This window comes from Watersipora subatra, chromosome 4 (assembly GCF_963576615.1).
Source record: "Watersipora subatra chromosome 4, tzWatSuba1.1, whole genome shotgun sequence".
Classification (NCBI taxonomy): Eukaryota; Metazoa; Bryozoa; class Gymnolaemata; order Cheilostomatida; family Watersiporidae; genus Watersipora; species Watersipora subatra.
In genome coordinates, this window is record NC_088711.1 from 50,752,864 (window position 1) to 50,824,952 (window position 72,089).

The 72,089-nt window shown below is 34.1% G+C and overlaps 1 protein-coding gene across 1 annotated transcript; it reads left to right on the top strand.

Moving 5' to 3' along the window:
- Positions 1-6,148: 6,148 nt before the first annotated feature.
- LOC137394329 (uncharacterized) lies at positions 6,149-54,159 on the top strand. The gene is made up of 7 exons (XM_068081047.1): positions 6,149-6,862; positions 9,236-9,727; positions 10,293-10,410; positions 26,574-26,744; positions 27,624-29,347; positions 31,345-32,116; positions 53,987-54,159. Exons 1-7 carry the CDS (start codon positions 6,149-6,151, stop codon positions 54,157-54,159), a joined length of 4,164 nt encoding a protein of 1,387 aa, XP_067937148.1.
- Positions 54,160-72,089: the final 17,930 nt, after the last annotated feature.

Here is a 72,089-nt window from a genome sequence, read left to right on the forward strand (position 1 = left end):
CATAATATCAATAGCAGAGGAAGTATTGACTACTTATCTATATATTTATCTATAATATGGCTATTCAACTAATTATAATTAATTTTAAATTGATACGGAGAATAAAAAAGTGTCAGCTAAAAATCCACACAAATTTTGAATGAAAATATTGTAATATAATATATGTAGGGTATAGTTTGCCTTATGTTTGGTTGAGTCAGTGAAACAGACAGAATTTTAAGTGGGAGTTCACTGAAGTCTGGGCGCTCAAATAAAACTAATGTTTTTACTTCACTTTAGGTGCGGTGTAAGTTTCATTAGCTTGTGAACCATTCCATTAGCTCTTTACGGATAATAGATCTATTGTGTCTTCATTAGTACCAACATAGTTTCTATTCTCTACATCTCAGATTGTGCTTGTGCATAGCTTATTGTTCTGATTTGTATGCCTCGGCTTAGGTCTTGCATTCTTGCTCATCTATTTGGCTTTCATAAGATGAAAGCCAAATATATGGGCCAAATTTTCAAATTAAACGCCAGGCTTTCATCTGAATGCCTGGTGTTTAATTTGCTGGTTCACAAGCCTAAAAGCCGTTGTCTCCTACTAACACTTGACGCAAACTTAAATTCTATACAAATAATTGTTTCAATAACATAATGTATATATTATCTACGTAAGGAGTGCAAGACAGTGCCTCTGACTATACTGTGAAGGTTTGTGCCTCACAGACTAATTTCAGGTCCGATAGACCTTTCTCTCTGATGAGAATGTTATGAAGTAGACTATTGCTTAAACGATGTAAGTACTAGACACCTGTGGGTAGATGACACCCACCTGATGTTTGTAATGTAATATAAAGTGTCAATAGATGAAGTAGCTAACATTACAGTAGAAATTACTCAAGGAGATGGAGACTTCATGCTAAACCAGTGAGTGCATAGAGATTGTGTTTAAGACCGCTTGTATGTAGGATGAAGTAAGAGAGAGGTGCATAGAGGTAGGTTAGATTGTTTTTAAGACAACATCTACTATCTAACAAATACCACCTGTGCACCCTCATTTGTTTCTTCATCTGTATAGCGCTTATGCTCTATAGTCAGATAGTATTTGATTGAGTTGGTAACAGTGCTTGTAATACTATTAAATAGGCAGGCAGGCAGCCAGATGGACTGCTGCAGAATTTATTTTCTTACACTAAACTCCCATTCATTCTTAGCAGTAAGCATCCATCCATGTTGCTTACAATACTTATTTCAATCTAATTATTACACTAATAAGCCAATAAATCATTTAACAGTAAAATAAGCATTGTTACCAACTCAATCAAATACCATCTGAATATAGAGCATAAGCAGTACAGATGAAGAAACAAATGAGGGTGCACAGGTGGTATTTGTTAGATAGTAGATGTTGTCTTAAAAGCAATCTAACCTACCTCTATGCACCTCTCTCTTACTTCATCCTACATACAAGCGGTCTTAAACACAATCTTTATGCACTTACTGGTTTAGCATGAAGTCTCCGTCTCCCTGAATAATTTCTACTGTAATATTCGCTACTTCATCTGTTGACACTTTATATTACATTACAAGCATAATGGAGATGTCATCTATCCACAGGTGTCTAGTACTTACATCGTTTAAGCAATAGCCTACTTCATAACATTCTCATCAGGTCTCTCTCAGAAAGGTCTATCGGACCTGAAATTAGACTGTGAGGCACAAACCTTCGCAGTATAGTCAGAGGCACTGTCTTGCACTCCTTACATAGATAATATATAAATTATGTTATTGAAGCAATTATTTGTAGAGAATTTAAGTTTGCGTCAAGTGTTAGTAGGAGACAACGGCTTTCAGACTTGTAGATGCCTATTGTATTACCAAAAGACAAATTCTAATGAACCACACTTCTCCATTAACCTCGATTTCTGCTCAGAGATTGCCAACTTTAAATGAGTATCTTCTTGTCATTTAGATTGTGTTTTATAATGCCGTTGAATTTCAATCGCTGCCTGCCAATACCATGAAGCCATTCTCTGAGTTGTGAATAAAGGCTCTAATAGGGTAGTCTGGCGTCCTCCATTATGTGAACATGGCCAGTCAATCTTAGATTCTTTTAGATGAGAACTTTATACATGTTAGATAGGTTGGTATGAGCTAAAATATCCTCATTCTGGATGAAATCCCAAAACTTCACATTTAGAATCAGATGCAGATGTCTCATCATAAAGACGTTAAATTTGTGATCAGTTAGCTTGTATAATGGCCAGCTCTCCACTTCGTGTAACAGAGAAGATAGAATGATGGCCTGATATACAGAGCATTAAATTTTGAATATCAGATCCTATTCATATCACACATTTGCCCTAACTTGTCCAAAAGGGTTTGAAAAACATCCTAGTGTTTATCTCATCAGCCATTTTGCTGCTACTCATGACTGTCGGCCTGAGCCATTACTCTTCGCGCCTGAGGGTTGGTGTGGCCCCCTTCCCCTTCGCTCCCAGGCGGCGGCGAAGGAGGCAAACACTAAGCTACAAGGTAAGTTTGTAGGCCCTTACCAAGTCATAACCGCCTGGCCCAACTACAGCTATGTAGTGAAAAAGCAAGGCCAAATCTCGACTTAGCACAAGTCCAGGTTGAAACCCTATCATGCTTGCCCAGGAAGCGCTGGCCGTGCTCTAGCAACGCTTTAGCCTCGAAGAGTGCCAAATATGAAGGGGGCCAAGAGGGCTCGGCCCTCATGCAGGAACTGCTCACAAGTGGGTAAATAATTGATAGATTTCCCTTCCCAAACGAGTTCAGCTGATAAGCTCGACGAGATGGAAAAGGCAACTCCACAGGCCAATACCGAAAATGAAAACTTGCACGGAAACTTGCACAAAAACTTGTGCAAGGGTTCGAACCTCGAACCACCGGCTGCAGATTGCCAAAACGAAGGTAGAGAGGAAATGGTCCCTTCCCTTCTAAAAAGCCTGGCTGAATTATTTACGGACCTAGACTCCGGACACCTAACAATGTCTCCTCGAGCAGTGAAATATCCCATCACTGCAGCAGAAGAACCAAGAAGAACGGTGATTGGGTCTATCAGACAACCAGAGGATAAGAAGACCTAGCCGCAGAACAGACAGTTTCAAAAGGCAGCCCACAGTTACTACCAGAACCAGAATATGCCAGCTGCTTACGACAAACATTTGCTTAATCAAAAAATTAGCCACCTTGAACACCATGTTAAGCAGCTTGGGATGTTGGCCCGGCTGGTTGCTTCACCCATGTTGTTTAATTAGATAATGCCTCTAATGGAGGGGAGTGTGTAGTGGATGCCGGGCCATGACTTTATAATTCGTGTAGATATTTATATATATATATATATATATATCGTGCATGCTGTGTTGATTTTTTTATTATATTGTTATTAATTTGTTCGTATGCTATATCACTATTATGTCTCCGTTTATCACTGTATTATAACCATGCCAACGCATTAGCGATTGTGTTTATTCACCTTGTTTGCCGGTGTTCTTACCGTCTGCCATAAGCTGGAACGGCTGATATTATTACATATAAAGGAGCATGCTCACTTAGTTGAGCAGAGCAAATAGCCTTACGCTCCTCGGCTAGTGAAACTTCCATCGCTAATAAAAAGCTGAACGGAATTACACGCGCTCTCTTCTCTCTATGTATTAGTCTAGATAGTGCCAAGTGAAGGCCGGCAAATTTTTTTACACATAATCCTGCAACATGTTACATTGAAACACAATCAGATACCTTTTCATATTGGAACCCAACTATATACATTGTTGTAATGAAACATAATTCTGCACCACGTTATATTGGAACACAATTCTTGCCATATTGAAACACAGCGCTGCTGCTGTTACTGTCAACTGCTCCAACTCTAAATGGACCTACTTACACAGACATAATCCCTAGCAATACAAATCAATGTTTTCATCACTAGACAACAAAAACTGTGTTTTTGTGTACATCTCTATTCTCTGATTATTGTAGAGAAAGAAGAAAAGACTGAGTACCTAATGGATGTGTTATTTTACATAGAATGGTTAGCTAGAACTTACAAAGAGAAGGCAGAGCAGTCTGGCAATTGGAGACACTATCTACAGGTAAGTTTACATTATTTCAGATCAACTAGAGTGAAATGTAAAATGTATACGAGACTAAGCATACTAAGATGGTGAGTCATACATTTGACGACTACAACATCATTTAACTGTTATTCGCGAGCAGAGGTTATTTATTTATACCGCTAACTTTAATAACATGAAGCTTGAAAAGTTGTGATTTTACAAAATATTCAATCTTACTCCTAAACGTGATATACTAGTTTAAAGGTAATTCAAACAATTACTTTTTAAATGGAGGTTATAACAAAATATAAAACTTCGTATGGATCGCAACTTAAAACATAGCCAACTTGTATTTTGTCCGATTAAGATGGAAAAATGAAGATTTTTCAACTTTTAGCGAAGCCAATCGTAGTACAAATATAACATGTAATAAATGGGGCTAGTGTGGAATTTTATTGTATATTGTGTCGTTGACTCTACAGATTACTAGCATCTAACAATTTACTAGGTGAATAAATATAACGTTATTTATTAGACTTGAAAATATCATTACTGTGTCAAATTCTTATAATATTGTAGAAAGTTTATTGATTCTCTTTGTTGTAGCTGTGGTTTAAAACAGGGAAATTATAAACACTCCGTTATAACTGCCCATTGCTAAAAATATACGTTCTCTAAAACACCCTGGAAGTTCATTAAATTGTTCAACTGAATCTATAGATGAATGCTATGACATGTGATATTATCAAGTCTTTAATTGTCCGTTTTGAAATTTACCATAACTTTTTTTATTATGTTTTCTCGCATGACAGTAAAATGTCATAGCAGCAATTGTGAGGTGATGGCACAGTATTGATAGTGGTTGAAACAATTTTTCTGAAAACATAAGTACGATTGAAATGTACTTGAAATTTCATGTTGCAGCGTTGACATGGATTAAAGTACCATTGTTGAAAACATAAGTCAGATTGAGTCCTACCTAAGGCTATGAAATACAGAATTCTTATTATTTTGCTATTAATTATTTACAATCTCTTTAGGCTCACGGGCTAGCTAACTTCTGCCTTGCTCAAGACTTAACTCCAGAAAGACGTAGACTTGTATATGAAATAGAAAAAAACTGGTACAAAGGAAACCATCCTCTCAGCTATGATCAGCATCAACAGTTAATCAATGAACACAAACTACTTCTGACCAACTACAGAGAAGAAACTAGAGAGAACTTTGCTAATTTAGACACCTTAGTTGAGGCTTTAGACAATGATGAGTTATTCAGTGAAAAAAGTTTAACAAATGCTGAAGAATTCTGTCAAAAACTATTTCAAGCAAGTAAAACTTGTACTGATGGACTTATCAAAGTGTCGAGACAAATTCTCCAAGATAGTGTTACTATGCTAAAACAAGGAGGGAAATACCCACCATGCCAATTTGCCCTGATAGGGCTAGGATCAATTGCCAAAGGAGAAGCAACTCCCTACTCTGATTTAGAATATGCTCTCATCGTGGAAAAAGAGTCAGACTACTTTGAAAAATTAGCTGTTGACACTTACTTCAGGATAGGGAATCTGGGAGAGAGTCCACTCAAAGGATTTGATATTGAGGAACTCCCAGACAATGAGCATCTTGATAATCGTATGAAGCAATTCACAACTGGCTACAGAATAGACGGAATAACTAAAACTTCTGGAAATATTCCGACGGGTAATGGCAGAGAAGGAGGTCACAATATGATCCTTACAGTTGACAGCTTGATGGATCTCTATCGACAAGAAGCTGAGGCTAAATTTGATGGATTTCCAGGAGACAAATCAGACATGTTCTCTTCTACAGTAGTCATTCTCTCTAATGGAAAGACATTTGATAGTAGCCAACTCTATGATCAGTTTATTGCAGCAAGAGAACATTATGAAAATTCTGTGCTGAATGGAAAGAAAGTTGTTCAGCAAAAACGTCTCAATTCATTTTGAACGGATATTGAAAAGTTTTCATTTGCGCCCGACTTCATTAGGTTTCAACCTCCAAATAATCTAAATGTCAGAGTAAATGAGAATATTTTCCGTTACCCAACTCTACTAGCAAATAACATGAAGATGTGTTTAGGATTACACTCTAAACAGTCATGGGAGATATGGACAGAAATGCATCAGATGAAAATATTGTCAACAGAGAATCAAAAGTACCTAAATATTCTTCTAGCAACTGCCATTTACTTACGAACCTCTGCTTATCTCAAGTCAAACTCTCAGACAAATGATGTGCAAATAGACAAGTACCATGAAGGAAGGCAAGATAGAGTTTACACTGTTCTCGCACACTTGTTTGTACTAATGGGCTACTTACTTGTACAAATCAAACAATTTGTTTGCTCTGCAATGCCTCAAGTAACGACTCTCACTGACCTATCTTTGCTACCAAAAAGAATAACAGTTTCTCTTGAAAATCATTGGTTGCTAGCTAAAGTACTTTATTTTACTGGACAGTACGAATCGGCTAAAAAGGCAGTCAGTAAATCTATAGATCAGCCACTTGACAGTGACAGCGACGACATGCTGTGGGAGATCATCAGTCAAACCACACCACAAACAAGCGACTTCCTTGACTGCAAAGATATTCCACAAAAACGAGCTGAACTTTGTGCCTACCTCTCATACTACACAAAAAAGTATAACTCAGCAGTTCGTTTCTTCAATTATTTCATCTTCACACAGAAAGGGCCGCATGGTCTTTGGAAGCTGTTGGCAGCACATTGCAGTAACGAGATAGGAGATTACATTAAAGCTCAAGAGCTACTAAGAGATGTGAGTGTTTATTTGTTGGTATAAATTTCACATCACTTTAAACATTTAGTGTTTGGAGATTTTAAGTTTCAAGATGAATCTTTGAAATGCTTTCTCTCTTGATAAAATGATTTTTCATTTATAACATTTGGCAACTCAGGCTCTGTTTGTTTTTTCGGTTTTATATTTCTTTTTTGAAATTCAATTTTTTTAATGTTTTATTTTATTTATTTTTTTTCTCATGAGAGATATTTGCCTCAGAAAGATTGATTGATTGAAAGATTGGAAAAAAGTAGTTGTGATAGCACAAAGCAGTCAGAACTGTTAAAAAATTTATTTACGTGTAACAACACGCGTCCATGAGTAATTGATAAATTACTAAAGAAATGAGTCGAGTAAAATAAAAAAGATAAAGTAATAGTACAGACCGTTAAAGATTTAATGGTTATGTATCTGTTGTGTAGCTAACACTCTTCAACACAGACTATCGAAAACTTATGTTAGTCTTTGGATGACCTTAAACAACACAGAGAGAAACCTATGTTGACTTTTGCTCCAATTTTTGTACCCTTGAAGAGTGATAAACACTGTGGAAAAAATCATATGCTCCTCTTAGAGCAGTTTTTGTTTGTTTGTCATTATCTGGCTACCTCTCCTTGCTGCCTTCCTCGTTTGTCCATGTACGGGGTGAACGATTAAAAACATATAATCGCAGTTACGTGTTTTTTATTTCAGCTCTTCAGCCACAGCGCATAACGTTAGTGACAAGCAGCACTGTTTAGTTTGTACAGAATGAAACGCCGGACACCACTTGATGTGTCATTAAAAAAATTACAGTAAATTCAAAACTGGAAATATGAAAAATACCAATTGGTTTACTCCCCTACTTGTAATATCAAGATGGATGTCCATTGCGAAGAAATCCAGTCTCGACTTTGTGCATAAGATGTTGCAAATATCTTATCCCAATGGACCCTTGATTAATCATTTAGTAGTAAAGGTAGCCATGAATCTGATTATTCAGATAGCGACTGTGATGTTGTAGCTAATGTTTCTATGGAAAGCTGAGCAAAGAGCGATATTTCATGGAAAATTTGATTTTTAAAAATTCCAATTTTTAAACTATGCAAATATTATTGTCACATCTAGCAGAGCTGGGTAGTCGAGTTAACACGCTTGCTTGAGCAAGTCTCCCTTCACTAATGAATTGAAAAGAATCGATTCTCTTGTATCTTTTACTTAATTTAGAATTTTAATGACTCGGAGCATCCTACTAGTAATAATTGAATTGAATCGAGTCTTCACTGTCACCATAAAGGAATTTACTTGAACTCAATTATCGATAAGCAAAATGACTCAAATGAAAATGGAACAATCCTTCTCTTTATATTTATTGAGTTGATGAAAATCTATCACCAACAGGATGTCTTAGGTGACACAAATGGTTACTCGATGTGTGCCAAAGCGAAGACATTATTGCAGCCTCATGCTGCCACCTGCACACGCTTTTGTAAGACTTCTATATCACTATGTATATTTTATTGATCAATAATATGTACTATACACTAACTTTATGGTTTGTCTGTGCGCTGACAATCAGCTTATTAATATGTTTTATAGCCGCTTGCAAGTGTCATTAATTCTATGTGTACGATGAAAAAGCTAACATGACGACTTGCCTTTGTACCTATACAAAACAGCGATCGCATATCGTAGTGCTATCAGATCTGCCCAAAACTTGGTGGCAATAAATTTAAGAAATTAGGTTATCATTGTGCCAAAAATTAACCGGTTGCATATACTTTCCTTCACTCACAAAACAGCATAAAATCGTGGAAAAATCTTTTAATTTCCCGCGAAAGATAAATGACAGAATTGTTGTAAATAGCGACCTAAACGTATTTCTGCGAGTGAGTCAGTGAACAGCAGGCGAGCCAATCAATCACTTGGAATAACTATTTGCACAGTTATTCTTGAACACCAGAAAATGGTTGATCAGCGCATGTGTTAGAGTGTCAGTCTAATAATCTGAATGATGTGGGTTCAAGACCAGCTTATAACAATCTTTTATCTCAGCCTGTGACCATTACTTTGACAGAGAAACGGAAGCACAAAATCACGACTTTAAAAAAAAAAAGTTGCTGAAGAGTGTGGCACACAGCAAGCTTTTTTGCTATCATCGTAATATATAGATAATAATATAGTATATGTTAAGTGCCTAAGTTGAGTTACTTATTGTGGGTATTGTTCTTGGCACTCCAATCATGGGAGTTATAAATTTATATATTGGTGACAAGCTATGTTATACTGCATTTCCCTAAAACTAAGAACAGGTTAAAGTATACAATTGTTAAATAACGAGTTTCCTATAAAGATATCTGATATCTTTCTCAGGCTGAGAAAGACGTAGAGTCATCAGATAGCGGAAACTTGTTCAAGGAGACTGATGACAACAACAGAGATACATCAGAGGCATACAGTAGCATTGGTTCAGTATACTTTAGTTTGAGTCAATACGACAAGGCATTTGAATACCATACAAAAGCATTGAAGATGAACGAAACCCTGTACGGTGAAACTGTTCATTATGACCTCGCTGTAGACTACAACAAAATAGGTTTAGTATACCACTCACAAGGTGACTATGGAAAGGCACTAGAATATAACACCAAGTCATTAGATATGCGTAAAGCTATATATGGTGCTGAGGCTAATCATTCTGATATTGCTACTAGCAACAGCAACATAGGTTTAGTATACAACTCACTAGGTGACTATGTACAAGCACTAGAACATTGCACCAAATCATTGGATATGCATAAGGGTATAAATGGTGCTGAGGCTAACCACGCTGATATTGCTACTAGCTACAACAACATTGGTTCAGTATACAACTCACTAGGTGACTATGGACAAGCCCTAGAATATTACACCAAGTCATTGGATATGTGTAAAGCTATATATGGTGCTGAGACTAACCATACTGATATTGCTATTAGCTACAACAACATTGGTTCAGTATACAACTCACTAGGTGACTATGGACAAGCCCTAGAATATTACACCAAGTCATTGGATATGTGTAAAGCTATATATGGTGCTGAGGCTAACCATACTGATATTACTACTAGCTACAACAACATTGGTTCAGTATACAACTCACTAGGTGACTATGGACAAGCACTAGAATATCACACCAAGTCATTGGATTTGTGTAAAGCTATATATGGTGCTGAGGCTAACCATACTGTTATTGCTACTAGCTACAATAACATTGGTTCAGTATACAACTCACTAGGTGACTATGGACAAGCACTAGAATATTACACCAATTCATTTGATATGTGTAAACCTACAATGTATATATGGTGCTGAGGCTAATCATACTGATATTGCTACTAGCTACGGCAGCATAGGTTCAGTATACTACTCACTAGGTGACTATGGACAGGCACTAGAATATTACACCAAGTCATTGGATATGCGTAAAGCTATATATGGTGCTGAGGCTAACCATACGGATATTGCTAGGGGCTACAACAACATTGGTTCAGTATCCGACTCACTAGGTGACTATGGACAAGCACTAGAATATCACACCAAGTCATTGAATATGCGTAAAGCTATATATGGTGCTGAGGCTAACCATACTGATATTACTACTAGCTACAACAACATTGCTTCAGTATACAACTCACTTGACTGTTACACCAAATCTTTGGATATACTTCACATAATACACTGATAAAAACCAAATCACCCTGACATACAGCATTTACAAACTATAATCTTTACCTGCATAAATGAAGTTTGTTTCTTCTTAGTAGCTATTTTATGAGTAATCTTTTGTGTCAAAATTGGCAACTTTAATACCACTACCAGTGCTTTCATCTTTCCTTTTTGATTCTACTGTATGTTTTGGGTATAATGTTTATCGTTGAACATTCAGTTTAGCCTTCTGCATTAATTGTGACAGAAACTTACCTTATTATGTCCTCCGTATTTTCCTATGCATAGTTCATGTTTAATCGTACAAGTCTTTAGAGCGTTTTCTTTTGTTTAAATTTATTGCATTCCTTTTTTATTATAATATACATGTATAATAACACTATACATACTGTATATTTATGGTAATATATAGTAATATCGACCGCTCTTGGTGAGTTGTATTGATTGTTCATAGTTGTAAATTAAGGTGAAGTTCTAAACTGGTCAAAAAGATTATAGGTAGTAATAGGTAGGTTTAATGTTACTAAAGAGTGGGGATGCAACTCCAACTTCCACTATAATAACTGAGTTTTTATTATTATAAAGCTTGAGTTTGTGTAGATTTAATATAGACCAGTGGCTACATGAGTTCAATCAGTTGAATCTGCCTTTTTTCTTTGATTATAATCAAGCATCATGTCTAACCAATTGGTATAAAGTCATAGGCTAGTGTCTTTGGTATTTTGAATTTCTTTATTCCACTGAACACTATGATTGCTACAGATAAACTGCCCTCGTTGTATCCAGCAAGCATTATCAACTAGTATGATTCAAGACGCAGAAACAGCAAGCAGCAAGTAAAAACTATAGAGTATGAAGTGCAACTAAGCCACATCATGACACAAATCTGTAACCGATATCATGAGATGCATTCTGCTTTTACAGTTCTTGCTTTGAGTGCTAAACTTTACAATTATCTCAATTGACCAACTACATTATTAATGTCTTTCTCTTCCACATATATTCTCACTATCAATAAAACTCCATCGTAGATACAAGAGTGGTGATTTCACTGTACAATAACTTTTAACAATAATAAGGCATTGAAGCGCATGAAAGTATTTTTGGCATAATGTTTTCAGAAGTTGCTTTCTCACATCAATCAAATGCCTAGCCTTTCACATTAATTTTAACATTGATAGTTTAGTACCATACTATAGACCTCTTTTTAAAGATTTGCTATTATTGAGTCTTTTCCTAGTTGTCTGCTACTATCAACTCTTATAGCTCAGCATCTAATCTTATGAATTAGAGACTCTAACACTCAGTTCATGACTATCTCCAAGTAGAAACAGACATCAAACTGTGAAGGGAATTACTGTTTCTCATTGCTGATATAACATATGCAAAGGTAAAAAACTTAAGCCATTTTAGTCTGACCTGCTGCTAAAGGTTTTAATACCTACATAGCTTATGGTCTTGTACAGCTTTTACATCGCTGTCACTAAACCAAGGCTGTAATGATGAAAAACCCATGAAATGATAATGTTGTTTTCACCATGCTACAGGGTGAGAAGTTGAACATTTCCCTTTACGAAAATTTAATAAGATTATTATAGACCAGTAATCAACCTATTGCAAGGTAAGTGTTTATGTTGTAATAGCTTTCACAGGAGTTAACTTATCTAGCAAATGCAAGTGTAAGCAACTTCAAGTTACCCTAATTAATTTGCACCATGGTTCCTGAAATACCTAATCTTGGCTGAGCTTGTGTCTCTTAACCAACTCCACAAGACCATCATTACACCAATGCAGCAGTTACTTGGTATCCTAAACTAAGACTACAATTGATGAATAATAAATGATATCATAGTGTTGTTTTTAACATGCAACGGCATGAGACGTTAAAAACTTCACTTCAAAAATATTTAATAAGATTGGGATGAGCATTTAATCAACCTGCTACAATGTAAAATGATGGCTCTTGGACAACCAAAACTTCCAAGGTGTAGGTTTTAGTTACAAGAAACCTCCTCTGTAACGAAAGTTTCTTTCATAATTTGGTTCAGTAATGGAAACAAAAGTTCACTATAGAAGTTGATTAGACAATATTTTATTAGATGTAAGAAGAACTAAATGCAGATGAATCTTCACAAATTTTTAAATCAATCATTGATCATTAAATTGAATCACTTGTCAATATGAGAGGATATATTTAGAGTAATGCTGACTTTCAGAGTATCTTCAGCTGTTTTATTTGAGACAGTGCTCATTAGAAACTTTGGTTATCATTGTATCAACCCTTTATTATTTACTACTAGACAGTTTGTCATTGTACAGCCATCTTTTACGTCTCTTTATTTGCAATCTCCTCTATAGTATAATTCATCTGAGCTACTAAACATCACAGACTGTATCTTTAGCAGAAAACCTCAAAGCTCTCATTGCAGGGCTAATCATTGCTCTCTGGGCTTTTCAGTCAATGACTTAAGATGCGACCAATAAAATCACTTGACAATAGGAGATAAATAGTTAAAACAAAGTTGATTTGCCAAGATCAGTTCAGACACCTGTGGTCACTTCTCGCTAAGATCATTTGATTTGGTTGAGATGAGTGCACTTACCTATTACCTAATATTACCTATTCAGAGATGAACAACATACCCTATACAGTGCACCCTCATGATTAATTTCATATGGCAAGGGTCCACTTGTACTTATGTTTTTTACTTTGTATGTTCTACTATGCGCTTCTCCTGTTGTCTTCGCTGCTCATACTTTTCACTCTCTCCTACCCACTCTTCCTGCCGCTTCTTCTTCCACCCCTACCTCTTCCTTTCTCCCCAAAATGATAGTGCTGACTAAAATGGATAACAGTGCTTATCTTGTGAAGTAGCCCTCTCCTTCACTACTCATTTTTTATTACTCCATCATTTTGTTGTACTTTATGAATTATCTATTGGTATCGATACTATAACTCCCTAATTGTCTGTTTCTGCATTTAAATGAAAGGGTTTGTATATTATGTGTAATTTAAGGCTTCCTACCAACCAAATGAAACCAACAATTAAATTAGCTCTTAACATAGATGACTAGATACTAGAGATGTAATTTTTTACTCTGAGTCTAGTTTTTAAAGTGAAATTAGGTTATTCGTAATTAATGATAACATTATGAAAGGATACATCATTAGTTGCATAGGTCAATTCTGCCCTTGCGAGACGATGAAAATGTGACATATGCAAAAAATTGTTTGATTAGGTTGCGATATACAAGCAAAGGCAATTATAGACAAAAACAATATTAAAGTTAAAAGAAATAGTTGCAAGTCACAATGGGTAATAGGAAGGTCAACACAAACTAAAATCAATGTTTGGCCTAGGTGCCCAGATATGGTCATGCCAAAAGTGTTCAAACTATGTATCCATAAATTACAATACACAGATAGAGATTTTATAATAAAATTCAGTTTAATCAACAGACACAGAAATAACACAGTATAACACCATGAAATGCTTACTAGCAAATATCAATACCGTGTCAGGTGTAAGAGTGTGTGTACATGGGGAGATAACTCGGAAAATCCCTTTAATATTCTTATTTTCTCTTATGTGAAAGAAGACTATTAGTAGGTTTGATCTTCTGTATGTATCCTGTTGTGTGTGTATGTGTGTGTGTTCGTGTGTGCGTGTGTGTGTGCGTGTGTATGTGTGCGTGAACTTGTAAATGCATGCAATTGGGGACTCACACCAGAATTTAACAGATAAATTGTGGACGTTCAGAAATTGGGGACGTCCCCAATCTTTTAAACCCTTTTTTTATAGAAAACTAAAAAATAAATAGTTTAATCCAACTCCCGACAAAATCTGAGCATTGTCCCCAATTGCCTGCATTTGTATGAGAACATCTGTGAGTGTGTGAAAAAATATGTAAGTCCCTAAAAAGTTTGCTAAATTCTCACACACATTTGACCTGTTTCCTTTTGTTAGTAGGCAACTATTTTCGGAGTTTTCTTCTCATAGAAACCTTTTACCTAACAGTTGGGGACATATATTTTATTGGGGAGCTAATTTCTATCTTGTAAAAACTCACAATATTTGTGAGTTTCTACAAAAATGAAATTACAAGAGATGAAAACTCACAACATTTGTGAGTGAAAACTCACAATATTAGTGTTTTTATCTATACTGTAGCTTCGGAAGCAAATTGAGAGCTTACACTATTTTTGAACTTGTTTTTAGCTAATGGCTATACCTGCTCTTCTGCATTACAAATTTATTTTATAGTTTAGTATTTGCAAAGTTTTTTTTACAATATGTCTTTGGTCAGCAGTTATACAAGCTCAGCAGACATTCAAAAGTGTGTCTCATTTGCTTCCTTCAATTGCTTCCTTTACTAATCCTTGAGAGCCCTCGTACCTTTTCAAATATTCTCACATATGCATCCTTCTTTATATAATGGCTTTTATTTTTAGTATGGTTGTAGTTTATTCGTGATTAGAAAAAATGCGCTTTATTATTCAAAATATTTGTTTGAATTCATTATGTAAATTTGTTACATAAGTTACAGCTGCATAAATTTTCAGGTTAATTTTACATAGTCTTAAGCATAAGATCTCTGTACATGTACTTTATTGACTTCAAATCTTGATCCATTGAATGTCTTTGCAAGAACTTTATTATATCATCCTTCCTTGATATTTTTTGACCGGATAAAATATAAAAATAAAACATGTAGCTTCCAATGCTTTTTCTAACTCGTCTACATTTTCCTATATCTATGAACAATAATGGTTGAAATTCTGATTTGAAACATATTTTAAAAGTTAACTTGAATGTTTGATAATTTTGGTTCAAAACATTCAAAACAAACATTATTAAACCAATTTCAAGTGTCTCTGCAAATTTCTAATCTGAGATCGGTATATTGTTAGAATTCAATCAAATCTTCTGTTTTTTATTTCTCAGACCAGCTGTCCATCATTGAACTTTTTTACTATGTAGTATTCTTTCATAAGCTCCACTAAAAAACTTTAGTTACTACTAAAAGATCAGAGTCAATTACAAAGATTGACAAGGTAGTATATTTTTAGAGGATGAAATAGCTAGATGGAAAATTCTGCCATACATTTATCGCTCCTCATTAAAAATAGTTATAGTATTCTTCAGAAAATATATATATTTCATCAAGTTTATATTGAGTATGTTGACAATACCAATATTTTTATCTAAAGCTTGATCATAATTTATCTCCTATGTCTCTATGCTTGCTTTTCATGTATGGCTTGGAAACAACGGACTTCAAGTTTAATCAATTCAGTCTTCAGTTTACCAGTTTCAAGTTTAATCAATCGCGGTTATCAATGTGTAAAACTAAGCAGCAATGTCAACATATAATGAATATATTTAATTCTTTTTGGCTTTTGGATTTTTTAAAAAGTGCTTGTCATCGCCTCACTCATTCTTTTTACTTTTGTATATAATAGTTAACTCATGCTTACACAATGTAAATATGCTGATGACTGGCATTGCTAGTGGTATAAAATGCGATATGGCAACAAAATTAATTCAGTAACATAATTAAATTTGATGATGGTTTATGCCAATCGCTTGGCATGAATGCAAAACAACCTTACATTCAGCTGTCTTCTCAGTTCTGCAAAGTAGAAGGACTTGAGAGTTAATAGAAAACTTTGTGAAAGTTTTTACCTTGGTGATAAAAACATTACTGGTTGGAAAATCAAAAATGTAGATAAGACATCAGTTTGCCATTCCTGCTGTTTACAACTTACAAACTGAACTCGCAAAGATCAGCATTGATCTTGGGAAGCAATTGGTTCTATTGATTTTATATCTGAATATAATCACCTAACGCCGAGTTATCTTTTGTACATCCTACATGTGTAGAATTAATAGTTCCTAAAAGTAAATTAAAAAAATGTCATAATATGTATGTTTATTACTCAACAGAAAATTCATAGACAACTATGGAACTTTTGAATTGAGTGTGAAGTAGAAATGAAGTCATGCATAACTTTTACTAGCATAATTATGAAAGTGGGCACATGAGATTGCACATGAAATATATGAAAGCGAATATGTGCAACAATTGCCAGTCATGCATAAAGCCTGCGCTGCTTTCCTGGAATGATCTAGACTGGCTTTTATATGTTTCTTTTTGCAATCCTTTTTGCTCCAGCTCTTTGCGTCAAGCAACCTTCCTTTATGATGTAACTCGTGTACATGACTCGGCTCCCATATCTAAATCCTAATGGGATCAGTTAAGCCAAATGGAGTGTAGCTGAGCTGGATCATTTTGTTTATAACAACTGAGATGGTCCTGCTGTGGTGCCCAGTGGATTCTGTTTGCAGAGCTGACTATTGCTTCGTTTTATAACGCATGCCACTACTTCTTGATTTTTCAGTCAGACCGCTCGGTGTTGGTGCCTGGCTGGCTGCCACTATAATAGATAATTAAAATGGTTGTATATCTCCTACAGAGAAATGTACTACTTTGTCGGAGTAGGTGGAATATCAGCAACTCTGCGATGTTTTCAATTTTGTGCAATTTGTTATGACATTTTCTGCTTCATCCTTTTTTGAAAATTTGTAGCCAAACCATCAGGATATGATAGAGTATGTAACGCCAAGATTGGCAACAAGGATTTTGAACTCGATGTGTTGGAGGAGGCATACACCACAGAGCATTGGATAGTTAGAATATACAAAGTGAAAGACTTGGTCAACCGAGGCGTATAGAGAACCCATCAAACCTTTTGTATAGTTTCTCAGTCTCATGCTAGTAAATTCTTTAGCTTACGCAATGGCTCAGCTACAGTGACACAGATGTCTCTCAGAGATGCATAGCATCTGGTTATATTCATGTCATGAATAACTCTTTATAACCTGCTAGTAGCTTTCTTGAATGCATGATCAACGTGTGATTTGTAGCATCAGTAATGATTTACAATGCTGTTTTAACTTAGTTGTTCAGTTTAATAAAGCCTATGCATTCCTCGGTTGCCTTCATTGTTTAAATTTTGTCTGTCTAGCTAGTCTCACCTTCACCATAAACAGACTGTATAACATAATAGTTTTCTATGTTAGCCCAGGTTCATATAGACTTACTCAGGGTTATTTCTGTGACAATAAATCCTACCTGGCAATAGGATACTACTGAGAACAGGTCAGTTCCATCCCACTAATCACAGTATATCCTTATAGTTTACAGTTCACTGTTAGTTTTGATGTATTTAAGTAGAGATGAGCGATCTCGAAGCTTCCATTTCATAAAACACTCATTTTTATCAGCGGGTTGACGTGAATAAAGAGCTACATACTCTAAGCTATTTATCATATATTATAAACTAAACATGGTGGAGTTGTGAATATTCAACATAATCTACTAATAGTTTAGAGAGAGCCTGTTCTACAATGTATGGAAGCATAAACATGTCAGAGCTTTCAGCATGCAACTAAGGACTAATTGTTGTCTACTCTAATACTTGTACTATGATTAAATACTGGAGTTATAGTTTACTAACTGATTCGAACTGCATACATTGTATCTATTAAACATCAATTTGTGATTATGACTATTATCATTAGTGACTCTATTGCACTATTATAAAAGTAATAGTTTTCATTCACTTGGTTGCCGATGACAGTATCTAAAGCTGAATACATCCTACACAGCTAGCCGGTTAGCTGGCCAACTGGCAGATAGGACAGCTGAGGGTGGAGATAGACTAGCAGATATTTGGCTGTCTGGAAATACGACTGGCCTGCTGCTGGACAATAGAGAAAAGATTGGCTGACCACCAAGCTGGCTCCTAGAAGACGGACTGAAAGGCTTGCAGAAGAAGGCCATCTAAGAGATGAAAGTTTAGCCTAAATCTTCTTCTATGATATAAAATATGCAAGACGATTGATAGCCAGGCAGAACACGGAAAAGCTTCATCATATGCAGTTCACTGTATGCACGCACATTAACTGTATTTTTATAGGTCTATTTATATGAATATATTTATACTTTTTCTACTCTATCAAATAGTTGGTTCACTGTAGAGCAGCAATAGGTTGGCGGCAAATCCTATACAATAGTATGGTTCAATATGAAAAAATGCTGCGTCTCTGATTTATCAGATACAAAAGTTCCCTTTTGTATCTGATAAATGGTTGGTTGTTGACAGGTCATGCTGTGTTGATACTGGCTGCATTTTTATTAGCTGAGGACTTTTTTGTAAATGATTGTGTACACAAAGCCTTTGTATCCGCTACAAAGAGGACATATCTATTTCATATTAAAGGGTACCTATGTAAAGGATTGATTGTGTACACGAGGTCATTGCATTAGCTGCCAGTGACACAGATAGGAGTTTTATCGTGCATTTACGTTGAATGAGAAGTTATATTAACAATCTTAAAAGAGATTCGTGAGTGACGTTTAATCTCATTTCCAAACCTGACTAAAGTTGATAGGCCATTTGGTGATCTAACCCAAACTTTCACCATTCTTCCATACCAGTGATCAAGTTAAAGAGAGGCTTGTAAGTACCAAAGGCTGTAACTGTTGTTGTTCTGTAGTATTTGATAAAGGTCAAGGTGAACTCTGGCAAGTATTGGCTTTATTGATTGGCACTTAGAGGCTATAGATTATCATAAAATCGGTCTTCCCCGTTTTAGTTGTGATTGAGCGTGTTCGTTCAGTTCTTAAAGAACTCTGGTTCGGCAATAATTATTTGTACTGTACCTACAAATTATCAGGAAACTGGTCATTTCCGCTCTTGTACTGAGTAAGAATGTTCTTATCAGTGAAACAGATGGCAGGCTTTAGCTGGTTATTTCACAGGTTCTATTCAGTGTACTGAAATTCATATATATATTTTTTGTTCTCATATTAAAATCTGTAACTGAACTTCTATTCTTTTCTAGCTTCTATTAGCTCACTCTGATACTGTACTTCATATATTGTTGTCTCAAAAATGAGGTGGCTTTCATGGAAGGGTCCTAAAACACTGAGACTACCAAATATGATAACCTACTTTGTCGGATCTAAAAGTATTTACTATAATCTCAGTGATACTCTTGAAACATAAACTCTGGTCAATACCATTCAATCTACACTATCAAATACAGTTTTCACTCTGGTAATGGTGACCCTGTTATACGGTTTTGTCCTATTAATTGTTCACTTCTCCATAAAAAAAACTTTTTTTGCCATGCAAAATCAATTAACACGTTTCTCGAAATTCTTTTTTGCCAAAATCCCTCTCTAACAACAAATGAAAGGGGTATGGTGCTTGATCTCCCTCAGTTTGGCATTATCTGTTTGAGTTATTAAAAAAATGAAATGGAAACAGATATGAGATAAAATTTTAGCGATGAAGAAGTTGAAGCTCAGTAAAATAATTTAAAATACATGTATTCACTAAAACTTTTCTTTAAGTATGTAATTAGTAAGCTAAATTAATTTAAGTTAAATTCAATGTTAATGTTGTACTACGGTAAAGACTGCTTGTATTACACCGTAACATTACATCTAATTGCAAGTTATAACTTTATCGTAATCATTATTTCAGCTACACTAATGTGTTTCTCTCAGTGTCTCAGAATAACAAATTGTTAATTAATTACAAATTGGTGAGTAGCTGAATCTTAAAAAAATTGTGATTTCAACATTTACCCCACCCTGATCAAGAGTTTATAAATACAAATAAATATTATGATAAAGGTCGTATGACCCCCTCCAACTTCTCCTCAGTATAAAAGTAGAGTTTTATCATCTCAGTGCAATGTCTTTAGTCTGTGCTTTCTAAATTTGTGCTTATTAGTAATCCATATTTGGATATTACTGATTTTGAGAGCCATCGACATGAAACACCACCTATTTAAGCTTTATTGAACCAAGGTTACATCTATAAGGGTCAGAAACCGTAAACTGACTAGGGTAAGTTCAGTTAGTAACTTGGTATACCAAAATTATAATTAACTTCACCAAATACAATTTATCTACATTACTCTGTCTTATATATCTTCTGGCCCAAATTTAATTTCATCAAGGGTGGCTAAAACGGTCCAATAGCAGCTCAGCTGTGTAAGCAAATAATATAAGTAATTTTATGTAGGGCATGTAATGTAATGATATCTGTGCGATCTGAAATGGAAGTTCTGTTTGAACATGTGCAGATTATATTTTACCGTATCATTGGCTGAATCGATAAGACTGAGAAAACTTCTAGAGAGGTTCTGGTCAGATGGAGACACCTACATCAATCTCACATTTTGTTCCATTTAAGGTACTTTTTAAGATTCATCCACTTGTGAACTATTCCATTAGTTTTTTACAGATGATAGATTTGTTCTATTTACATCATTACTAACATAAGTAGTTTGTAGTCTTTACATCTCAGACTGTTTGTTCTTCTACTCAAGTTATAGTTCATATTTGAACACTTTATTATTAGCGATTAGGCTTGACGCTATTCAAATAATCTGAAAGCTAAGTCTTTACTTTATCCTACTACCATAGCAACTACCATAACGCTTGTTAAGAGGTTACAGGCCTCGATCATGTTACTGCAAACACTTGATGCAAACCTAAGTTCTATAGAGACAAGCGCTTCACTCTGCATATCTGAGAAGGGCTGCCTTAAGCAGTGCTATATAATAAACTCAAAACATTTACTTTAATTGCTGGCTAATAATGAAATACATTAAATGGAGTTAAAAGAACTTCAGGCACTCACAAACTTTTGACATTTAATTTAATTCAACTAATATTGCCAGTATTGCTTTGAAAATATTTTATTAGAAAATTGATTCTTCTATCTCCTCTCTGATATGGTTTTTGCTCCAATAATTGAATTTTTATCTTGACCAATGAGTCACGACTTCAGTGTAGCAGTGAGCAGTAGTAGGATATTCTAAATTTTTACATTAATAAATGCTCCCAGTGTCTATCACTGCAAGTACATCATATTAATTGCACTACGGTATCCTATAGTTTCCTACATACTGTTGACTTGTATAATATTTAAGTTGCCATAGTTTCGTGATTACCATTCTCATTACAAAATTGAGCCTGTGTATTTGTGACACCATAATTTTCCTATATAGTCACTGAAGAGACTGACATATGGCGAACACTAGTAGCCTGAAAGTCTAGCATGCCAGTGATCATCAGATGTTCTAATAAAATAACTGGGTCATGATCTCAGAAAGTGGGGTTGAGTTGAAAATTATCAAAATTTAGATAGTAGCTCAGCTTAACAAAAGAAAATCTACAAATTTTTCTGCAGAAAAAAATTAGTTTTTACGTTGATTAAAACTGATTTTATAGTCAAAAGTCTACATATACTTTTTTAAAACAGTTGAAACACAAATCTTAAAAAATCGCCCTTAAAGTTTCGAGTCACGTAACTAGTTGTTTACAGTTAGAATCACCACAGCAACCACTTCTAAATTTAGCCGTAATTGCACAAATACAGCGGTTCTAGGACAGAACTTTATACTGAATTTGAATATTAAAATTAAAAAGTGGAAATTATTTAATGTCTATGGATAATATTAGCTACAAGTTGATAAACAAATTTTGTTGATTGCAAAAAATTTGATTTGTCACCAGAATATGGTTACATGTAACATAAAAATATCTTCCATATTATAGTCAATACAATAAAACTTAGATCTAAATCCCAATAGTTCAATTAAAATATTTTCATTAGTAATAATTCTTATTAGTATTGACCGATAACGAGTCAAAATTAAAGGGTGGAATATATGTTGCTGGTTATGGCTACTTCACGGTTAATATTTCTTCCGCGTTTAAATGGACACTTGTCCATACTAGGTTCATCCAAAGTGTTGGAGAAAGTTTATGGTATTTTTACTGGGGGACTAACTAAGTCTCGGCAATGCTCCTTACAAAATTTTCTTGTAATGTTGTACAGGCAATGGCTGCTGATTGACTATCAATCCAAATGGCATCAACTGGTCAGGCATGGAGTTGTCAATTGGTTTTATATCAAATGGCTGAGTAGCGCAGAGCGTTAAATTGTTGAACTGTCTAACATTTACATGTTCTGGTGATTTACTATCAAATACAAACTAATATGCTGTTTTGATTCCTGAAATATTTCTGTAGTAGTTTTGCAGATATGAACTCCAATCGTATGTAGGCACTAGGACTTTTCCATTTTGTGAGCCAACAGGGACTCCCAAATTAAGAAAAGAAGTACTCTGAATACAGTCTTTTATTTTAGCTAACGACGAAACCAACTAATTCCGGTATCTTTTTTGATTATTCCAAAAAATAAATCAGGCCCAAACTCTGTGTGTCCTGTTATCATAAAATTTAACTCAACTCTTTGATGAAAGCTATGCAGGTACATCAGCACGTAATCATTTTTATTTTGTTCTGTGAAATTATCTGCATGTAAGGTCAGGTAATTTTTAGATTCATCAGACTAGTTTGTCTCCAAGTAGTGATGCAGATAGGATATCACACTGTTGCATCTTTTGCCTACCACTACGTTTCCATGATGTGCATAATTCACAAATTTGAGCCAATCCGCAAGTTTTCCGCGTCATATAAACATCATAAATCCACAAGCAAAGCAAAGTTTTGCGATCCACTAAAAATTATCGAATCCTTGATGCTTGTGAATCATGGAAATGGCGCTTGCGAATCATGCACATTAAAATATCGTGGCATTATAAATATTTTTACACTTCCGTCATTTTTATTTCGATTTCAGCAGTCTCAAGTAGAGGTGGAACGAGACAGGTTTTTTGAGTTCGAGACGAGACTCGAGACACTGTCTTGTGAAAATTCGAGACTCGAGACACGAGACAGTGAAATAATGAGCATTTGGTGATGATTTCACTACACAAGTACTAGCTACTCGGTATATATAAATTAATAAATCTATTTTTAAATTAAATTTTCCCCTGGTGTAAACGATTTAAATACAACATTTTAATTATTATAGTGATATGCATGTAGTTTTTGTAAACAAAAGTGACACAAACAGCTCTAAAATACCGAAGTTATATATTCTAAGAATTTTGAGCTTGATTGATCATAATTATTATAAACATATTGCTTTGTACATGTCTATTTTTACCATCTATTAAATAGTTCTTACTTTTTAATGTAATGAAACCGATAGCCGTCGCTCTACAAAGAAATACCGCAACTAAAAGAACACACGATAACACTTTCATTCTTATCGTTTCATTAATGTTAAGTTTTGTTTATGTATTAACTGTAGTATGTGAATTATATTTAAATTGTACTCATGAAATTATATTAATTACTGTATACATGAACATGTATATTCTTATATTGAGTTAACAAAACGTTATTGTTAACCGAACACGGACTATGGTCGACACGGCCTTTCGTTCGTTTCTCCGTGTCCGGGCAAGTTTTACCCGCGATTGGTAGTATATACGTAAAAGAGGCCCGAATTTTATGAAGGTCAGTTGGTGTTTAGACGTGATACGATAAAATACAGACATTTTACCCGCAAAAGTTATCCAATTTATTAAATTGGATTATCCGAAGAGTAATTAGATACGACCCGGTATCTGTTTTAAGAACACAGAACCGAACTAAAATATAACAGGGCCGTTGTCGCGGACTACATGATTAGACTCAGTGGCCAACATAATCAATAGCAACAGGTAGTAACGGATCGGGTATAACTTTAAAGGCAGCTGAACGCAATCCGTTACAATATATGGAGTTGTTGCTACCACAAGAAGCCATGTTTTAACGACCGTGCGCAGGCGCTTTAGTTCTATTTCCTGTCTCGAGTTTGGCAATAGTTAACTCGAGACGAGACCGATACGAGACGAGACAGGTCGATAGTCGAGACGTCTCGTGTCTCGTTCCACCTTTAGTCTCAAGGCACACACTTTCCAAACGATCGCTGCTAAGCTAAGCGTGGCAAGACTGCTTACCTATTTAAAGAGTCATTAATTAGGCTAATACTTGACCTTTGGGGTCAAGCGCTGGCGTTAAATGCGCTTTGGCAGGTGTTCATTGAAAGGCTCTATTGCAAAGTAACTCGATTTGCAAATCATGCGAAACATGCGAAGTATGGAAGTCATGGGAACATAGTGTATGCTAATCGCCTCATACACTGGTAGTTTGTTTGACAGAGTAGCGATTGTTCTGTGGCTCCAAATATTGCACACTTTCTTAGTGTTTTAAAGTAAACAGGTCCTGGTTGTAATGGATTTGATAGATAATGCACTTGTTGCATCATATCAAATGAACTGTGCATGCATTTTTTTATTTAGCTTTAGCATCATATCTCTGTAATATAACCTAGCCTGAGAGGCAACTGCTAGATGAGCTTCCTGTTGTTTCAGGACTGCTTTTTTTTCTCATCAGATTTAGATGTATTTCTTCAGCAAAATATATCAAAGCTTTAACACAAAATAACTGATATGAAAATAATTGATGTTTAAATCGAAGCACAAACTGAAAATTAAATTATTGTATAGAAAAACACTAAAGAGTCTTGCATAAAGATAGTTCAATATTTAGCTACATCAAACATCAGAGTGTAGTAGCAAAAAGTAATATACTTACTGGTAAATAACAGTGTTGTTCCGCTGACGAGTTTAGCACAAATCTGGCATTGGTTTACAGCAGTGTACTCCAGGGAATAGCAACTTCCACATTCGTTTAAAACTAGAGATGCTGACTTTTAAAAATTCAGCATTAAAACTTGCTTCACAATAATGGCTGTAAACATATTTTTAGTCATGCGTGAAGGCAACACTTCCGTAGCTTCTCGGGATATTCCGTTCAATCTACCTAGTAGCACTAAACTGTGCTGTTGCAGGAACTTTTTCAGGAATCTTTCAAAGCATACAGACTGTTAGTATATGATCTTTGTTTTGCTTCCACAATTTAGCTTCCTTGGAATGATTGGCTGGACTGACTTGTAGAGATTAATGATCTTGTCCAGCGTGTTGAAACGCATAGTGTGCATATATGCAAACATAACTCTGCATATTGGCTTATTATAGTGTTTATACTCAGTTCTAGCTTCATATCTAAGTAGATTACCAGCTCTTTTTGTAGAAACTGTGTGCTTATTACTATGAAATCCGCATTCAATCTTTGCTAAGATAGCAATATCCAACTCAGAACTGGATAGTTCAGAGCAAGAATATCTGCAGAGACTGGTTTCATTGTTCTCGAATTGAAGTGTACACTTAGAGCCCCCTGGACCAAATTTACAGGAACATTTACAAAAAAGAGTGATTAGGAAGATCGAACATTTTGTAACCAGCGTGAAGTTCACTTTCGTGAAGGAAATTTCCTAACGCGGTCTGAACTCTTAACGGCTTCTTGATCTTCTAACTGTCTAATTATCTCTTCATAATCATCTTCGGCTTCGATCGAACATAGAAAATCATCTACATCAGTATCTTAATCTTCAGCAGCTGATTCTGCATCAGTTACATTGCCAAAATATTCTTTGAAGGTATCATTTATTTCTTTAATACTAATCAAGTCAATGAAAAAAAATGCTCATTCGACTTATGCGGTGCCATGTTTTATTATTCTCGGTTTGCATAGCAACGGCTTTGCGAGGCAATCTTAGGCTGTTTTAAACTTTTGTTAAACAGAGTTCAGATTTTGAAAGAACATTCTTGATTGGCCTAAATAAATGTAACTTTCAGAACGCAACAAATGCATGTGGGATTGAGATTACTGACTTGCAATCGCTAATACGCAAATTCAATACGTGCGACTTAACCCCACTTACCGAGCTTGCGGCCCAACTGTTATAAAACCTCTACAGAGAGTTGAGATGGCTGATCCGCTTGATTACTGATTACAAGATAATCTTTACCAGCAACTGATCTAATATCGAAAATGGTGGGTCAGCACTGTATAAGACTATATTTCACTGTTCAAATCCATTTACTTACACAGACCAATTTTTAGGAATAAGAGTATTCGTTTTTTTCGACATTTATGATTTCTTTTGTTGTAGAGAAAGAAGAAAAGACTGAGTACCTAATGGATGTGATTTTTTACATAGAATGGTTAGCTAGAACTTACAAAGAGAAGGCAGAACAGTCTGGTTATTGGAGGCACTATCTGCAGATGAGTGTACATTCTTTCAAACCAACTAGATTAAAAGGTGGAGAGGTGCACAAAGAAAGTGAGTGCAGTGGGATATGGTGAATCTCATAGTAGGAGACTGAAACATAACTGAGCTGTTATTCTGGAGCAGAGAGTATTTTTACAGATCTGTTCAGTATAATGAAACTTTAAAATTTATGATTTTACCAAATGTTCAAATTCCACTCCAGTAGAATATGCACTAATTTTATATGTAATTCAAATAATTATTTTTTGGATTAAAATGCAGTTCATGCACTTTAAATATATAACAAAATATATTTTTTAAATGTATTTTGAATATATATACATATACTTTATGCATTTTATGTTAGGATGCGACTAGCTAAATTAATATACCACAAACTATTGGAAAATTGTATTTGTCAATAATGGCTCAAAGATCAATCTAAAATTGTTTTTATATAAACTTCTTAATATATTTGTTGCAGCTATGATTTGTGTCAATTTTTTGTAAGATAATAAGAACTCATACATAACTTTACTACTGCTAAAGTTAGATGTTCTCAGATATGTTCTCCCCTTTGAGATTCTTGAAAGACTTTAACTTAAAGAGTAGATAATTCCTGTGACAATTGAGCTTATAAATTCTTCTATTGTTTTTAATTAGAGCTACAATAGCTTTGAGCTGTTATTATTTGTAATAACAGTAAATAAATAAAATGACAGTAAAATAAATTAATGTCAATAAATATAAAAAAGGTAAATGATGGTAGAATGTTCTACCGTTTATTAGGAATTAAAGTGTCAGTGTTTATAGTGCTTATAGCAACTTGGTTGATATAAGAAATCAGATTGAGTTCTACCTGAGGCTATGAAACACAAAAATATTTTTATTTTGCAATTTTTATTTATAATCTTTAGGCTCACGGGCTAGCTAACTTCTGCCTTGCACAAGACTTAACTCCAGCAAGACGTAGACTTGTATATGAAATAGAAAAAAGCTGGTACAAAGGAAACCATCATCTCAGCTATGATCAGCATCAACAGTTAATAAATGAACACAAACAACTTCTGACAAACTACAGAGAAGGAACTAGAGAGGACTTTGCTGGTTTAGACAGCTTAGTGGAGGCTTTAGACACTGGTGAGCTATCCAGTGAAAGAAGTTTAAAAAATGCAGAAGAATTCTGTCTGAAACTATTTCAAGCAAGTGGATCATGTACTGATGGACTTATCAAAGTGTCCAGAATACTTCTGCAAGATAGTGTTGCAATACTAAAACAAGAAGGAAAATATCCGCCATGCCAATTTGCTCTGATCGGGCTAGGATCAATCACCGAAGGAGAAGCAACTCCCTACTCTGATTTAGAATATGCCCTCATTGTTGAGAAAGAATCAGAATACTTTGAAAAATTAGCTGTTGACACTTACTTCAGGATAGGGAATCTGGGAGAGAGTCCGCTTAAAGGATTTGATATCGGGGAACTCAAAGGTAGTGAGTATCTTGATAGTCAGATGACACTATTCACAACTGGCTACAGAATAGACGGAATAACTAAAAATTCTGGAAATATTCCGACAGGTAATGGCAGAAAAGGAGGTCACACTCTGACCCTTACAGTTTACAGTTTGATGGATCTCTATCGACAAGAAGCCGAGGCTAAATTTGATGGATTTCCAGGAGACAAATCGGACATGTTCTCTTCTAATGTAGTCATTCTCTCTAATGGAGAAACACCTGATAGTAGCCAGGTCTATGATCATTTTATTGCAGCAAGAGAACATTATGAAAATTCTGTGTTGAATGAAACAAACGCTGTCCAACAAAAACGCCTCGATTCATTTCGAATGGATATTGATAAATTTTCATTTGTGCCAGACTTCGTCAAGTTTCAACCTCCAAATAATCTGAATGTCAGGGTAAAAGAGAAGATTTTCCGTTACCCAACTCTACTAGCAAATAACATGAAGATGTGTCTAGGACTACACTCTAAACGCTCATGGGAGATATGGACAGAAATGCATCAACTTGACATCTTGTCAACAAAGAATCAAAAGTACCTAAATATTCTTCTAGCAACTGCCATTTACTTACGAACTTCTGCTTATCTCAATTCAAGCTCTCAGACAAATGATGTGCAAATTGACAAGTACCATAAAGGAAGGCACGACACAGTCTACACGGTTCCCACACACTTGTTTGTACTTATGGGCTACTTACTTGTACAAATCAAAAAATGTATTAACTCTGCAATGCCTCAAGTGATGACTCTCGTTGATCTATCTTTGCTAACAGAAAAAATGACAGTTTCGCTTGAGAATCATTGGTTGCTAGCTGAAGTACTTTACTTTACTGGACAGTACGAATCAGCTAAAAAGGTAGTCAGTAAATCTATAGGCCAACCACTCAACAGTGACAGCGATGTCGGGCTGTGGGAGATCATCAGTCAAACCACGCTACAAACAAGCGACTTACTTGACCGCAAAGATATTCCACAAAAACGAGCTGAACTTTGTGCCTACCTCCTATACTACACGGAAATATATAAATCAGCGTTTCGTTTCTTCAATTATTTCATCTTCACACAAGAAGGCCAGCATGGTCTTTGGAAGCTGTTGGCAGCTCATTGCAGTAAAGAAATAGGAGATTACAAAAAAGCTCAAGAACTAGTCAGAGATGTGAGTGTTTCTTTGTTGATATAAATTTCACATCGATTTATGCATTAAAAATGTTTGGAGATTTTAAAGTTTCAAGATCAATTTTTGAAATGTTTTTAGTCTTGAAAAAATGATTTTCATTTCATAAAATTTCACAACTCAGGCTCCGTTTGTTAGATATTTTTTTTTTTTATTTCAATTTCTATAAAAAATATTTGTTTCAGAAAGATTCAAATATTGAAAAGTTTTCCAGAAGCAGTGGTGATAGCACAAAACAAAAAATATGGCTGAAAATTTATTTATGCATACCAACATGTTTTCATTAATAAATTATAACTTGGAAAAGGAAGGAAGGAACAAAATCAGAAGTATATTCCTGTGATGATTTAACCTGTGAAGACCTGTGAAAATTTCATGACTTCTATTCTTGGTTTAGTTACCATTTTCTACACAGGTAATCAACAACTTCTGTTAGTCTTTGGTTGACCATAAACAACACCAAGATAAACCCATGTTGGCTGACTTATCCTCTATCTTTTTTACATTCTTGAAGCATGATAAACCCTTAAAAAAAATCAAATAGTCTGCTCAGAGCTGTTATCATTTGTTTGTCATTCTCTGGCTGCCTCTCCTTGCTGCCTGATTTGTTTGTTTATGTTTGTGGTAAATGATTTAAAACATACAATCACAGCTATGCATTTTTTTATTTTAGCTCTTTAGCTATAGCAAGTCACATTAGTGACAAGCAACTCCGATAATTTTGTACGGAATAAAGAGTTGAAAGACACCCGATGTGCCATTAGCAAAATTGGTATCTAGTAAGGGTGAGCCTGTATGCATTTTTTACAAAAAATAAACAAAAAGGCATTTCATTGGTTGACTCAGTACTTTTCATGTCAAGATGGATATCGATTGTGAACAAATATAATTTCGACTTAGTGCATAAGATGTTGCAAATATTTTATCTCAATAGACCTTTGACTAATCATTTAGTAGTAAAAGTAGCAATGAATCTGATGATTTAGATGGTGACTGTAATTTTGTTGTAACTAATGTTTCAATAGAGAGCTGAGCGGAAGATGTATTTCTCGGGAAAATTTCAATTCTTTTAATTTCGAAATTCAAAAAATAAAAATGGTATTGCAAGACTATTTACCAGAGATGGGTAGTTTACAGTGTAGTTAACATGCTTGCTTGAGCAAGCCTCACTTCACTAATGAATTGAAAAGAATTTAATCTCTCGTATATGTAGAACTAGCTGCGTTACTCCTGTTCTCGTATTCCTAGAATTGTATTAACTCAGCGCATCCTACCAGGAATAAGTGAATTGAATCAAGTCTTTACTCTCACCATAGATAATTTCACTCGAACTCTATTTTTAATAAGCAAAATCGCTCGAAACAAAATGCAAAAATCCTTCCCTTTATAATTAATACATTGATAAAAAATCTATCACCAACAATATGCCCTGAGTGACCCAAATGGTTATTTGATGTGTGCCAAAGTGAAGACATCCTTGCAGCTCCATGTTGCCACCTGTACATGCTTTTGTAAGACTTCTATCACACTGTGTATTTTTATTGACCAATAATATGTACTATGCACCAACTTTATGGTTTGTCTGCAAACAGACAATAAGCCTATTTATAAGCTTTATAACTGCTTGTAATCATTGTTCATTCTAATTGAATGATAAGAAAACCTTTTTAACAACTCCCTTCAGGCCTGTATTTCCTGGTTACAAGTTGGAGCAGCAAATTTTAGGTGATTGATTAGTTATGAACATGTGGAAGGTTGGGGGCCGGTGTACACCTCCTAATATTATATAGTATTCATCAATTGCTTACACTGAATAACTTAGTGTAAGTTTTATCTTGGTACTCCACTTCATGATAGTTACAAGTTGTTATATTGGTATCATGATATGTTATACTGCAGTTCCTAATGACTAAGAACATGTTGAAATAAACAATGTTTGGTATAAGACTTCTTGCAAAGATATCTAATATCTGTCTCAGGCTGAAAAAGACATGGAGTCATCAGAAAGTGGGAACCTGTTCCAAATAACTGATGACAGCAACCGAGATACATCACAGACATATGAAAGCATTGGATCAATGTACTTTCGACTGAGTGAATATGACAAGGCATTTGAGTATCATACAAAAGCTTTAAAGATGGACCGAAACATGTATGGTGAAAATGTTCATTATGACCTTGCTGTAGACCACAACAACATTGGTTTAGTATACTACTCACAAGGTGAATATGGACAAGCACTGGAATATTACATCAAATCATTGGATATGTGGAAAGCCATATATGGTGCTGAGACTAACCAAACTGATCTTGCTTGGGGCTACAATAATATAGGTTCGGTATACTACTCATTAGGTGACTATGGACAAGCACTGGAATATTATACCAAATCATTGAATATGTGTAAAGCTATATATGGTGAGGAGAAAAACCATACTGCTATTGCCAGTAGCTACAACAATATAGGTTCAGTATACAACTCACTAGGTGACTATGGACCAGCACTAGAATATCACACCAAATCATTTGATATGTGCAAAGCTATATATGGTGATGATACTGACCATACTGATATTGCTAGGGGCTACAATAATGTAGGTTCGGTATACTACTCACTAGGTGACTATGGACAAGCATTAGAATATCACACCAAATCATTAGATATTTGTAAAGCTATATACGGTGATGAGACTAACCATACTGCAATTGCCAGTAGCTACAACAACATAGGTTCAGTATACTACTCACTAGGTGAGTATGGACAAGCACTAGAATACTATACTAAATCATTGGAAATGTGTAAAGCTATATATGGTGCTGAGACTAACCATACTGATATTGCTATGCGCTACAGCAACATTGGCTCAGTATACGAATCACTAGGTGATCATGACCAAGGGCTGAACTGTTACACCACATCATTGGATATGCTTCACACAATATACAGAGATAAACCAAATCACCCTCACATACAGCATTTACAAAATATAATCTTTACTTGCGTAAATGAAATTTCATCCTAGTAGCTATTTTATGAATAATCCTTTATGTCAAAAGTGGTAACGTTATTACCACTCCTAGCACTCATATTATTCCATTTTGAATCTATATTAAGTTTTGGTATAATGTTTATTATTGGACAATCAGTTTATCCTTCTATACTAATTGTGACAGAAACTTCCTTTATTTATCCTCCGTATTTTTTACTTGTTATCCATGTTTACTTGTAGAACTCTTTAGCGTATGTTCTCCATTTAAATTTTACTTTATTTTCATTTTATGGTAATATATAATGATAATATACATAATATATATTTATGATAATATATAGTAATATCGGCAGCTCTTGGTGAGTAATATTGATTGTTCACAGTTGTTAATTAAAGTGAAATCTAAAGCTGGTCAAAAGATTCTGTTAGTAGGCAGGTTTAATATTACTACAGAGTGGGATGCAACTTCATTTCCTGCTTTAAAATTTGAGTGGTTAGCAAAGTTAATTTAGACAAGTGGCTAAATGAATTTAATCAGTTAAATCATAGCTTTAGCTTTTTTAGTTTGCATCAAGAATCATGTATAATAAATCAACAACTGATGTTATGAGACACATTCTGATTTTACAGCTCGTGTTTTGAGCCCTGAACTTTACAAGTCTTTCAAATGAATAATTACAGCTCTTTGACTCACACTTCCATATCGCTATCACTAAAGCAGCGCTGTAATTGATAAAAATCCCATGATGAAGCTTTGTTTTTTAACGATGCTACAGAGTGAGAAGCTGTTAATTTTACTTTACCAATATTTAATAAGGAACAGGTACATGTATTAAATAAGTGTATAATGAACCCGCTACAGGGTAAATAATAAGATTATACATGCTTTCACAGGACTTAGCTCATCTAGATGATGCAGGGGTAAACAACTTCACGTTATCTCAATTCACCAGCAGCATGACCTACCACCAAAAAGGTCTGACCTCAGCTGAGCTTGTGATTCTTAACAAAATCCACATTGTCATAAATAAACCAATAGAACAGCTAGCGAACAAACAGTGACAAAATAATGTTGGTTTAATCACGCTTCTAAGAAGTTGAAATTTTATTGTCACAAATTTAATGTTTGATGGGAACATAATTGGCTAATCATGGGATATAATCATTGATATTGTTTAGAAAACATTATTGAACTGAACTGAGTTGAGTTACTAGTAAGAGAAACTAGTGGGGTTTGCTGAATTCAAGTTTAATAAAGCTCAGAGAACACTACATCATGCAGACACCAGTAGAGCTACATATTTAACAAAAAACAAATGCTAAGTTTTTATCAGAAGATTGAAGCCGGTAAGACATCAATCCCTGATAGGAGACAGTCCACAAAAACTGTGGAATAATAGCATAGCCTAGCATTAAGCTCACAACAAGCTAACAGAACATTTTCCACAGAACTGAATCATAAACTAGAAACCACAGTACACAAAACATAAGTTTTTGTCACTTTCGCTTCAGCCACTGGAAATTATCCAACCAGTGTTACATTTAACGATTTCCCAATGAACAGTAATGGCTCTATGAAAGCATTGGTAGTGGATATCGTTATAAGATCATAATCTCCTAACAGTTTTGATTCTTAACATTTTTAGAGCACTTCCACATCAACTCACTATTGAACAATACAAGTATGATTTTAAAAATATCAGCCAATTCCGAGGGATTAGATTTGTGGAGGAAGTCAACCAGTGTAATAACCAGACCAATGAGCCTGACTAATAAAAACTAGAAAGTTAGACTGGGTGAGACTGGCCAGTTGTACTAGCCAAGATCAGCTAGGCGATCATACCCCAGGATATGCTGCCTGTCGCATATGTTATGCATGATGGAGCCATGTAAAACACTCATTGACAGAGCTTACCAGACGAAGATGACATAAAAGGTTTAGCTGCTCTACGATAGATGACTACACCACCTGCATGGGATCGTATTTACCTGTGTACTCTGTGTGAAGATATTTACATGCCATCTATGTAAATACCTGCTATAAGTATTTATAAATGTACTGCTCAATGCTACAACGACTTCTTATTGCTAAACTTCACAAGAGTCGGTGGCAATAAGAAAGTGTTTAGACTCCAGGAGACCAAATCGCTAAACTGGCTGACATATGGGCTTCCTCTGCAATCTTTTGGGTTCACTCTCAAGAATCAGGAAAAAATGACTCACTGACTCATTTCGGTTTTGTTATGTGATTAATGTTTAGTGCAAACAGTGCCATTTTGGTTTAAGGTGTAAACTTTGTCTTGAAAGAAATTAAAGTCATAAACATTTTATAAAATAAAAAAATATTAGCTGTATGCTTACTTTCTATATGAAAAATTAAGAATATTAAACTATAAAGTCTTCTCATACGCTTTAAAAATATCTCAAGTTCTTACTTGACATTACTATATATAGCCAACAAAAATGGCACGGTTTATGCATTTCAAAAAATCATTAGCCTAACGATCTAAAACTATAATGAGTGGTTCATCATAGCGTTTGTTATTTATATTACTTTCAGTGATGACTGAAAGCACAAAACCAAAATTGGAGAAGACTTCAACAAAAATAATAATTTCAAATTAGTATATTCTACACCATGTTTATAAAGAAAATGACTATTTGAGAATGCTAAATGATTGTAAAATTTTCAACATGTCTTAGTGAACCTGAAGAAAAGACAGAATATATACATTCGGATTCAATGCGTGTATTTTATGTTTGCAGAACTCTGGTGTGCATGCAGGAATGACAGGGCATAGGCACAAATGAACTTGAAAATGTATGAACGTATACAGGAATGACAACTCCCAAACATGGTTGATATAATATATATTACAAGTATCAGCGTTCCTTAGTAATTTATTCATCATAGTAATTTAATCATCATACTTTAATGAATCAATCGTAGGTCGATTGATTCATTTCAAAAAACTAATAGTTTAAAGGGCAAACACTATAATGAGCAGTTCAGTCAGTCATCCTACTTGATGACTGACAGTACAAAACCGAAAGTAAAAAAGACTGCAACAAAAAACAATAATGTCAAATTGGTAAACTATACAGCATTTTTATAAATAAAATGGTAATTTTGGGATGCTAGATGGGTATAGAATGTTTAAAATGCCGTAGTGAACCTGAAGCAAATATGTTAAATAGATGCATTATATTTCAGTGAGTGGTGTGTGCGTGAAAAAAATAGGGTATAGGCACAACAGACCTTTGGAAATGTGTGTACGTATACTGAAATGACAACTCTCAGTTATGGTTGATGCGATAGATATTGAATGTATTAAGGTTTGCTAATACTTAGAAATTATAATTTCCAATTGAGTTGATGTTGACCAACGAACATTACACGAAAATTTTAATTTTTATATTTAGGATATCCAGTAAGATGCTTTCAATGCACCTCTCACAGAATGTTACTGTTTGACAAATTTGTTGTGCTGATGCCCTGTGCATTATGAGCCCTTTTGACAGTACAGCAAAAATTTAACTTTTTTACTATCGTAATAAAACAAGTCCTGAAAATTTACATACTGACTCTGTTTTTACAGTTGAAGTTTCTTAAATTTGCTGTGAGAAGGTATTCAAGACCATGTTGATCATCAGTAAAACATTAATTTTGAAGGATATTACTCCGTGTGTTTATTAGGAGTCTGCGAGTTTTTTTTAAAAGTATTTTTGATAAAAAATTTTGCGAGTTGAAGTGCAAGAAATCAAAGAATGCTTAATTTGGCAAAAAAGAATTCCGTTTTTTAGTAGAATGAAATCTCAAAAAACACACACAAAGCAAGCATAGAAAATTTTGTGGTATCCAGTAGTTACTAAAAGTAAAATTACAAATTGGTATACAGTGAAACCATGAATTGAACATCTCCCTTATTTGAACAGCACCTCATTAACCTTCATTTGACTGCCACTATAGAAAAAGAGTTAAAAATATAGTATCATCTTATAATAGAACGCCACCTCCATTTTACCGCCCCTTTGACGTCTTTAATATTTACCAACCAACCACAGCAAGAGATCAGTAGGAAATTGTCAACAAAATCATACCAACAACGACTTGATTGCATACGTAATAATTAATTATTGCGTTGTTTCTCTTCATACCGAAATCCGTATTCCAACTTTAAAGCATTTCGATTTTTTGTTGTTCGAACTTTGAAAAAAATAACATAGAAATAATTGGTAGCTGTATCAGGCTAAAAGTAGTTTTAATAATCTTGATACTTTGAACTATGTGAAAAATGGTTGAAAAGTAGTTGATTTACTTAATGAATGACTATTTTTAGGCTAAAAGTTGTGCTTAGCCACCCATCTGGCTAAAATTTTATCATTACTTGCACAAAATGAAATACGTAAAAGGTATTCTCTGCCTGTTGAGACATCAATATCGATTAGTTCAGCAGTGCTGAAAAAAAGTTGTCATCAGAAGACAATGTAGAAGGTATTGAACATCTTGAAGAAGATGAAATGGTTCCAAATGGAAGCAACAATCAGAACTCAACTGACTCAGCAAATGATACTAATATCTTTAATTTAAAAGTATTTATTGTTTCTTAATGTATTATAAATATGGTTTGTATATGTCACTTGTTCTTGAATATAAATTCATAGCATTATATAAGTTACCATTATATAATTTACAAATTTAAAGTGTATTATTTGCTAGCATCAATGTTGTTACGTAAATTCAGCTTTTGATGGATCAAAGCTCATAAATCTTCTATTGCAATTACAAAGCCTGTTTTGGCTGCAAACTATCAATTATATCAATAAGTACAATAAGCTTCTGTGCAACATCTAAAATACAACTCTAAAATGAAAATGTGCCTTCAAATTTAAAATAAAATAAAACATTGAAAGCTCCAACAAATTGCAACGCAAGGCACAGACTAAAATATAATTGCGGGTAAATTACAAATGATATATACCAACTGGCAAAAGTGTTTTTTGCATAATGCATAATTATTTAGAGGTCTTTGACAAGTTAATGACTGTTAATGACGCTTCTCCCCAAGGAGAGTTCAAAATGTAGGTGACATTTTGCTTCGCGCTTAGGGTTAAATCTTTCTTTCCTAAATTCTGATGAGCTGATTGAAAAATGCCACGACAGCTTTTATTCAAACTTCAGTTCTATTTGAACGCCACCTTTATTTGACTACCACTAAAGGTGAAGAGTAAAAAAATAAAACCTTGTGACGTTCAAATATAGGTTTTACGGTATATCGATGCACATAATGTGCTGAAAAGCAAAATAAATGTCCCTGTTAGATAGCAATATCATGCCAGAGTAATACTTATCTGTATACCATAGAACCTTCAAATTGAGTACAGTGAGAAGGATTGACTCTATTTCGTGCCCTGATACCTAAAAATTGTACTGAATTTCAGCTTTAAAAAATTTGTGATGCCCAATGAGCAATCCTTAGAATAACTTTATTTGGTAATAAGAACAGTAGATACACAATAGTTTATGTATACATGTAGAAAGTTACAGATCAGTCACATAGTTACATAGGGGATGTTTTACATGCTACTTGATATGACATTCTGCTCTGTTTATGATTCCATTAAATGCTACCATTTGGGGTAAAAAAAACTTTTGTTATGGGCTACATCGTGGGATGCTTGTAAATGCACACCACTGTTTTTTGTATTATATAAATTTTTATCATTTAATGAAGTTGATTCTGTATGTCTATGAATTTGTACCAGATTATGTATTGCTATTTAGTTGCATATAAGTATACAGTAGGTATCTCTTTGCTGGCATGTACACATACATTTTTGTGTGGGCACATAGCACTACCTAATCTGGAGCATTTTCGTATATGTAGATATACGTTGCCAATTACATAGAAAGGATATGCAGGGAAATGGTTGCATGGAAAGCCATGAAATGTATCAACAACTATAACATGATGTAGCATTAGATCAGGGCTTCCTGGCTATGTCTGCACTTCATCATGTTCACAGCCTTTTTGTTTCCCCCAAAATGAGTACATGTGAGTTTGACCTTGTCAGTCGTAGGTCTGACAATGAAAATGTATAGGAAAGGGCTTCAATAAATCAAATGTTTTCCCCAACACGCGACAGCTTTGAGTAAAAAACAGCAGAGCAAAAAATGTAACAAATAAAAAGCAAAAACATTTAAATATAAAACTGGTTATAAAAGTTCTCACAGGATGAGAGAAGTTGTTAGAGTCTCTATTAAGGAAAAAATTTCCGTTCAGACAAACAGACCGATAGTTTTAATCTTCATAAATAAAGATTATCAAAAGTAAAAAAAAAACACTACAAAACTTACTATTTGCTGTTTATATCACAGGTCGCTACATAATACTAAAAGTTAAATCATTATGAACATACAAAATTATTTTTTATTCACTAACATGAGGAGCACAGCTCATCTGCAGCAGGCCATCAGATTACAGAAAAAAATTTGGTCAAGTGGAAAACTAGACTCTTTCCATTGACCAGCACCCTTGAATTTTATTTACATTTCATTACTTCTTATACTATTGCATTTACATCACACTCTTTAGAATTTGGTCTTATTTTTCAAGTCACTGTGATAGGTTTGATAATTTTAATGTTAATGGTTAGTCATGAAATAATATACACCCGAAGCTAAATTACTACCAGTGAACTTTATTTAAAATGTTGAACAAACATGATAACCGTCTGTGTTCAAAACAACAATTTTTATACGACAGAGATAGCATAAAAATATAGAGCAATTATTTTGATAGGTAAATGTTCCATATATTATGTTAGCCATCTACAAGTTTTCCAGCTAAAGAAAACTATCTTGATACTTGTTGCTAGACCATTTAGACCTGGATGAAAGTTGTAATTCAATCTAATTAGTTATTGTGCAAAAAGTCGATGTCTCCCATCACTACTACATCTGTGATTTATTTTAAGCTTCATTCAGAGAAATGTACTTGCAATAAACATTTAATTGACCTAGTATTCCGAGTCTGTTGAAGGTACCATTTTTCTTTAGTAACGAACTTCAAACTTGTGTTAAGATGGTATAATAACTGATAACTTCATGATCAGTATATCATTTGAAGTAGGCCGTCATTGCAAGGTTGGGCCCCTCAAGGTGTAGTTTTACAGTGGCCTGCAATTGGTGTTTACCATTGTTTCATAGAAAAACACATGCATAGTAGAGCTGTAAGCCAGCTGAACAAACCTAGTCTACATGGTTTAAGATACCTTTTGATCATCCGAGTCTATTGCTCCCATATTCTGCCAACAAGTGAGAGCTTTCAGTAGTTTCGTTAGAGCTACTTCAGGTTTGCCCTATGATCTGATAAGTGAGTTGAAAACTGTCCATGGAAAACAATCGGTGAACAATGGAGATCATTGAGCATATGTATACAAATCGCACTTGATGTAAGGCAATTAAATAGCATGCCATAAACTAGATAAAGATTTGCAGATTTTGTATGCAAAATTTGGGAAGGCCACTTACAGTACTTCGCCTCTGCTCTGTATTTACCGACTGTCTCATGCCTACATGTTGACTTGCAGTACTCCACTCATACTCTGTATATATGTAGTAACACTCTGTACACACGCCGCAGTAGGGTAGGAGTTCCACCATCTATAAGAATAGCCTCCTCATCTATAAAAAAATTGTCTGTTACCCATGAACTTTGCTTTGCCTCATTCTATAAAAATTCTGAGGTACGCAAAATGTCATAAAATTATACTGCAATTGTTTGCTCAGTCTAATTTTTATTTCAACTGTATGTATTACAGAGTACAGTCAATGTTTCATGTTTTTGAGTTTTTCTTTTGTTTTTACTGGTTCATGTTTCCGCAGAGAGTAGATAGTTACTGATTGTATTTTAGGATTCATATCAGTCTCAAAATTTTAGGACACCCAACATTATGTGTTTTACGATTCCGAAAGATGGCTGATCCATTGAATCACATATATATGTATATATATATATACAGTATATATATACATATATATATATATATATATATATATATATATATATATATATATATATATATATATATATATATATATAGTTCATTCACTTTAGCTTTTTGTGATGCAAAATCTGATTTTGGGACCGGCATAGACCTATTAACTATACTAGACTGGGTCATCTAATGCATCAGGGCTCAGCATTGTGTCCTACTTAAATAGTCACATTCTTCGTGATGTGACATCACTGTTTTGTTGACTTTCCCTAGTCCAGGCGAGCATTTTAAGTAGAAAGCCATTGAGAAAGCAGCAACTACCTGCACTGGAAAAGGTTCATAGGTAAATTTTGCTCCAATCGTTTTCAAGTGTGATTGTGATAAATATCTAGATATATAGAGCAAGAACTCTAGTGGATTTTTTCGAAATATGCATACAAATAATCTTTTTTCCAAAATGTTTTCTAAAGTTCATCGCTTGCACTGCAATTTGAAAAGTTGTTTGCACAAAGTGAGGTTAAGCGCATAGTAGGCCGAATGCTGCCCATTTCATAAAGTTTTTCATCGCCATGGCATGTGGACATAGGCTAGTAAATGAGTATGGTGATGGCTGCGCTATATTTAAGAGTGTAGCTAAACTCAAGCGGAAAGATTTTTACTTTATGATGGTCTCATAAGAATGTTGCCCATTGCAAAGGGCAACATTGATAATTTTTTGAATAGATCAATATACATTTTTACTGGCACTTTACATATGAAATATTCAACATTATGCTTACAAATTTGCAGGGTAGAAAATGCATAGCGTATAAACTTTGCATCTGAAATTTTAAACCAATATATTGTGTACTTTAGTAGTTATGTCAAATTACTTGGAGCAAGAAAAATTGCTTTTCATTCTTTCAATCACTATGTTTCCATGATGCGCAGTACTTTGATGCAGCCCCCTCCGAAATCGAAAGAATTGTACTTTTACATGGTGCGCAGTGAATGTCAGGAAATAAGCCAGAAAAGATAACTTGTATAAATCGACTCGCTGGATGGATAGGGCCTACATGAAATCGATCGTGGATACTGAACGACAGAAACGGTCTTTTTATGCTTTTGCCGTCAATATACTTTTATTTACCATACACATTCACAATGTTTTACAAACCTTAATACAATTTTTACAAAAATAGTTTCTTAATAAATATTTATTTAAGTAATATATTATTTAAATGCTACTTTAGGACCTGCTACCTAATTCTCGAAAGGTGTTGGTATCGATAACAAAGTCCAGGAAAGTAATCACTTCATCATCCTCGTAGGAGCAGACCATAATTAAATTTAAGTGAAAGAAGATCGAAAGAATAGCAAAAACAAAATAAGCAGGATAACCTTTGTACTAGTTCATGGCGCTCGAAGAATCTGTCTCCACAGCATGATAGCTATGCGCAGCCACTGTGCAATTGCTGCTTATTTGCTGCAAATTTGCACTGGCTTTGAACTGATCAGTGCGCTGTGATTTCAGTGCGAAGACGCCGTTTCCATGCCTCGGAAAGAACGCAGCTCTCTAAGGACTGCGCATCATGGAAACATAGTGAAGGTAAACAATGATGACTCATTTGCCTGACCAGCCGGATATGAACAAAGCATTGACATTGCGTCACAAAGAATGTGGCTATTTACGGAGGGCGCCACAGCTTCGCATTGCCCAGTCTAGTACAGTGCACCCTCGAAATACGATTACTCTGATATACGATCTGATATGATCACCATACAAGTTTGAGAAAAGTTTAGCCCGAGTTAAAATTTTCCCGTCGGTGTGCTCATAAACAAGTCGAAATAAAAAAGACACCAAAATATAGTTTGCCGAAAACATTCTTAGAACGTTTAGAAGAGACACGATGATCGACTTCTCTCATGTTCGCAGGAAAAATTTTGTGTAAAATATACAAGCGAGAGCAAGTATTCATTTGTAGCGTTATTATAGCTTCTACTATAAACTTTCAAGTCAGCATACGTATATAACTACAAGTATCTACATTTAATTTGTTATCTATGGAACCTGAGACCAATACAAACATTACAAATTGAAGGAAAAATGATTTCTATGTCCACAAAGTTGGATGTCGTAAATAAGAAGAAGGGACCCGTATTATTAACATTGTCAAGGAATATGATTGCACCCAATCAGCATTTGCAATTATTACTAAAACAAGAACTCCATTAAAGCAAGCACAAGAAAGAGCTTCCGACTGAAGATTTGAATGAGCTAGGTCATGCACGCGATCGGCATTCAAAAGGAGCAATCATTTAGTAAAGGCGAGGATGTAGAAGATACAGAAAACCCCACATTCGCAGAAATATTTCAAGTGTTTAACTTACTGATGTGGACTGGTACATTAAAACAATGCATGTATAATATATATTATTTATCTCTTGTGTGGCATGTTTTTCATATTTTATTCATTTTATTTGTTTTTTTTATTTTATGTTTTATTTTCTTGTTTAGCCATGTCTTTGCATATGGGCTTGTTATTTTCTACATGAATACAATTCATTGCATTTATGTGTGTAACTCATGTAACTAGCTACTCAAGATAGTTGACGTATCAACATTACTTTCTGAAACTTGCTAAAGCCCTGTCCCTCCTAGGGTATAAATACGTAAAAACCTTGTATGCATGGTTACATTGATTCTTGTGCATATTTCATACAAGACAAACTACTGTACTAAATTCTCTGGATCCTTTTATAAGCGCTAGCTAGCAATTTTCTGCATTGCGCCATCAATTTTTTTTTGTAGAAAAGGTAAAAAAATTGGACAGGAATGGACAACTTTTTTTAGCTGGCTAAAAAATTCCATTTCCTTACGTTTTAAATTTATTTTCAAGTTTACAGCACCATAATTAGCATTGAAACGTTTTTGCCTCTTCTCTGCTTTACTTGCTACATGTACCCACTAAAGCCACTTTACTCCAAATGTATGTACTTCCTGTCCTGTATAGAAAATAAAATTTTATTCTTCTTTTCGGTAGCCATTAAATGGTCAAGTGTGTGAGAGGCCGCTTTCTATAACTGAATCGCTCGGCCTTATTGATTTCGGTTGAAAAAGGTTTCATCCAGATAGGCTAAAGTTTCTAGTGAAAGTGAAAATAGGAACTGCTGAAGGATAGCATTTCGTGATAAACAATTGAAATTCAGTAAAATAGTTCAAAATACATACTAAAACTTAGTTTTAAGTGTAAGTTTAGCAAGCTAAACTTACTTGGAGTGAATTCAAAGCTCATGTTATGGCAGTTATGCGTACCTTTTGAAGGCAAGAACTCCTTACCGTACGTACTGTATTTGGTACACACATTATAATTTTGCATTTTATTGCAGATCATAACCATTAAAATACACTAAATACAATACAGGTACTGTAGGCAACTATAATTACTAAAGTTAAAATACTATTTTGTTGCTAATTGTCAATATGTAAACATTTTTATAAAAAACAATTGACGATTTTTACCAGGGGGTGTTTGCATTGTAGGCCAGGGATCGCTAAACATATTATGGAAATGTTTAGTTTTTCCATATCCATTTTCATAAACATAAATATTTCTATAATTTCATGGAAATGGATATGGAAATTTCATTTTAGAAATATGGAAATGTTATGGAAATGGAAATAATATGGAAATGAATAATGGAAATGGAAAAAATATGGAAATGAATTATGGAAATGTTATGGAAATAGAAAAAATATGGAAATGAATTATGGAAATTTTATGGAAATGGAAATAATATGGAAATGAATTATGGAAATATTATGGAAATGGAAATAATATGGAAATAAATTATGGAAATTTTATGGAAATGGAAATAATATGGAACAAAATTATGGAAAAGTTATTGAAATGGAAATGATATGGAAATGATTTATGGAAATGTTATGGAAATGGAAATAATACGGAAATGAATTATGGAAATTGTGACAAACACGTAATCCCTGTTGTAGGCCCATTGTATTATTACAATGGTCTCTACACTCCTACATACGATTTTTTTCACCATACGATGCCAACCCTGGAACGAATTAACATCGTATCTCGAGGGTGCACTGTATAATTAATAGGTCTATAGCGACAGGTTTCCATCAATATATGCTAAAGTCAATTTGATCATATCATTAAGGTTATTCTTGATCTGGTAAACATGCTTTCTAACAAACATATGAAAACTCTTTCCACAATTGAGAAAATTTCAAAGGCAAATTAATAGCCGCTGTAAATGAGTTCTTGTGTTTAAAAATTTGTTTGTGTCAAAAAGTTTGATCAGATGAAATTTTGACTAATAAATCGCTAAAACATAACCTACAATTTGATTTAATTTTTGTATCTGTAAACTAACTTTGTCCAGAGATATAAACGTTTGAATGATTCCATCTTTTAAAACGCTAAGATTCGAGCGGGTGTTTCATTTGTCACATAACGAGTGATACATGTAAAAAGAGTCAACAAGCAATAAATATAAAATATCTTCTTTAACCAATCAGCAGCACAAAACTTTTATATAGGTCATACTAAATGTTATCGCTAGTAAAACATGTTGTCTGTGATCTCGAAGTTAGGGATTTTGCTCAATTACTAGCCTAGATTGAATTATTACATCAACATCAATATTCACTGAATTAATTGACATCGTTAATTTACTGATTTACTGGATCGACACGATTAATTGACAAACAAGATAATTTAAATCCCACTTCCAGTTCCTGCGAAGGTGACTCAAAGTTGTTTCTGAGCATCAGGTGGTTAAAGTTTTGGGCAGGCAGCGTATGATTATAGATGACCGGCATCAGCAGCCTTATGCTGTCGAGGAAGAATTGAGTTAAATTTGTCTTTAATTTTAAGTCGCCTTTATATACACATGAGTTTACATTTAAATTTTGTTTCTCTGTTAGAGACTACAATGTCACTTCCGTGGGTGATACGAAATAAACAATGTTGATTGTTAAATTGAGGCCTTTTACATTAATCTATAGCATCTAGGCATATACCGGCTTGGATTGATGAGCAAGTGTTAAATATACTAAAGGTATTAGTTTTAGTACTCATGAATACATTTATTATTTAATATAATTATAACTTTTTGCTATCACTAATCATCATTTCATAGCTTTTTCTTTGTTTCACCCAGCTGTAATATTCGCTTCAAGTTTTTTTTGGCCATTTAATCTGGTAAATTATGTTCATGATTAGAATTTATGCTCACTTCTCACTTGTAGAAAACGAGAAAAATCGATTGATTGATGCTAATCTTTAACCCCCAGAAACAAAGCTTTGAATTGTTGTCCTGGCGTACTTATGCTTTCGTTAAACATTTATTCATTTTTAAAGCTTCACTCGCAATCTATCAAACTCCCAATTTAAAAGCTTTCAGTAGATACGCTTTAGAACCACATACTTATGAATGACATTTTTTATTAATTACATTTGTTTTATTGATTACAAGATTTTATGTAGCTACACAAATGAAAACTGCCACACACAAAAAAAGAGAGATGAGTTGGTGCAGCACAAACTATGATATGTTTTGTTAAAGTTTGCTGCAGTAGATTAATTTGTCTTATTAAATGAGCTGAAACTGTGAGTGGATAAATTGGATAAATTTTTTAAATAAAAACTTTATAACAAGATGAAAATTTTTTGGCTTGTAAAACTTATATAATAACATTATTGTTGAGTGTGATGCAAAACATAATTTGCGAAACATATTAAATATATCATAGCCTCGCTGCCATCTGTGCTGAAATCTTGTCTGATAAATGAATTTATGAAGTGTAATCAGAGCTGTATTGACAAGCTTTGTGCACAGCTTGACTCAATTCTAATGGACCAATTACCTATCAGGAGCTCAAAATTTTTTAGTGAAAACAGGCGAGACCACAAACCATCAACTATAGGTGCAGCAATGGCTTTATTAACCTTTTGGCATAATTGGTGGGTTGATTGATTTAATACAAATTGGTGTGTTACGATCACTATTTTGGTAATTCACTAATTTTAACACGGTAATACTATTTTCATTAAGTCGTAAAACTATTTGTATACTCGAATCAACTAGTCCAATGTGACCAGTAATTTTTTTCTGCAATTTGATACTTATATTGACTAGGTAACATTGACTATACATGAATTTTTAGGGGTACCGTCGGTTTTGTCATATGTTTGAATATATTTTTTTCAAAGATCGGCTTGCTTATTTTATCTAGTAATTAGTTTATGTGCAGCAACTGAAAATTCTGCTGATACAAACGCCGCGATGAAGTAAGTTAACTCCACAACCTAATCACCGTAGACCATCAAAATTAATAATCTGTACTCATATGTTCACGCAGCGTTTAGCGAGAGCTAACATGACAAGTTTTTAATTTTCCTGATTTGAGGAATTTGTGACATTTATAATAATGTATCTGTAGCTAATTTAAAATTTTTATTCTAGCCTACATGAGCAAATACAAAATAAAATATATGCCAATCGAGCAGCGTAGAACTAGAATTTTATCGCAATAGCCAATGAGAACACGAGAGATACAGACAGGTTGTATATATCATGTGTTACATCATTTTGTGCAAGTCTTTTTTTTCTTGAGCGTTTTTACCGCAATCAATGTTTGTCGATTTTAATCTTCAAATATATTGACAATGAGATTGCCTACCACAACAAACAACATCTCAACTGATAGAAAAAAAAAATACCTTCTTTAAAAGTCAACTAAAATTTGATAAATTTGGGATATATTTTCCAGTCATTTTTTCAGACGAGTAAAAATAATTGTAGCCTATAACTTTAATTGGAGACTGGTGGTTTCTTAAAATAGGTTTATGGTGTCACCCTGCTCATCTATGATGCGACGATAATGACATCACAGAGACAACTTCATTCTTGTTCCTCTGATTTATTACACAAATGATTCAATATGAGTCAATATGGTTCAATTCAAGTCATGTTAGTTTGGCAAAGCATTAGTAAGATTTAAATCTTTCAACATTTAAGAAATTAGTCATCATTCCCCAACATAGAAGCTCACCCTAACTGCATCAGACAATCAGACTAAAAAACGCTTTTCTATCAAACGGGATAGCTCTGATACTTGGCAATTGTACCAATGTTTTTTCTCTACAAAATATTGACCAGCAAATGATTGTTAATCTCATTAATTTGTTTAAGATTTTCTGGCACAGACTTCTTGGCACAGGAATTTTTAGTGCAAATTTTTTGATATCAAATGCTTTGCTACGTTACACCAAAAACATTTTTATGCTTATAAACAGTTAATAAAATGATTTTCGCAAATCAAAGGTTTTGCATAAATCTTAAAGATGGTTTTAGAAAATGTGCAGAAAAGCTTCTTTAACAAGGTTAAAAGGTTTAATGTGGGTTACCCTTTTCTTGTTTGGGAAAAGTGCCTATATGCAGTAAGATAAACACTATCAAGTTTTTTGGCTATTATCACATAGACTTGTGATGATGAAGGTGGTGCATGATTAAATGTTCCATCTGCGTACCAGAAGTCAAAACAAGATAAAAATTATCTAATCTAAATTCTTTTTAAGTACCAACATTTTGTTGGCAAACTGGCCACTGTTGGCAGCTGAGCCACTTTTGGCCATCAAAAACTCTTTCTCTCTTCCATCAGAGTCTACAAAAAATTTATTTCGATTTGGAATTTATAGATCAAATAAATTGACTGCAATGCAAGAAGCTATTTGCGCTTCATTGCAAGTTCTCCTAGTATTTTTTTTCTTAAATCAAGGACTCCATGAGCTACTTGAGACACTTTGTTAAGCATTGGCTAATAACTGTTGATGTGTTTTCTAAAGTTTCCTTGGCTCGATGTTTTGTTGCCCATTTGACATGAACAGCTTTAATTGATGATCAGCAACCATGCTGGTTCATTTCATCATTTACATCAGCATATTTAGAGTGGATTCTTTCTTTACATGAATTCTTACCGTAACATTGACCAACATTTGATTGAAAGATTTTGGTAACTACATCTGCCATGTCCCACAGGAAAAATCTGCAAATAGTTACACATAGCCAAACAGCAAACAAATCATGGAAGGATGAAAGGTGTGATGTAAAAATACATTAACAAACGAGCAGTCAATAAAAAAAGTTTGTTTTCTTACTAAACCTTATCCTAACAAAAATATTCATATGTTATGTTTTGGTTCTAAAAAGCTTCTTAAACTTTACTTATAAAACTCAGATGCTGAAAGAACTTTGAATGTCATCAGTTAGCAACTGCATTAGGTGCAGTGTTTTGTTTTTCTTGGAACTATATGTTGTTTGTTGCAATATTTATATGATTAGATGATTAAAAACCTGCTATACTGCTTCTGGCTACTTTATTTATTCTGACAGTTGAGTACATTGTCATATAGATAAGTATCTGCGTTCAGACCTAAAATTTTACTATGAGTGTCATATACTTATCTTATCTCCCTTCTCTGTAACACTAGTTATATAAGCATCCTTATACTTCTTTTGTTTGAGAGAAAATTCATTTGAAAAGGTTCCATCTAAACGATAAATTTAGCAAGGTTGAGTGTCACTGTATCACACTCATAAAGAGTATTTTCAACTGTAGCATTTGTTAAACTGTTTTCATGCACCTGCTTGGTACAGTTTTTGATAGGGTCACTGACATGAGTGAGCAGGTGGTTGGAGTGGCTAGACAATGCTTAAAATGGCACATCATGGTTTAAGCATGATATGACCATGTTATCTTCTTCTCCTTCAACACTATCCGTGTAAATATTATGGCCATTTTTGAGATCCTGTACATGGCACATCATACTCTTATAATGTCATGTGCCGGGAGTCCCCGGGTTACAATGATCTTGACTTACACCATTTCAAGGTTGAAAATTTGTCCTTTGAAAATATTGAAAACGAAATTTAATGTAGGTCCGACTCCACGACATCTACAATTGAATGACACAAATAAGTTTGTTATGGATGAATAAACTTTGTTGCGCTTGTGTGAGAGAAAGACAGCATCGGTGCATCACTGACTTTTTGCGATACACCATTTTGGTTGCGCTTCCTGATTCTCAATCTATTGCCTGTTTGTTTTTTTGTTTTTTTTTACCCTTCTTTCTGGTTCTTTTCGTAATGTGTCAGTAAACAGAGTGACTACCACTATGGAAGTAAAACTAGATTTTAATTAATAAGATTTTAATAATTTCATGTGGTTGTGTATCGATGGCATTTACAGTCAAAAGACACAAAGGTTTTAATGGATGAACAATTTTTGTTGCGTTTGTGTGAGATGAAAACAGCATCAGTGCATCCATCATTGGTTTTCAGCGATACGCCATTTTGGTCGTCTCTCTTAATTTTCACTCTATTGTTTGTTTGATTTTTTTAAAACTTTTTACCACTTGTTATGGTTCCTTTCCTAATGTGTCAGTAAACATAATGATCATCACTATGGAAGTGAAACTAAATTTTAATAGGAATACTTAGTTGTTTATTAATTATTTTCCGACTTTCATTGAAGCTTGAGTTACACAGCTTCCTAAGAGCGTATCAGTGTTATAATTTGAGGACCCTCTGTACTGACAACTGTGACAGCTGGTAAAACTTACATATAGCTTATATATTTAGTTGAAGCTGCATGTAACTGAGAACTAAACTATTGTTATTGAAATCATCATTGTAACAAGGTTGTTGTGACTGTGTCATTTTCGTTGTATTATACATGCACATAATTATCTATATAATCAAATTGCTTTTTTTAATACACTATCAAAATTATTGAAAAAAACTTCATAAACACCATAAACAAATGTCATAAATAATTTTATTGCATGTTTAAAGCTGAAGTTGAGAGAAACAAGTTTATGCAAAAATTTACTGCAATTTATTATTCAAATATATTAGTGTTACTTATGTACACCAAATGGCAATAATCCTTTGAGACAAAATTGGATGGATTAAATATTGCCATGTCCAAATGGTTTTCTTAATCTTTATAGTTTTTTAAAGATTTAAAGATACTAATATGTTTGGCAGTCTCGAGCACCATGAGAGATAGTCATGAGTAAACAGTATGCGCACAAGTATTCGGTGAAGCGGTGAGGTGGCCGAGTAGTGTAGTGACTAGCAAGCCCAATAGTAAAGTTGAAGGTCAGAGTTGAATTCCTATACGCGGCAATTTCTTTTCTTACACCCTTAGCTTGGTTTTGGGCAGAAAAAAAAGCACTACTCTTATTATGGTAAAGATTTGGGAAAAATAAAGTTATATCATTAATTATCTGCAAGGAAAATGTAGTAGAAAAAATATTCCTAGAAGATGAATTTATTCACCAGGTGACTGTCCTTAATATCTGTCAGTATTTTCAAAACAAAGTAAAGCTCAGTAGTTGAATGTTGTTGATACAGCCAGTAGTACAGCTGTCTGATCACTATTTCTTACTGTCATAATCATATTACCTCAGTTAACTGATACTGATGAACTAGTTGTAAGCTATTGAACTAGTACATGATATTTACATGTACATGTATGTTAGTACAGATATAATATTTTATCTGTAATCATTTTTCCATTTATATTAAATTACTGGCAAAGTGCCACATTAATATAATCATGGCTCCTAAACCAATTGAAATACTGTATACTGTGATCCATGTTATTTGATGTAGTCATGTTGTAGACCCTATTATGACATGAGATTTTTCATTAAATATAAACTAGATTTTTTGAGGTATCAGCGATATCCTAACACTTCACAACACTTGAACTGTTTGCTAAACTTACTATACATGTAAGTATATGAAAATATATTTTATATGTGACATACTTGTATAGTATGTAAGTACATTGTATATAAAATACTCAATCCTTTCAGAGATTAACTAGAACCAAACAATGAAGTGTGGCTGAGTCATGAACCAAAGTTAGTAATAAATAACTTTGAGCCAATCAGAGTCACAATAGCAAGAAGACCAATTGAAGACCAAATTATATTCAATAATTACAAAGGAGTTTGGAGTTATTCATGGAAGATATTCTATCTTTATCATTGGCATTTATCGGGTCATTATTAGCAGACACGCATATCAATAGACTGTGCGCTCTGCATTTATAGCTTAGCCATGATACTAACAGTGAAATGCTAAATGGATTCAAATTCATGAAGTTTTATTCACTGATGCTATGATATTTAGAGCCGCCAATGTGGAACAATGACTATTTGAGTTTATGACTTTTTATCTCTGAACAATGTTGATTATTCTCAAAGTTATTTCATATCAGCTGTGTTTACAACAGGTAAAATCACTTATTAACTGTTATTATCTGTTGCAGCTGCACTAGACACATGCCTACGTGACACTGGTATCTTGAGTAAACTACTATATAAAGTCAAGTAATTAGTTTGTGGAGTTTTTGTAGCATATGTGTAACAGAGGGTTCTGAGACTGCATGTGCACCTTGACACACAAACTTGCCTGGTAACTGTTTTCATACCTTTTTTTCAAAAGGTGCTGACATACATGTAGATCACGAATCACGGAAATAAAGTCTGAGAGAAAAACTGTAAAACATAACCTATTAATTTTCTGAACCTCTGAAATGAAATACAAATGCTGGAGACATAACAAATCACCTGTAAGTATTATATTATATATTTTTATTTAACACATAACAGCACAAACTATTTTGCTATCATATGGTATCAAATAGTAAGTCTTAAGCAGAAACTAAATCAAACCAGTTCAACACCATCAGTTCTCTTTGCTGTGGAATCCAGTTTTCAGTACAAATAATGCTCATTGTTTAATTACCACAAGCGCATTGCCTTTATAATAAGTGTATTGACTAAAAGTCATCATACTGTCCTTAAAATGTGTGTGTTCTATCTTAAAGATAAGCTGCAACTTATCTGCAATGCCAGGTTGTGTTTCTACTGGTTTTACATCAGGTATATACATACAATTTTTCAGAGATCTGGTCATAGTTTCATGTACCGAATTATACCACTTCGAGTTACGCTCATAAGCTACTCTCCTATCTAATCGTATCACTTTCATTTTACTAAACTGCCTGTCAGCGGGTCAGCAACGACATTCAGAAAGTCTAGTGAGTAAAACACCTGATTCCACGTTACTTGCAACAACTTTCTGAAAATAATTTTTAATAATGAGAGGTTTTAAACCGAGATTTACTAATAGCACATTAACAGCTAAACTTTATGTTGTACCCAGGATGTTTCTATTGGTCACCGTCAAACAAAATTTTTTAGTAAGCGCCACTTGCCATGAGAATTATTCAATATATCACATGCACTTGTTTAAACTCTTTATCACGTTTCAGCATTCGGATTATATAAACATATATTAGACCGCTAGGATACTGTATGTTGATGTTTTATGTTGTAACATACAGAAACCAAATGCAAGATGATTTTGCTGAAAGTAATAACAATGTATGAACCTAATCTATATGAAGCTTGCTAGGAGTTTTTCTGCATGAGATGCATTTGCTTGACGAAACATATTGAGATACACAGACATGAGATACAATTTCCTTTTATAAGGTCCGGTTACACCCACTGGAAAATATAGGTGACACTATGTTTAGATACTTGCTGTGTTCACAGTAATCAACGCTTCTAAGCGCTGCAGTGCGTTTTCAAACACAGTTAGATCAACCGATAAAAATTTTCAGTCACCTTCGTGAAGGATATAACCTCCTCGCTGAACTCTAAAGCTCTGTTATTGATGTATCGTCAAGATAGTTGTATTACAGAGAGCATCATCAACAATTTTTTATAGCATTAACATTTTTCCTGCTATTTGTAATAAAAATCATTTCCGAGAAAAAGGTTGCGCCTCAGAAGAGCGAACAAAATTACTTTTATTTCATAACATAAAGCAAGAAGTAAAAGGTTAGCTTTAAATAGGTTTTAATTTCCAAGATACTGACATAATCTTTCTTGGAAATTTTCAATTTACACCAGTTTTCTTCACATATAAGTAGCATCTTATACTCATTAAAGCAAAAACAACATGAACTATTTAGCTATCATATGCTATCAAAGAGTAAGTTGTGTGCAGATACTAAATTGAGTCAGTTCAACACCATATGGTCTATTTGCTGTAGTCAATCAGACATTTGTGTGTCAAACGGGTGGTCAAGAAAGCTGGCATACAATTAAAGGGTTGCACTGTATTTTTCAACCTTTCTACCATAGTGGCATTTTATGAGAGCTAGCATTCAAAATGGTGGCTTTCAACTAGAGGTTTTTAAAACCCATTTATTAAAAATCCACTTAGTGAGTGTTCAAGTTTGTTGTAACGTATAAAAATCAAATAAAACATGATTTTGCTGAAATTAGTAGCAATGTGTAAAACTAATCTATTTGAAGCTTGCTCGGAGTTTATATGAGATGCAATTGCATGACCAAACATATTGAAATATGCAGATAAAAACATGGAATGCACTTTTCCTTCATAAGTTCTGGTTAAACGCGTTGAGAAAATACAGCTGTCGACTTGTTCACATAATTACTATGTTCACAGTTATCATCACTTGCATGCATTGATGTATCATCAGTTGCATGCACTTCATGATGCGCAGTGCTTCAGAGTTGCGCCCTCTCTAAATCATGGAAACGCGTCTTCGCACTGAAATCACTGCGCACTGATCAGTGCGAAGCCAGTGCAAATTCACAGCAAGGAAACAGCAATTGCGCAGTGGCTAGGCATAGCTCTCATGCCGTGGAAACAGATTCTTCAAGCGCCATAGAGTAGTACAAAAGTTATCCTGCTTAGCTTTGTTTTTGCTATTCTTCCGATATTTTTTTCACTTAAATTTAATTATGGTCTGCTCCTACGAAGATAATGAAGTGATTACTTTCCTGGACTTTGTTATCGATACCAACACTTTTCGAAAAATAGGTGGCAAGCCCTAAAGTAACTTTTCAATAATCTATTACTTATATAAATATTTATTAAAAATATATAATTGGTCAAAATCTTGTTAGTGTTTGTAAAACATTGTGAATGTGTATTGTAAATAAAAGTATAATGATGAAAAAAGCATATAAAGACCTTTTCTGAAGTTCGGTATGCGTGATCGATTCCATGTATCCATCCAGTGATTCGATTCAAACAATTATTTCTCTTTTCCTGCTAATTTACTGAAAACCTCTGCGCAGCATGGAAACGTACAATTCCCTCGACTTTGAAAGAGGCTGCTTTGCATTACTGCGCGCCGTAGAAACATAGTAATTGTCAATTACATAGAATAATGATAATTTTCTGTAATTGGGCGAAAGATATGACGCTTTTTTCTGGTTTTGACAGCTCTGTTATTAAAGTATTAGAAGGATATTTGTAATGCAAGAAGTATCATTAGCAGTTTGTTATAACATTAAGGATTGTGCAGCTTTTTGCATCATACAATTTCTTCTAAAAAAAGTTACACCTGAGCAGAGCAAAAAAAAGATTCTTTTAGTTTGTAGCGTAATGCAAACAATAAAAATTTAGGTTTCAATGGATTTAAATTTTCAAAAAATTGTGCAATGTGTTTCTTGAAAATTTTCACGCAAATTCTTTTCACATCTTGATTAAAATACGAGAATATGTTTGTACATGTATAAACTAACTATTTGTGTAAAACCCTGTAGTCATTACGAATTGAAGGTAAATCTTAGATGCCGCTAGTTTGTTTTAAAATTAATAAACATATATCAAAGTTGTATCTATGAGAATTAGCAGTTGGAGCCAATTACAGATGTCTTTGTTTTAGGTCTACCAACACAAACCAATACATATACATTTGTCTGAAATTATGCCCCAAATATACATACATGTAGCTGAAGGCGTGGTTGGCTAGGTCAGTAGGTAAGAACAACATTGGATGAATGGCAAGTAATCTATTAAGCTATAGTCAGTGGGTCATCAGCCATCACTTAGCTTTTGGTTCTTCTAAAAGCAGTTTTTTTACCAAGTTTTAGGTTTTTATTAAATTGCGATTGTTGGATTTTGATGATTAAGCTATTTACCACCCAACTAACAATGACACAACTGTGACCTTCCGTAACATTAAGCGTAAAATTACGTTTCAAGCAATAATTTTCATAATGTTCCACAGATATCATTTGGTAATCATTATTGTATTACATGTATATTACAAAAACTATTATATTACAACAATCTACAAAATGTTACAAGAATAAACTTTGTTGATGATGTCATAACATTCTTAGAGAACATTGTTGTTGAGAGTCCCCGAAACGTTCCAAAATGTTACTTTAGACTGTTTGAGCAAAGAAGGCCATATAATATTAACATGCAATGTAAAGGAGAGAATACGTTGCACTGTCATTTCTACACTCAAGTAAATGTTACAAAAATGTTCTGACAATGTTTCTCTTCAAATGTTGTCTAATAGCATTTTCACTGTAATATTTTACGCTTGCTAGTTAGCTATCCCATTTAGAACTTTTATCAATGACTTGATAAATAAAAATGCAAAAATCTGTAAGAAATAAGTTAACTTTAGTTTCACAACAATAACTAAAATGCTTTATCTATTTTTCTTGAAATTGTCACCCTTTGATAATGAAAAGTTATTCAAAATTCAGATGTAATTCAGAGCAATTAAAAGTTTCATTTGTTCTTTTATTAGAGATATAAGAACAAGTCACTACTTGTGCCAACAATTTATGAGTTAGTTTGTTAAATTCGTCACCTCACAATAAAAAAACTATTTAAAATTAAATTAAGCACAACAAAGGATTTATATATATTTTTCACTACATTCTAGATTCAAGCCAATTAGTGTAAACAAATATGTTAAATTTGAATGATTTACACATAATTTTTATATAAAGGAAAGTAAAAGACAATAAAAATTTATATTTTCCATTTTATTATAGATATCGCAAAAACGACTAAGTTCTATTTTAGTGGGTTTTTTATATTTTAGTTTCTATTAGAGTAGGTTAGTTACAGGGTAGGATTGTGATAAACACTTCACAAGCAATTTTTATAGCTATATTTTGACTGTGTTGAATATTATTTTTGTTACTTTATTATGCTATCATTTGCACTTTTTTCAACATTGCAGCATAAGGAAAGAAATTGTAGGAAGGTTATGCTCAGGACAATATACTCTAGTAACACTCTAGTTAACTTGTAGTTAACTAGTAACACTGTAGTAACAACTTTAGTAACACTCTAGTTAACTTGTTAAATACAATTTTGTGAAAAGTCATCAGAATGTTTGCGAGTGTTTACACACTTCCATCCTATCCCATTAAAGATTTCCATGTAAAATCTTTGGGATGTTAGCTAATATATTTGAGGCAACATCATTGATGAAATACTGGTAAAATATTACACAGAATTTTCCCAACATTGTATGAATTATGCGCAAGATCATTTGTTCATCGTTTCAACCACGTATTTCTTATACTGTTACCGAAATGTGAAAAATGTGTTTACATACTATCCTACTCCAGAGTTTGAATGACATGTTTTTGAGACTTTTTGAAACATCCCTGAAGTGTTCAGACAATATAAAATTGTTAGTTTGACAGACAACTGTCATCCCATGACCAAACACGAGTGAAGCGATTGTTTGGGAGATTTATGATAAATGCATATGTACACACAACTCACAAGAAATATTCATCAAAGGCCGTCGCAAACCCTTGTACTAAAATCTCATCAACAAATTTAACCATTTTTCAATGAAGTCGTTCAAGTATAATAGCGGTACAAAACACATATAAACCTATTTAAATATGCTACCAAGTCTTTATTAGTTGTAAAAAATTTCCTTAACCTTACCCATCTGATCGGATTATACATAAATAGACAGATTAAATTGGCCTAAAATCGTTATTAAAACTTGACAAGCCTTATTTTTATTAAAATTAAAAATGGTAACGAAACGCCGAGCGATAGATAATATAACCATTAAGTGATGTGAATTTCACAATAAAAACCCTGCACATTTCACCAGTCTATAGCATTGTTCAATTGCTAACAGAAATATAATCGTTTCTTTTTTGCTGATTTTAAAGTAGCTGACATTTTAAACACTTATGAGTACTTTGGTATTTCAACTGATGTTCAAAGCAGTGAAAGTAAAGGAAATGATGATGTAATTTTTTCTAACAATTCTTATGAAATTATTACAATGTTTAATTATAAGAATAATTATTCGATTTTATAAGATTTAATTATATGAATAAGCATTCAAATTTACAAGATCAAAGTATATAGTGACCAATGTTGGGCAATATGTTACTGTTATTATTTTTTCTAAATAGTTTTGTTTAATAAATTTTCTAAACACCTATATAAATATCACAGCTTTTTGATATTGTTAGCTAAGACGATTTGAAATGTAAACAAAATTGTATATTGGTTTTCTATTATTAGTTTATTACTATATACTAATAATATTGGTTATTTTAATAATATCAGTGCATTTTACTTCTAATATTGCATTTCTCCTATTGCGGGGGAGAGATATAAACATATCATATTTTCCTTTCATTATTGCTGTTTGCTGTACATAATAACACCCACACCCAGTACATTACAGCTACCATTGCAGTTATCCTATTGCACTGCAGTGCCATTTGACTGCTAATATTGCATTTCTCTATAGTCAGTACCCTTTCTTTTTTCCAATATCACTTTGGTCGTGGGCTGTATGACATGGGAATTTTTAGTTTATCTGTTAGTATTATCAAAATGCATTAAGTACATCTGGGTAGTTGAATATTGATGTTACAGCGAGTCATACAATTATCTGACTATCACAAGTCTCTCACTATCATAATCATGTAGCCACAATTGAATGATGATGTCCAGTTGCTAAACTATAGTCTGTCCTCAGGTTTTGACAACCATGTTATTCGATGTTTTACCCTGCGATATAGAACACGCTGACTTTTGCCCTCTCCATACAAAATATTTTTCGGCTTACAAAACCCGCCAAATATTTTTCTCAAAATTGAAACTTGGCAGTCGGTGTGCTGATTGCGTCGAAGTAACAAATATGCCCTTATGTTATTCGCCAAACTCTTCTCGGCGACAAATGAAAGAGATACGTTTCTCAATTTTTCTCAGTGTGGTGTTATTTGTTATTATTTGTTAAAACGGAACCAGAAACAGATAAAAGATAACATTTTTTGACTGAAAAACTTGCGGTTTAGTAAAACAATTAAAAATACATACCTAAAACTAAGCTTTAGGTATGGATTCAGCAAGATAAATTTATATAAGCTTAAATTTATGCTATACATCTGCTTCTGATATGAGAACTTTTCACGGTATGTACTGCATATATCACATCGTGATGCTACATTTAATTTAGATCATTACCACTAAATACACTAAAGTTAGTGTAGAAAACTACAGTCGTTAAGGACAACATATTATTTTGTTACTAATTTTTAACAAATACCATATGTATATAAAAAATTGATGATTTTTGCCAAAATATGTTTGTGTTAGATATTTACTATGGGCTTTTGTATGCTTATATACAAAATATTCCTCTTACGATGCCAACACTGAAACAAATTATAAAATTAAAATCGTATGGCAAGGACCCACTGTATTGAACTTCCAGTCAATGAATTTATGCTAGTTATGTTGAGAAAATAATATACTATTTGTAAGAATGTCTTCCTTTTAGACTAGATTACTCGTAATGAAGCGCATTATTATAATGGTGGCTCCTAAACCAGTCAAAATACTCTTCACTGTAAAACATCTTATTTAAAACATCTTACCATGAAACGAGAAACTTCAAGTATTAGCCAAAATGTAAGACTTTACCACGCTTAAAATGTTTCCTGAATTTCCAGTACATGTAAGTATATGCACACATCTATATATATATATATATATATATATATATATATATATATATATATATATATATACTCAAAATATGTAGGATGGGAGGCCCCCTAATAAGAGGCCTTCGTATATATAAAAATTATCTAAAATGTGTATAGCAAATTGATAATAGGAGGCGGAACATTTTTGCCTCCTATCGAGGATATATTTTTAAATTCGTTAGAGGTAGTTTTGAACTTGGAGTTGTCTCCTCAAGGATATGTGTCCAAAATTAATGAATTCGTAGGTAAAATTTGTACACACTTAAGAGTTAAGTCTCCTTACCCCAAATTTTGCAATAAAATGCACAACTGATGGCTGCCAGCTGAGCTTTTATAGGCAGGTTTTTATCAGGCATGAAATCAAAGTGTTATGTGATGTGAATAATAAACAAACCAATTATGAATTGAATTAGCAAGAAGTTATTTTTTGAATATAAACCTTTAAAACTGATGGTTTGATTTCGATGATTGTGGTCTATCTTTTGAACTTATGTGTAAATTGGCTACTTTTCCTCAATATAAAAAACTCATAGCATTTTATTTATTGTACAACAAATATAGTTTGCAAATGTGGATGTTGGCTGACTGGTTATTGTCATGGCAAGAAGGGACTGAATGGTAGGTACTAAAACAGCTGGTTTACCTAACATTTTTATCCAAAAAGTTGTAAATGCATTAAAAACTAATTAAAATAGTTTGTATTTTATTACTTCACAACAGTGCTAAAAATAAATAGCAAACAGCAACAAATTTATGCAAACATAGTATGATCATGCAGAACTACGCTAAAAAAATCATCTCTTGATATTAATGTTAAGAAATCAACAACATATTGATACTTAATTACAAAAACGATATAATACCAAATAAATTTAAAAGATATATTCTACAAAAGTAGAGACATTATTATTCAAACACATACAAAGTATTCACAATGTGTTTTTATTATTTTCTATGATTCATCAGTGTCAGTTTATAAAACAAAATATTCTTATAATGTTTTATTTCGTATTGTAAAATGACACCATTAACCTATACAGTTATATATACATGTACATATACATATGTACATGTATATAGTTTTAGTGCGCATGTAACAATCGTAGGATATGAAATGTTCAACAATAGATAGAATGTTAATTTTGACTTCTCCCCTGGTATTCTAAATCACTGCAAGATAATTTAGATAAAATTAGCAAATTTGATGCTTCTATGGAATAAATCGTATTTACAGGGGAGATAAATCCTAAAATGTCATTTTTGCCAGATCTCTCATAAAAGTGGAAATGACAGCTACGGCACTTCTTCAGCTTTGAATTATCCATACAATAATTAGTCTAAATCACTGCAGAAATTTCCACTGAAAAACGGTGCCAATGGAAACGCAAGATAAACTGTCTTGGCCCACGGCCTATACGGCATCAAAGTGTTAATTGACTTCATAACAAGTGTTTGGAAAACCATGAGCAGGCCATTAGGCAAGCCACTAATTAAAAAGCTTACACTGTTCTGGCTACATTATTACAAACATACTGTAAGAATCGCTTGCAGCTAGTTTTCTGATGAAGGCAGCAAAAATTCAGTTATTTTATCTTAGTTCATTGGCTATCATTACAACAATGCATCAATAGTTACAAAGAACATTTTTTTGCTTCTACTAGCACTTTATATTTGTATATTTGTATTGAATAAAACGTTGCTGTTTGTCAATAAAATGCTACCTCACCAAGCGGAGAGTGGTTAAGCGAATTACTTCATCTAATGAAGAACAGGTTCAGGCTTTCCTTTTTTACCGGTTTTAATAGGCAAACATCAAACAGAGCAGACAGTAGTCAATAATTTCTATAGTACGCAACAATTTTGTCTGTGCCTCTGAAGCTAGGGGCAGAGATTAAAAAAACTATTTTTATTGGTTTGGCTACTGGTGGCATACAGCTTAAGAGTCGACTACCCTAACACATGCAATAATGAGCTGTCTTCTTTAAGGGTAGAATAATTGTGGATGTAATTATTCTCTGCACTTTATCAACACGCATGACCATCCCTCAAAGTACAGCGGACTGCCATGGGTACTAGTAATAACAATACAATGATAATTGTAAAGTATGAAAGCCGCAGTCTGAAAAAATACATATTACATACATATACATATTTTAAATAAACTGATAACTAACAATGAATAAGACATGTAAGATAGGTTTTAGAAAAAAAAAACTAGAAGGTGCTATGCTAGATAATGAACACCAAGACTGATGAATGAACTATAACAAATGAAAACAAGCAATCAGACAGTAGGGACACAAAAGTGGATGACAAAAAGAGGCCTTAAGAAAGAGGCAGGGTGTCTAATAACAGCAGCGCAAGACTAAGCACTGCAAACCAATTCCAGGAATGGTAACTAAGTGCAGGTTGTGTAAGACAAAGGGTGAAACAGCCATATTGTAAACAAGTGCTCAAAGATTGCACAAACTGAATACAACCTCTGACTTGATCAAGTGGCCTCAGCAGATTACTGGAGTATCTGTAAGAAGCATAACATACCACACACAGCATAATAGTATAACCATAGGGTAGAGCCAGTGTCTGAGAATGACAAAGTGAAAGGTTTAGTACTGATCAAAAAAGAAACAACAGATTGTCAGATTAGTTGTATAACCATCATATGTGATGCCAGAGTAAAAAGAAGAAGGAAATATATAAAGGAGATGTACAAAGTGCAAGATTTGAGCATCGAAGGCTGTAGAATTTTCAACCGAAAGTAATATAATGTATGTAGTGATTGGAGTGATTGATACATTATTCAGCCAGCTTGTGTCATATCTCATTGAGGTCAGTGCTCAACAGTCTTTCAAACAACTCAGAAAACAGTGCTGCTAGGAGCTGGTCAGATTTTAAGGACGACTATTCAGTAAAATGACTCGTTAAAGTCAAAATCATCAGGCTAAGGCCTTGGCTCACCTCCTACCAGCCACCCGGTTGTGAAGACAGTTTTTAGAATGACACTAATAAAATAAATAATAGCAGTGTCTGTCCATATGTCTAAAGCTAGATATAGAGGTTAGGCAAAACATTGCATGGGAAATTGAACTCAAATCTTTGGCTGAGCAGCTGTGCACACTGACAACTAACACTAAAAACGGCTCAGCTTAACCACCTTGCAGCTATGTTGGGCAGTGGGCCAAGGCAGTTTATTCTTGCATCTCCGTTGGCACCCCTTTTCAGTGGCAATTTCTGCAGTGATTCAGACTAATTTTGGTATGGATAATTCAAAACTGAACAGTTGCCACAGCTGTCATTCCCAATTCTGAAAGAAATTTGATAAAATTTTATTTTAGGATTTATCACCCCTGTAAATAAGATTCTTTCCATAGAACCATCAGATTTGCAACTTTTTATAATATTTATTTTGCTGCAATTTAGGATGTCATTGGTGAAGTCAAAATTCATCTTCTATCTACTTTCTAACGTTCTATATCTTACGATTGTTACAACCACATGTAAACTATATACATCTATTAATATACGTATATGTAAATGTAAATGTGTGTATAGTTGTATGGTTTATTAGCTTTATTTTACACAAAAAATTCAAAACCTCTTTAATTATGTTTTATAACCTGAAACTGATGAATCATAGAATATAATAATTGGTGATTATTATTAGCATTATTATTAGTGGTATTATTAACAGCTAATATCAGCAGTCTTACAAAACGAGCTGGGATATTTCAAAATATCGCATATCCTAACTATTTGTTCAATATGTTTAGTTCTTAATCATTTTCCTCACTATCGGCATCTTCTGCTACTCCTGCTACAGTTTTGTTTCAGTGCATGCATGTGTAAAGCTCTGTGTAAGGCAGCTCTGCCATGATACTGGCACATCAGTTCCCTCGGAACCTGGATTTTGACACTCCCATAGAACAGCTTGTAGAATTTCAGGTGGGGCGATAATTCTGGTATGACACTTTACTGCATACTCATCATTTTCCTTACCCAGTATCCACCGATGTAAAGAAGGAAATTGTGCTTTGGCAAGTTGTGTTGTTGACCCTTTCCATATACATGTATGTATAGCTGCTACATAATTGACACAATGCACATGGTTTTCAGCGATTGAAGGGAGGGACTGACTGGTTTAGACCTAGACACAAACAGCCGGTCTGTTAGTCAGTTGAAGTCTGTACCATTTTCCTGGGTGCTATCTCATTGGCCATAGAGTCTGCGTGTGTAGGTTTCACAGAGAGAATAAAGTCGCTTTGAAACTTAAATGATTCCCAGAGTCCTTTCATTACCTGCTGAAGGTCGACTTCTGAAATACTCACTCACCTCACAGTGTTTTCTCATAACAAGCTCAATTTTGCTGTTATTTGTCTCTGATGGCATATGTTCTGTGAATCTAGTAGCGATTGCAGACAACTTGAAGCGTACACTATTTGAAACAGACCATTCAGGCTCTTTAAAAGTGTTTTCCAGCTTTCTAGACAGTGACTAGTCAATGTTTATTAAGTTAATTTTTTGAGAGTCATGTATGTGAGCTACACAAATCATGTCAAAGCTCAAACAGTGAATGCACTTATCTTGTATCTTATTATTTTCTATTATTCATCTGTGTCAGGTAATAAAACATAACTAATCTGTGTCAGGTTATAAAACATAATTATAGTGTTTTGAAAAGTTTTTGTAAAATAAAGCTATTAAACCATAAAATTATTTACATACATGTATGTACATATTCATATATACATGTATATAGTTTACATGTGGGTGTAACAATAGTACGATATGGAATGTTCGAAAATAGATAGAAGATAAATTTCAACTTCACCAATGACATCCTAAATTACGGCAAAATAATTATGATAAAAAGTTGCAAATCTGACGCTTCTATGGAAATAGTTTAATTTATAGGGGAGATAAATCCTAATATATTCTTTTTATCAAATTTATCATAGAAGTGGGAATGGCAGCTGCGGCAACTCTTCAGTTTTGAGCTCTCCATACCAAAATTAGTCTAAATCACTGCAGAAAATGCCACCAAAATGGGGTGCCAAAGGAACATCATTTCTAGAACTGTTTTGCCTGCTTGGCCCATAGCCTATGTGTAATAATTTTACAAATTCAGCTTGCCAGACTGACAGGGTACCAGTTTTTCTGTAATAAGAATTCTGGGCCTCCTTCCGCTCTAAGCCATGGTTGGAGGTTTGGGAAAAACGTTGCGTAATAGGTAAGGTTTCATACTGGGTAAATATTGAAAAGTTGCAACGAAAAAATTATTTTTTAGAAATAAATTGCTGCTTTGATAATTTCCCGAGGTAAAGTTTTTAGAATTCAGCCCGTTCATGAAACATCACTGCCAGAGACAGCTAGAGGAAAAGCACAAGGATAGCGACAGCTGAGAAAATTAGGTATTCACACTGATCAAGAACAGTCCCAGCAATCTTGTACTATGGGTAGAAAATCAGCAAGGAGATGCAAACAAACATTTGTAAAAAATATTTAAAAGAACTGATCAGTTTACACTCTCATACATTTACAAGTAGAACTGCTTGGAGTTTGTATTTGATGGAGAACAGGCTAATGAAAAGGCTGTACTAATGAACTACCAATACAATCATCCAGGCACCTTGCTTGTAGCTGTGCATATATGCAGGATAAGACAACTTGTGCTTAGAGGCCACTGATGATGGATAGTCAAAGCTGCCATGATTTTTCACAAGCTTTTTAAAAACGTGTGGTTCTCCTTGCTGTCTGTTACACTTTAATATAACGCTTGCTGTGCTTCTGGAAATGTCAGCAATTATTATACGGTTTAAACAGTAATTAAGATGCTTGTGACATTTTAGTCTCAATTTTAATACATAGTTCATTTGCTTCGTAGTCTTAACGGCCTCTTTTCCTGTCAAATTCAAAAATAGTTGGTCAAAAAGTATTGAAGTTTTTCCATCATTTGAAATTTTGTTGGTTGTTTTTGGTGTTCTGACAGACAGGATGTTTTAAGATTAAAATTAGCAAAACTCAATTCCAGTTACAATGCTCACACAAAAAAAAGTGCTCAGACCTCTCCAAAAATTACATCCATAGTCATGCTAGTTGTTTATAAAAATAGACATACTGTCACGTTATCAATGGATACTCACGTGTTCATACGGTATTTAAAGGAAACCAGTGGGACTAATTCTAATCAAACTATCTTTATAATATTTGAAACTGGCTGTAACGGTGTATCTAAGGATAGGCTTACATTCTAATTTGCATCTAAACACTCATAAGCAAACACAAATAATATGTACGTCAATAAATATGCATAACACCGCAACTTGGCTGCAATAGCCGATGACATCACTGGATGAAGAACAGGAAGTGCAACGATTGACATCTTTTTGGAGTAAAAATTTTCTTCCGAACTTTATCAATGCAATCAAAAAGTTCTCAATTTTAATTTTGAAACATCCCTGCAGCCAAATCACATAAAACAACATGCAGAAAGTCAAAAGAAGGAAAATACAACGATTATATCACGATTTTTAAAACTTTATGCAATGGACAATTTCAAAATATTGGTTTTAAAAGGTTTATAGGAAGTATTTGCCAAATAATGACATCAATATTAGTTGTACGTCCTACTCAATAAATAGTGAGTAAGAGTTGCAACATTTTCGATGATATCAACATTTTAATCTTTTTATGAAAACGCTTTGATAAATATAATTAGCTCGTGTAATACATTGAACTTTGAAACAGAGAGCTACATTGTAAATCTCACAAAAAGTGATGGTTTTAGACGTCTGTGAATTTTTTAGTTAACTATATCATAACTATTGTGTCACACATGCAAGAGTACACCACATTTCATCCAACATATATAACAAGAATTTTAATCTAATTTTTAATTTAAGAGCTTTTAATCAAAAGCTGTAAAGGTTGACTTGCACAAAATAAATTCACATTACAGGTGTATAGTATCAAAAGATTGACCATGTCTTACTCTGCTGTGTTGTTGGTGCAAAATATGTGTAAATGTAATTGCAAGCTTTTAAAAGCTCTAAATCGAACAGTTAATCGCCGCCGGTTGGAATCAATTTATTTTACTGACGTAGGCTAGTCCAGCATTTTTGTTATTGTTTTGACAACTGATGTTCTCACGTGAAATTGAAGGCCAATACAAGGCTCAATAGAAAAGTTCTCGTAGCATTAGTTTATGACAAACACTTCGGGTTTTATCGAGAAACCCATATCAAATATAGATGCTCGCTACTTTACAGTTTTGTTTCGGCTTGGTCTAATCATCTAGTCGTTATCTGATCATGAAACTTGGGGAACTTGAACCATTTTTCGCCCGAGTTTGAGGGCATAGCATATTTAGCTGACTTTAGACTCTTATAAATTCAAGAATATACCAGTGAGAGGTATAGATTCTTTTGTGTTTACACACAATTTGTATATTTACACAAGCAAATGAATGAAAATTTTCAGAAGAATAATGTGGGAGATAACTCCGACCGAAAATGACCAAAAATGCTTTTTTAGCGACTATTCAAAAACAATTATTGCTTCTAACATATAATTTGCCTTTGTTTCCGTTATTATTTCTGAATTTCCCCAAGCCTCAGCTATCCAACACTAGTCTCGTCTTCTCTGTAGATGCATCGGGTCTGCGTATAGAAGCCATAAGCCTGCAAGATTAACGTCTTAGTCGAAATACTGCAATAGTAGAGGTCCAGGTCAACTTGTGGTTTCAACAAAGTCACACATTTTTCTCATGTTTACACCAATTCACATATGCAGATTTTATTAAAACTATCTAAAGTTTGTGTTTCATACTGTAAACCGCTTAAAATTGAGTTTCAAATGGCCTCCAAACACCTTTTTAAATCGCCTTAATTAAATGAGATGATCCCGCTTGTCAAGCTTTAACTTGGCTGATTATTATCCTTTCATTATCAAATTTTCTGTTTTCTTTTGGTTTGTGATTGTGATAGTAATGAAGCTTGAATTATTTTATTAACATATATTCCTAAATGTTATCAATTGTTGTAGCTTCAAATGCATATGTTTTGCCTGAGTTGGTCGTAGGTGGTGGCACCACTGCTAATAAAAAACCGCTCTTGTGGTACCCAGCAGATGTCTTCTCGCTTTGATCATGTGAAATTGTTTGTTGAGCCTTTGCACATGAATCTCACATTAACATCATTGTTCTCTTGATCATAGCCAATTGCCATCCCCATATACTACCGACCATCATATATACAGGCCAGATATTGTCCAGGTTGAGGTGTTAAGGTATTGCTGGTAACATGTGAGTCATCAGTCTTCTCAACTTTATATCTTTGTAGCATACATTTTTTTCAACAAGTGGTGAAAGTTTTCAAACTTCAATGGCTTTCCTACTGAGTGGCTTGAACCAGTGCTGTTCCCGACAACCAATGACTCGTTGTGTTGATTTGAACCTTGGTTCCAAAAGCGCTGCTTAATCTGCGGCTTCATCAGTGGGTACATAAAACACCTCCACCCCAGCAATGTTTTCCCTAGCATACTTGTACAGTTGCTCAGTACTGAGCAGTCTTTCTTTTCCTGACTTAAAGGTTGACCTGCAACAAAATTCACATTACAGTTATTTGGTATCAAAAGATTCACCATGTCTTACTCTGTTGTGGTGTAGGTGCCAAATGTGTGAAAATGTAATTACAAGCTCTTAAAAGCTCAAAAACGAAAAGCTGCCGTAGATTCGAATCTCTTTATTTCTTGGACGTAGACATGATATTTGGTTATTGTCTTGTCACGTGATGTTCTCATGTGAATTGAAAGGCCAATAAAAAGCTCAATATAAAACTTATCGTAGAACTGGTTTATGACAAACACTTCGGGTTTTACCGAAGACACCGTATCAAATATAGATGCTTGCTACTTTACCGTTTTCTTTTGGTTTGGTCTAATCGGCAAGTCGTAATCTGATTATGTGACCCAATACTTCGCAAACAATTTTTGCAGCACTTTTAGATTACAATCCAAAGCGTACAATCCGGATAACGCATTTTAGATTGTATACATACAATCCAGAGAACGCTCATCAGATTCATTAAAAAACCTACCTCAAGTGACTCATGTGAATTATTTCAGTGATGGATCTGGCGCCCAATACAAGAATTACAAGAACTTTGCCAACTTATGTTACCATGAGGTTGATTTCAATCTTACAGCATCTTGGAGCTTCTTTGCCATCTCACATGAAAAAGGTCCGTGAGATGGGATTCGCGGGGTGGTCAAGAGACTGGCCACCCGTCACTCCAAGCAGTTAGTTAAGTCAGGAAAAGAAAGACTGCTCAGTGCTAAACCACTGTGCAAATATGCTAGAGAAAACATTGCTGGGGTGGAGGTGTTTTATGTACTCACTGAAGAAGTCGCAGAACAAGCAGCGAATTAAAAACCAAGGTTCAAGGCAACACAACGAGTCATTGGTTTTCAGAACCAGCACTGTTTCAAGCCGCTCAGTAGAACAGCCATTGAAGTTTGCAAACTTTTACCACTGGTTGATGAAAAATGTATGCTACAAGAATACAAAGTTGGGAAGACTGATGACTCACATGTTACCAGCAATACCTTAACACCGCAACCTGGACAATATCTGGCCTGTATATATGATGGTCGATGGTATATGAGGATGGCAATTGGCTATGATCGAGAGAACGTTTGTGTTAATGTGAGACTCATGTGCAAAGGCTCAACAAACAATTTCACATGGCCACAGCAAGATGACATCTGCTGGGTACCACAAGGGCATGTTCTATTAGCTGTGGCGCCGCCATCTACCACCAACTCAGGCAAAGCATATGCATTTGAAGCTACAACAATTGATAACATTGAGGAATGTAAGTTAAGAAAATATTTTAGGCTCATTACTATCACAATCACAAATCAAAATTACACGGCATATTTGAACTTGATAGGATAATATTCTAATAATCAGCCAAGTTAAAGCTTGACAAGGGGGGATAACCTCATTTGATTGAGGCAAGTTTTAAAGGAGTTTGGAGGGCATTTGTAACTCAATTTTCAGCATTTTACAGGCTGAAACACAAACTTTTGATAGTTTTAATGAAATCTGCATATGCTAATTGGTGTAAAACATGAGAAAAATGTGCGACTGTTGAAACCGCAGGTTGACCTTGACCTCTCCTTTTGCAGTAATTCGACAAAGACCTCATTCTTGTATGGCTTCCAGACGCTGACCTAATACATCTACAGAGAAGATGAGACTAGTTTTAGATAGCTGAGGCATGGAGAAATTCAGAAATAATAACAGAAACAAAGGCAAATTATATGATAGGAGGGATAATTGTTTTTGAATAGTCGCTAAAATAGCATTTTCGTTCCTTTTTGGTTTAAGTTATCTCCCCCATTATTTATCCAAAAAATTTCAAACCTATTTGTTTGTGTAAATATAGAAACTTTGTGTAGACACAAAAATCTAGATATTTAACTTGTATATTCTTCAGATCATATGAGTCTAAATTCAGCTACATGTAGATGTGCTATGCCCTCAAACTCGGGCTACAAATGGTCAATGTTGAAATCTTCTTAGCACCTGAACCAATGACCCTAGAATATCAAAATTTGGGATATAAGCGCTTTTCAATATGGGCAACAACATATGAAAAAAATCATCAAAATCTGAGACTATGAGGTTTTTTTAGTTAAACTTGGTAAATTATATGCCAAATATATTTTTGAAAAACTCCAATTTTTAAAATAAAGCCAAAACGCGTGAGCTTAACTGAAATGGTTGATTTTTACAGTCTCATTTTTATTTAATGAGTTTCCAACATACTTTTAATTTGTCCATGAATGACATTTGAACGAAGATAGCAACAGGGATTCACACAAACATCTATTAACAAGGGGACAAAAAGATTCTCACTTTTACCATATATCTGAAAAATATTAGGAAAACTTGGAAATGTTTATAATACAATACATTCTTTATACTTCAAAGTTTAGTATGTCATAACTCAAATTATTTTAGAGTGTTTTTTATCATGACCATGTCTAATAGTTGTTGAGATGAATTGTTGAAAAAACGCAACTAGATGCGAAAATTCAATTATTATCACAATTTTCTTATTACACACGCTGTCTGTTGGCATGTAGCAGCCACAAGTAAAAAGGCTTGACCTCAATATTAATTAACATCTATGGAGCCAGGTGCCCTTTTTGAGAACCCACAAGGTTGGCCTTGGTGTCATGAAAGCAACCAGCATGAAGTTTTGGCCTTCAGTTACCACAGTTCTTAGATGGGTTATTTAAGAGACAGGAGTGGTTTTGAAGTATTTGACGGTGCGATTTATAAGATTTTGAAGCGATGTTGAGGCGTTGGTTCACCGTTGGTTTGCACCTTCTTTAAAAACTCCATGTATCAGGAGGGGAGGAGTCTACAAATGCTATAATATAGTTATTTTGATTATACTTCAACATTAGTCATATTGGATGATGTAGCAATGAAAATGTGAGTGAAGCCAAGATTAATTAGTATCATCAGCTTGCATTCAGCTCTGTATTTGGCCAGATCATCAAGCCAGTCCATAAAACAATGTTACCTAATCAACCTCAGAGCTAACCTTTAGAGCTAATTGTGGTGTACCAATTCATTGCCTATAGTTGCTGGGACAGGCACGAATTTCTGTCTGTTACTCCCTTTATTCTTAGCCCTGCCTAATTTAGGTGCAGGTGACCAATGGACTGAGAAATATGGGTCGGAGTGGTCAAGTTTCAGCTGATTGCCGGGTTTATCCTGCGGGCCTATAAATACACCTATTTATGAAGCAAGACTAACATTAATCGTCACAGTATTTCTAGATGTGACAGAGATGTTATTTACGGCTGCTGCAGTCAAAGCAAGGCCAATGTTATTACAGCTGCTTATCTAGTATTTTGCAATATTATCACATACTCGTTATATACGCATTATGTGGCTCTCAGCCTGAAGGGCCAGGTTTGTAAGGCAGAGCTAGTTAAAGAGTGGTAGAACACACATGTGAATAATAAAGCCTGCTCTGTAACACTTACTAGAACCAACATGTACATTCAAACATAAAACATTAAAAATAGTTATTTTTGTTACGGTATATGCATGCATGCTATATGCTGACCTTAGAGCAAATCAGATGATGCAGTTTACAGAAAGCTGTTTGGAAAATAGAACTGTCTGAGCCCTAGCTTGTATATTATTTATGTTAGCCGTTTGGCCTTGCTGCTAGAATTTTTAAGATAACACAATGGCAGTTTGAACAAGCTAGAATAAATAAATGCAGGGTTAAATCCAAATATATATATATACACAAATCTCAATGTTTGTCTGTCTGTCATTCATTCACCAAATTATAGCGATAAAGCTTTAGCAATGAGAAAATCGCCTTGCAGTATATTGGACTCATGACATTCAGACCGCAAGTCTACTAACAAGAGTGACTAACCACAAGGCTAAGCCATTCTTATCACTCCCATCACTCTTACCATATACAGTAAACGCTCCTATAACGTAGGAGCGTTAGAACTAAAGTCCTATACCTTTTAGAACTAAAGTCTAGACGACATACATTTCTGTAAAGTTTTTGCTTCCGACTACCAAAAAAATTCCATATTACACGCTAAGTCGAGTAAGTTCTCAACTTTGATTTAAACGTTAGTTTATATTGATTGCTTCACATGTGAGAGAGAAGACTATGTGAATATAGCATTATACATATTATGTATATAATTTTTGTAGCAATCTAGTTGGTTGTGACAGATTGCCAGATGTACCGACAAAACAGA

Excerpts from the sequence above, each read along its gene's own strand:
- LOC137394329 (XM_068081047.1), top strand. The coding sequence starts at position 6,149 with ATGAAGATGTGTTTAGGATTACACTCTAAACAGTCATGGGAGATATGG. Across the intron at positions 29,348-31,344 it reads CTCAAGAACTAGTCAGAGAT|GCTGAAAAAGACATGGAGTC; the intron begins GTGAGTGTTTCT and ends TATCTGTCTCAG. Across the intron at positions 32,117-53,986 it reads TTCAGTATACTACTCACTAG|TGCTTCAGAGTTGCGCCCTC; the intron begins GTGAGTATGGAC and ends CATGATGCGCAG.